Below are 72,089 nucleotides of genomic sequence, written 5' to 3' on the forward strand. Positions count from 1 at the left end.
AGGACAAGATGACTGACTCTTCCTACTGACCACTCCTGTGACACTAGTTATAATTTCCGATGCTTCACTTCAGTTTTACTGTATCCCTTGGACCTTCTTATTGACGATGAAACACATAAATTGCATGGGAATTAAATACAAAAGGCACAATGCCGACATAAGTACATGAAGACCGACACTTCTTACTGACTATGTTTTAAACCATTCCTGTAACTCTAGTTATAGATTCCGATGCTTCACTTCAGGTTTACTGTATCCCTTGGACCTTCTTATTTACGATGAAACACAGAAATTGCATCGGAATTAAATACAAAAGTCACAATATCGACTTAAGTACATGAAGACCGACACTTCTTACTGACTATGGTTTGAACCATTCCTGCAACACTAGTTATAGATTCCGATGCTTCACTTCAGGTTTACTGTATCCCTTGGACCTTCTTATAGGCGATGAAACACATAAATTGCATGGGAATTAAATACAAAAGGCACAATGCCGACATAAGTACATGAAGACCGACACTTCTTACTGACTATGTTTTAAACCATTCCTGTAACTCTAGTTATAGATTCCGATGCTTCACTTCAGGTTTACTGTATCCCTTGGACCTTCTTATTGACGATGAAACACAGAAATTGCATGGGAATTAAATTCAAAAGGCACTATGCCGACCTAAGGACACGAAGACTGACTCTTCCTACTGACCATTCCAGTGACACTAGTTTTAGGTTCCGATGCATCACTTCATTTTTACTGTATCCCTTGGACCTTCTTATTGACGATGAAACACAGAAATTGCAACGGAATTAAGTACAAAAGCACAATGCCGACTTAAGGACAAGAAGACTGACTCTTCCTACTGATCATTCCTGTGACACTAGTTATAGATTCCGAGGCTTCACTTCAGGTTTACTGTATCCCTTGGACCTTCTTATTGACGATGAAACACAGAAATTGCTTCGGAACTAAATACAAAAGGCACAATGCCGACTTAAGTACATGAAGACCGACACTTCTTACTGACTATGTCTTGAACCATTCCTGTGACACTAGTTATAGATTCCGATGCTACACTTCAGGTTTACTGTATCCCTTGGACCATATTATTGACGATGAAACACAGAAATTGCATCGGAATTAAATACAAAAGGCACAATGCCGTCTTATGGACAAGAAGAAAGACTCTTCCTACTGACCATTCCTATAACACTAGTTGCAGATTCCGATGCTTCACTTCAGGGTTACTGTATCCCTTGGACCTTCGTATTGACGATGAAACACAGAAATTGCATCGGAATTAAATACAAAAGGCACAATGCCGACTTAAGTACATGAAGACCGACACTTCTTACTGACTTTGTTTTGAACCATACCTGTGACACTAGTTATAGATTCCGATGCTTCACTTCAGGTTTACTGTATACCTTGGACCTTCTTTTTGACGATGAAACACAGAAACTGCATCGGAATTAAATCCAAAAGGCACAATGCCGACTTAAGGGCAAGAAGTCTGACTCTTTCTACTGACCATTCCTGTGACACTAGTTATAGATTCCCATGCTTCACTTCATGTTTACTGTATCCCTTGGACGTTCTTATTGACGATGAAACACAGAAATTGCATCGGAAATAATTACAAAAGGCACAATGCCGTCTTAAGTACATGAAGACCGACACTTCGTACTGACTATGTTTTGAACCATTCCTGTGACACTAGTTATAGATTCCGATGCTTCACTCCAGGTTTACTGTATCCCTTGGACCTTCTTATTGACGATGAAACAAAGAAATTGCATCGAAATTAAATACAAAAGCACAATGCCGACTTAAGTACAAGAGGACTGACTCTTCCTAATGTCTAAGGTTTGAACCATTCCTGTGACACTAGTTATAGATTCCGATGCTTCACTTCAGGTTTACTGTATCCCTTGGACCTTCTTATTGACGATGAAGCACAGAAATTGCATGGGAATTAAATACAAAAGGCACAATGCCGACTTAGGTACATGAAGAAGGACACTTCTTACTGACTATGTTTTTGAACCATTCCTGTGACACTAGTTATAGATTCCGATGCTTCACTTGAGGTTTACTGTATCCCTTGGATCTTCTTATTGACGATGAAACACGGAAATTACATCGGAATTAAATTTAAAAGGCACAATGCCGACTTAAGGGCAAGAAGACTGACTCTTCCTACTGACCATTCCTGTGACACTAGTTATAGATTATGATGCTTCACTTCAGGTTTACTGTATCCCTTCGAACTTCTTATTGACGATGAAACACAGAAATTGCACCGGAATTAAATACAATAAGCACAATGCCGAATTGAGTACATGAAGAACGACAATTCTTACTAACTATGTTTTGAACCATTCCTGTGACACTAGTTATAGATTCCGATGCTTCATTTTAAGTTTTCTGTATCCTTGGACCTTCTTATTGACGATGAAACACAGAAATTGCATCGGAATTAAATACAAAAGGCACAATGCCGACTTAAGTACATGAAGACCGACACTTCTTACTGACTTTGTTTTGAATCATTCCAGAGACACTAGTTATAGATTCCGATGCTTCACTCCAGGTTTATTGTATCCCTTGGACCATCTTATTGACGATGAAACATAGACATTGCATCGGAATTAAATACAAAAGGCACAATGCCGACTTAAGTACATGAAGACCGACACATCTTACCGACTATGTTTTGAACCATTCCTGTGACACTAGTTATAGATTCCGATGCTTCACTTCAGGTTTACTGTATCCCTTGGACCCTCTTATTGACGATAGAACACAGAAATTGCATCGGAATTAAATACAAAAGGCTCAATGCCGACTTAAGTACATGAAGACCGACACGTCTTACTATGTTTTGAACCATCCCTGTAACACTAGTTATAGATTCCGATGCTTCACTTCAGGTTTACTGTATTTCTTGGACCCTCTTATTGACGATAAAACACAGAAATTGCATCGGAATTACATACAAAATGCACAATGCCGTCTTAAGGACAAGAAGACTGACTCTTCCTTCTGACCATTCCTGTGACACTAGTTATAGATTCCGATTCTTCACACGAGGTTTACTGTATCTCTTGGACCATCTTATTGACGATGAAACACAGAAATTGCATCGGAATTAAATACAGAAGGCACAATGCCGACTTAAGTACATGAAGACCGACACTTCTTACTGACTACGTTTTGAACCATTGCTGTGACACTAGTTATAGATTACGATGCTTCACTTCAGGTATACTGTATCCCTTCAACCTTCTTATTGACGATGAAACACAGAAATTGAATTGGAATTAAATACAAAAAGCACAATGCTGACTTAAGGACAAGAAGACTGACTGTTCATACTGACCACTCCTATGACTCTAGTTATAGATTCCGAAGCTTCACTTCAGGTTTACTGTATCCCTTGGACCTTCTTATTGACGATGAAACACAGAAATTGCATCGGAATTAAATACAAAAGGCACAATGCCGACTTATGTACATGAAGACCGACACTTCTTACTGACTACGTTTTGAACCATTCCTGTGACACTAGTTATAGATTCCGATGCTTCACTCCAGGTTTACCGTATCCCTTGGACTTCCTTATTGACGATGAAACACAGAAATTGCATCGGAATTAAATACAAAAGGCACATTGCCGACTTAAGTACAAGAAGCGTGACCCTTCCTACTGTCTATGTTTTGAACCATTCCTGTGACACTAGTTATAGATTCCGATGCTTCACTTCAGGTTTTCTGTATCCCTTGGACCATCCAATTGACGATGATACACAGAAATTGCATCGGAATTAAATACAAAAGGCACAATGCCGACTTAAGTACAAGAAGACTGACTCTTCCTACTGTCTAAGTTTTGAACCATTCCTGTGACACTAGTTATAGATTCCGATGCTTCACTCCAGGTTTACTGTATCCCTTGGACCTTCTTATTGACGATGAAACAAAGAAATTGCATCGGAATTAAATACAAAAGCACAATGCCGACTTAAGTACAAGAGGACTGACTCTTCCTAATGTCTAAGGTTTGAACCATTCCTGTGACACTAGTTATAGATTCCGATGCTTCACTCCAGGTTTACCGTATCCCTTGGACTTCCTTATTGACGATGAAACACAGAAATTGCATCGGAATTAAATACAAAAGGCACATTGCCGACTTAAGTACAAGAAGCGTGACCCTTCCTACTGTCTATGTTTTGAACCATTCCTGTGACACTAGTTATAGATTCCGATGCTTCACTTCAGGTTTTCTGTATCCCTTGGACCATCCAATTGACGATGATACACAGAAATTGCATCGGAATTAAATACAAAAGGCACAATGCCGACTTAAGTACAAGAAGGCTGACTCTTCCTACTGTCTAAGTTTTGAACCATTCCTGTGACACTAGTTATAGATTCCGATGCTTCACTCCAGGTTTACTGTATCCCTTGGACCTTCTTATTGACGATGAAACAAAGAAATTGCATCGGAATTAAATACAAAAGCACAATGCCGACTTAAGTACAAGAGGACTGACTCTTCCTAATGTCTAAGGTTTGAACCATTCCTGTGACACTAGTTATAGATTCCGATGCTTCACTTCAGGTTTACTGTATCCCTTGGACCTTCTTATTGACGATGAAGCACAGAAATTGCATGGGAATTAAATACAAAAGGCACAATGCCGACTTAGGTACATGAAGAAAGACACTTCTTACTGACTATGTTTTTGAACCATTCCTGTGACACTAGTTATAGATTCCGATGCTTCACTTGAGGTTTACTGTATCCCTTGGATCTTCTTATTGACGATGAAACACGGAAATTACATCGGAATTAAATTTAAAAGGCACAATGCCGACTTAAGGGCAAGAAGACTGACTCTTCCTACTGACCATTCCTGTGACACTAGTTATAGATTATGATGCTTCACTTCAGGTTTACTGTATCCCTTCGAACTTCTTATTGACGATGAAACACAGAAATTGCACCGGAATTAAATACAATAAGCACAATGCCGAATTGAGTACATGAAGAACGACACTTCTTACTAACTATGTTTTGAACCATTCCTGTGACACTAGTTATAGATTCCGATGCTTCATTTTAAGTTTTCTGTATCCTTGGACCTTCTTATTGACGATGAAACACAGAAATTGCATCGGAATTAAATACAAAAGGCACAATGCCGACTTAAGTACATGAAGACCGACACTTCTTACTGACTTTGTTTTGAATCATTCCAGAGACACTAGTTATAGATTCCGATGCTTCACTCCAGGTTTATTGTATCCCTTGGACCATCTTATTGACGATGAAACATAGACATTGCATCGGAATTAAATACAAAAGTCACAATGCCGACTTAAGTACATGAAGACCGACACTTCTTACTGACTATGTTTTGAACCATTCCTGTAACACTAGTTATAGATTCCGATGCTTCACTTCCGGTTTACTGTATCCCTTGGACCTTCTTATTGACGACGAAACACTGAAATTGCATCGGAATTAAATGCAAAAGGCACAATGCCGACCTAAGTACATGAAGACCGAAACATCTTACTGACTATGTTTTGAACCATTCCTGTGCCACTAGTTATAGATTCCGATGCTTCACTCCAGGTTTACTGTATCCCTTGGACCTTCTTATTGACGATGAAACACAGAAATTGCATCGGAATTAAATACAAAAGGCACAATGCCGTCTTAAGTACATGAAGACCGACACTTCTTACTGACTATGTTTTGAACCATTCCTGTAACACTAGTTATAGATTCCGATGCTTCACTTCAGGTTTACTGTATCCCTTGGACCTTCTTATTGACGATGAAACACAGAAATTGCATCGGAATTATATACAAAATGCACAATGCCGACTTAAGGACAAGATGACTGACTCTTCCTACTGACCACTCCTGTGACACTAGTTATAATTTCCGATGCTTCACTTCAGTTTTACTGTATCCCTTGGACCTTCTTATTGACGATGAAACACATAAATTGCATGGGAATTAAATACAAAAGGCACAATGCCGACATAAGTACATGAAGACCGACACTTCTTACTGACTATGTTTTAAACCATTCCTGTAACTCTAGTTATAGATTCCGATGCTTCACTTCAGGTTTACTGTATCCCTTGGACCTTCTTATTTACGATGAAACACAGAAATTGCATCGGAATTAAATACAAAAGTCACAATATCGACTTAAGTACATGAAGACCGACACTTCTTACTGACTATGGTTTGAACCATTCCTGCAACACTAGTTATAGATTCCGATGCTTCACTTCAGGTTTACTGTATCCCTTGGACCTTCTTATAGGCGATGAAACACATAAATTGCATGGGAATTAAATACAAAAGGCACAATGCCGACATAAGTACATGAAGACCGACACTTCTTACTGACTATGTTTTAAACCATTCCTGTAACTCTAGTTATAGATTCCGATGCTTCACTTCAGGTTTACTGTATCCCTTGGACCTTCTTATTGACGATGAAACACAGAAATTGCATCGGAATTAAATACAAAAGGCACAATGCCGACTTAAGGACAAGAAGACTGACTGTTCCCTACTGACCATTCCTGTGACACTAGTTATAGATTCCGATGCTTCACTTCAGGTTTACCGTATCCCTTGGACCTTCTTATTGACGATGAAACACAGAAATTGCTCGGAATTAAATACAAAAGGCACAATGCCGACTTAAGGGCAAGAAGACTGACTCTTCCTACTGACAATTCCTGTGACACTAGTTATAGATTCCGAGGCTTCACATCAGGTTTACTGTATCCCTTGGACCTTCTTATTGACGATGAAAGACCGAAATTGCATCGGAACTAAATACAAAAGGCACAATGCCGACTTAAGTACATGAAGACCGACACTTCTTACTGACTATGTTTTAAACCATTCCTGTAACTCTAGTTATAGATTCCGATGCTTCACTTCAGGTTTACTGTATCCCTTGGACCTTCTTATTGACGATGAAACACAGAAATTGCATGGGAATTAAATTCAAAAGGCACTATGCCGACCTAAGGACACGAAGACTGACTCTTCCTACTGACCATTCCAGTGACACTAGTTTTAGGTTCCGATGCATCACTTCATTTTTACTGTATCCCTTGGACCTTCTTATTGACGATGAAACACAGAAATTGCAACGGAATTAAGTACAAAAGCACAATGCCGACTTAAGGACAAGAAGACTGACTCTTCCTACTGATCATTCCTGTGACACTAGTTATAGATTCCGAGGCTTCACTTCAGGTTTACTGTATCCCTTGGACCTTCTTATTGACGATGAAACACAGAAATTGCTTCGGAACTAAATACAAAAGGCACAATGCCGACTTAAGTACATGAAGACCGACACTTCTTACTGACTATGTCTTGAACCATTCCTGTGACACTAGTTATAGATTCCGATGCTACACTTCAGGTTTACTGTATCCCTTGGACCTTATTATTGACGATGAAACACAGAAATTGCATCGGAATTAAATACAAAAGGCACAATGCCGTCTTATGGACAAGAAGAAAGACTCTTCCTACTGACCATTCCTATAACACTAGTTGCAGATTCCGATGCTTCACTTCAGGGTTACTGTATCCCTTGGACCTTCGTATTGACGATGAAACACAGAAATTGCATCGGAATTAAATACAAAAGGCACAATGCCGACTTAAGTACATGAAGACCGACACTTCTTACTGACTTTGTTTTGAACCATACCTGTGACACTAGTTATAGATTCCGATGCTTCACTTCAGGTTTACTGTATACCTTGGACCTTCTTTTTGACGATGAAACACAGAAACTGCATCGGAATTAAATCCAAAAGGCACAATGCCGACTTAAGGGCAAGAAGTCTGACTCTTTCTACTGACCATTCCTGTGACACTAGTTATAGATTCCCATGCTTCACTTCATGTTTACTGTATCCCTTGGACGTTCTTATTGACGATGAAACACAGAAATTGCATCGGAAATAATTACAAAAGGCACAATGCCGTCTTAAGTACATGAAGACCGACACTTCGTACTGACTATGTTTTGAACCATTCCTGTGACACTAGTTATAGATTCCGATGCTTCACTCCAGGTTTACTGTATCCCTTGGACCTTCTTATTGACGATGAAACAAAGAAATTGCATCGAAATTAAATACAAAAGCACAATGCCGACTTAAGTACAAGAGGACTGACTCTTCCTAATGTCTAAGGTTTGAACCATTCCTGTGACACTAGTTATAGATTCCGATGCTTCACTTCAGGTTTACTGTATCCCTTGGACCTTCTTATTGACGATGAAGCACAGAAATTGCATGGGAATTAAATACAAAAGGCACAATGCCGACTTAGGTACATGAAGAAGGACACTTCTTACTGACTATGTTTTTGAACCATTCCTGTGACACTAGTTATAGATTCCGATGCTTCACTTGAGGTTTACTGTATCCCTTGGATCTTCTTATTGACGATGAAACACGGAAATTACATCGGAATTAAATTTAAAAGGCACAATGCCGACTTAAGGGCAAGAAGACTGACTCTTCCTACTGACCATTCCTGTGACACTAGTTATAGATTATGATGCTTCACTTCAGGTTTACTGTATCCCTTCGAACTTCTTATTGACGATGAAACACAGAAATTGCACCGGAATTAAATACAATAAGCACAATGCCGAATTGAGTACATGAAGAACGACACTTCTTACTAACTATGTTTTGAACCATTCCTGTGACACTAGTTATAGATTCCGATGCTTCATTTTAAGTTTTCTGTATCCTTGGACCTTCTTATTGACGATGAAACACAGAAATTGCATCGGAATTAAATACAAAAGGCACAATGCCGACTTAAGTACATGAAGACCGACACTTCTTACTGACTTTGTTTTGAATCATTCCAGAGACACTAGTTATAGATTCCGATGCTTCACTCCAGGTTTATTGTATCCCTTGGACCATCTTATTGACGATGAAACATAGACATTGCATCGGAATTAAATACAAAAGTCACAATGCCGACTTAAGTACATGAAGACCGACACTTCTTACTGACTATGTTTTGAACCATTCCTGTAACACTAGTTATAGATTCCGATGCTTCACTTCCGGTTTACTGTATCCCTTGGACCTTCTTATTGACGACGAAACACTGAAATTGCATCGGAATTAAATGCAAAAGGCACAATGCCGACCTAAGTACATGAAGACCGAAACATCTTACTGACTATGTTTTGAACCATTCCTGTGCCACTAGTTATAGATTCCGATGCTTCACTCCAGGTTTACTGTATCCCTTGGACCTTCTTATTGACGATGAAACACAGAAATTGCATCGGAATTAAATACAAAAGGCACAATGCCGACTTAAGTACATGAAGACCGACACTTCTTACTGACTATGTTTTGAACCATTCCTGTAACACTAGTTATAGATTCCGATGCTTCACTTCAGGTTTACTGTATCCCTTGGACCTTCTTATTGACGATGAAACACAGAAATTGCATCGGAATTAAATACAAAATGCACAATGCCGACTTAAGGACAAGATGACTGACTCTTCCTACTGACCACTCCTGTGACACTAGTTATAATTTCCGATGCTTCACTTCAGTTTTACTGTATCCCTTGGACCTTCTTATTGACGATGAAACACATAAATTGCATGGGAATTAAATACAAAAGGCACAATGCCGACATAAGTACATGAAGACCGACAATTCTTACTGACTGTGTTTTAAACCATTCCTGTAACTCTAGTTATAGATTCCGATGCTTCACTTCAGGTTTACTGTATCCCTTGGACCTTCTTATTTACGATGAAACACAGAAATTGCATCGGAATTAAATACAAAAGTCACAATATCGACTTAAGTACATGAAGACCGACACTTCTTACTGACTATGTTTTGAACCATTCCTGCAACACTAGTTATAGATTCCGATGCTTCACTTCAGGTTTACTGTATCCCTTGGACCTTCTTATAGACGATGAAACACATAAATTGCATGGGAATTAAATACAAAAGGCACAATGCCGACATAAGTACATGAAGACCGACACTTCTTACTGACTATGTTTTAAACCATTCCTGTAACTCTAGTTATAGATTCCGATGCTTCACTTCAGGTTTACTGTATCCCTTGGACCTTCTTATTGACGATGAAACACAGGAATTGCATCGGAATTAAATACAAAAGGCACAATGCCGACTTAAGGACAAGAAGACTGACTGTTCCCTACTGACCATTCCTGTGACACTAGTTATAGATTCCGATGCTTCACTTCAGGTTTACTGTATCCCTTGGACCTTCTTATTGACGATGAAACACAAAAATTCCTCGGAATTAAATACAAAAGGCACAATGCCGACTTAAGGGCAAGAAGACTGACTCTTCCTACTGACAATTCCTGTGACACTAGTTATAGATTCCGAGGCTTCACATCAGGTTTACTGTATCCCTTGGACCTTCTTATTGACGATGAAAGACCGAAATTGCATCGGAACTAAATACAAAAGGCACAATGCCGACTTAAGTACATGAAGACCGACACTTCTTACTGACTATGTTTTAAACCATTCCTGTAACTCTAGTTATAGATTCCGATGCTTCACTTCAGGTTTACTGTATCCCTTGGACCTTCTTATTGACGATGAAACACAGAAATTGCATGGGAATTAAATTCAAAAGGCACTATGCCGACCTAAGGACACGAAGACTGACTCTTCCTACTGACCATTCCAGTGACACTAGTTTTAGGTTCCGATGCATCACTTCATTTTTACTGTATCCCTTGGACCTTCTTATTGACGATGAAACACAGAAATTGCAACGGAATTAAGTACAAAAGCACAATGCCGACTTAAGGACAAGAAGACTGACTCTTCCTACTGATCATTCCTGTGACACTAGTTATAGATTCCGAGGCTTCACTTCAGGTTTACTGTATCCCTTGGACTTTCTTATTGACGATGAAACACAGAAATTGCTTCGGAACTAAATACAAAAGGCACAATGCCGACTTAAGTACATGAAGACCGACACTTCTTACTGACTATGTCTTGAACCATTCCTGTGACACTAGTTATAGATTCCGATGCTACACTTCAGGTTTACTGTATCCCTTGGACCTTATTATTGACGATGAAACACAGAAATTGCATCGGAATTAAATACAAAAGGCACAATGCCGTCTTATGGACAAGAAGAAAGACTCTTTCTACTGACCATTCCTATAACACTAGTTGCAGATTCCGATGCTTCACTTCAGGGTTACTGTATCCCTTGGACCTTCGTATTGACGATGAAACACAGAAATTGCATCGGAATTAAATACAAAAGGCACAATGCCGACTTAAGTACATGAAGACCGACACTTCTTACTGACTTTGTTTTGAACCATACCTGTGACACTAGTTATAGATTCCGATGCTTCACTTCAGGTTTACTGTATACCTTGGACCTTCTTTTTGACGATGAAACACAGAAACTGCATCGGAATTAAATACAAAAGGCACAATGCCGACTTAAGGGCAAGAAGTCTGACTCTTTCTACTGACCATTCCTGTGACACTAGTTATAGATTCCCATGCTTCACTTCATGTTTACTGTATCCCTTGGACGTTCTTATTGACGATGAAACACAGAAATTGCATCGGAAATAATTACAAAAGGCACAATGCCGACTTAAGTACATGAAGACCGACACTTCGTACTGACTATGTTTTGAACCATTCCTGTGACACTAGTTATAGATTCCGATGCTTCACTCCAGGTTCACTGTATCCCTTGGACCTTCTTATTGACGATGAAACACAGAAATTGCATCGGAATTAAATACAAAAGGCACAATGCCGACTTAAGTACATGAAGACCGACACTTCTTACTGACTATGTTTTGAACCATTCCTGTAACAATAGTTATAGATTCCGATGCTTCACTTCAGGTTTACTGTATCCATTGGACCTTCTTATTGACGATGAAACACAGAAATTGCATCGGAATTAAATACAAAAGGCACAATGCCGACTTAAGGACAAGAAGACTGACTCTTCCTACTGACCATTCCTGTGACACTAGTTAGAGATTCCGATGCTTCACTTCAGGTTTACTGTATCCCTTGGACCTTCTTATTGACGATGAGACACAGAAATTGCATCGGAATTATATACAAAAGGCATAATTCCGACGTAAGTACATGAAGAGCGAATCCTCTTACTGACTATGTTTTGAACCATTCCTGTGACACTAGTTATAGATTCCGATGCTTCCCTCCAAGTCTACTGTATCCCTTGGAGCTTCTTATTGACGATGAAACACAGAAATTGCATCGGAATTAAATACAAAAGGCACTATGCCGACCTAAGGACAAGATGACCGACTATTCCTACTGACCATTCCAGTGACACTAGTTATTGGTTCCGATGCTTCACATCATTTTTACTGTATCCCTTGGACCTTCTTATTGACGATGAAACACAGAAATTGCATCGGAATTAAATACAAAAGCACAATGCCGACTTAAGGTCAAGAAGACTGACTCTTCCTACTGACCATCCCTGTGACACTAGTTATAGATTCCGATGCTTCACTTCAGGTTTACTGTATCCCTTGGTCCTTCTTATTGACGATGAAACACAGAAATTGCATCGGAATTAAATACAAAAGCCACAATGCCGACTTAAGTACATGAAGTCCGACACTTCTTACTGACTATGTCTTGAACCATTCCTGTGACACTAGTTATTAATTCCGATGCTTCACTTCAGGTTTACTGTATCCCTTGGACCTTCTTATTGACGATGAAACACAGAAATTGCATCGGAATTAAATACAAAAGGCACAATGCCGTCTTAAGTACATAACCACCGACACTTCCTTCTGACTATGCTTTGAACCATTCCTGTGACACTAGTTATAAATTCCGATGCTTCACTTCAGGTTTACTGTATCCCTTGGACCTTCTTATTGACGATGAAACACAGAAATTGCATCGGAATTAAATTCAAAAAGCCACAATGCCGACTTAAGTACATGAAGACCGACACTTCTTACTGACTAAGTTTTGAACCATTCCTGCAACACTAGTTATTGATTCCGATGCTTCACTTCAGGTTTACTGTATCCCTTGGACCTTCTTATTGACGATGAAACACAGAAATTGCATCGGAATTAAATACTAAAGGCACAATGCCGACTTAAGGACAAGAAAAATGACTCTTCGTACTGACCATTCCTGTGACACTAGTTATAGATTCCGATGCTTCACTTCAGGTTTACTGTATCCCTTGGACATTCTTATTGACGATGAAACTCAGAAATTGCATCGGAATTAAATACAAAAGGCACTATGCCGACCAAAGGACAAGAAGACTGACTATTCCTACTGACCATTCCAGTGTCACTAGTTATTGTTTCCGATGCTTCACTTCATTTTTACTGTAATCTTTGGACCTTCTTATTGACGATGAAACACAGAAATTGCATCGGAATTAAATTCAAGAAGCCACAATGCCGACTTAAGTACATGAAGACCGACACTTCTTACTGACTAAGTTTTGAACCATTCCTGCAACACTAGTTATAGATTCCGATGCTTCACTTCAGGTTTACTGTATCCCTTGGACCTTCTTATTGACGATGAAACACAGAAATTGCATCGGAATTAAATACAAAAGCCACAATGCCGACTTAACTACATGAAGACCGACACTTCTTACTGACTATGTCTTGAACCATTCCTGTGACACTAGTTATAAATTCCGATGCTTTACTTCAGGTTTCCTGTATCCCTTGGACCTTCTTATTGACGATGAAACATAGAAATTGCATCGGAATTAAATACAAAAGGCACAATGCCGACTTAAGGACAAGAAGACTGACTCTTCCTACTGACCATTCCTGTGACACTAGTTACAGATTCCGATGCTTCACTTCAGAATTACTGTATCCCTTGGACCTTCTTATTGACGATGAAACACAGAAATTGCATCGGAATTAAATACAAAAAGCACAATCCCGACTTAAGTACATGAAGACCGACACTTCTTACTGACTATGTTTTGAACCATTCCTGTAACAATAGTTATAGATTCCGATGCTTCACTTCAGGTTTACTGTATCCCTTGGACCTCCTTATTGACGATGAAACACAGAAATTGCATCGGAATTAAATACAAAAGGCACAATACCGACTTAAGGACAAGAAGTCTGACTCTTCCTACTGACCATTCCTGTGACACTAGTTATAGATTCCGATGCTTTACTTCAGGTTTACTGTATCCCGTGGACCTTCTTATTGACGATGAAACACAGAAATTGCATCGGAATTATATACAAAAGGCACAATGCCAACTTAAGTACATGAAGAGCGACACTTCTTACTGACTATGTTTTCAACCATTCCTGTGACACTAGTTATAGATTCCGATGCTTCCCTCCAGGTTTACTGTATCCCTTGGACCTTCTTATTAACGATGAAGCACAGAAATTGCATCGGAATTAAATACAAAAGGCACAATGCCGACTTAAGTACATGAAGACCAACACTTCATACTGACTATGTTTTGAACAATTCCTGCAACACTAGTTATAGAATCCGATGCTTCAATTCAGGTTTCCTGTATCCCTTGGACCTTCTTATTGACGATGAAACACAGGAATTGCATCGGAATTAATTACAAAAGGCACAATGCCGACCTAAGGACAAGAAGACTGACTCTTTCTACTGACCATTCCTGTGCCACTAGTTATAGATTCCTATGCTTCACTTCAGGTTTTCTGTACCCCTTGGACCTTCTTATTGACGATGAAACACAGAAGTTGCTCGGAATTAAATACAAAAGGCACAAAGTCGACTTAAGGGCAAGAGGACTGACTCTTCCTACTGACCATTCCTGTGACACTAGTTATAGATTCCGAGGCTTCACATCTGGTTTACTGTATCCCTTGGACCTTCTTATTGACGAAGAAACACAGAAATTGCATCGGAATTAAATACAAAAAGCACAATGCCGTCTTAAGTACATGAAGAACGACACTTATTACTGACTATGTTTTGAACCATTCCTGTGACACTACTTATAGATTCCGATGCTTCACATCAGGTTTTCTGTATCCTTGGACCTTCTTATTGACGATGAAACACAGTAATTGCATCGGCATTAAATACAAAAGGTACAATGCCGACTTAAGTACATGAAGACCAACACTTCTTACTGACTATGTTTTAAACCATTCCTGTAACTCTAGTTATAGATTCCGATGCTACACTTTAGGTTTACTGTATCCCTTGGACCTTCTTATTGACGATGAAACACAGAAATTGCATGGGAATTAAATTCAAAAAGCACTATGCCGACCTAAGGACAAGAAGACTGACTCTTCCTACTGACCATTCCAGTGAAACTAGTTTTAGGTTCCGATGCATCACTTCATTTTTACTGTATCCCTTGGACCTTCTTATTGACGATGAAACACAGAAATTGCAACGGAATTAAATACAAAAGCACAATGCCGACTTAAGGACAAGAAGACTGACTCCTCCTACTGACCATTCCTGTGACACTAGTTATAGATTCCGAGGCTTCACTTCAGGTTTACTGTATCCCTTGGACCTTCTTATTGACGATGAAACACAGAAATTGCATCGGAACTAAATACAAAAGGCACAATGCCGACTTAAGTACATGAAGACCGACACTTCTTACTGACTATGTCTTGAACCATTCCTGTGACACTAGTTGTAGATTCCGATGCTTCACTTCAGGTTTACTGTATCCCTTGGACCTTCTTATTGACGTTGAAACACAGAAATTGAATCGGAATTAAATACAAAAGGCACAATGCCGACTTAAGGACAAGAAGACTGACTCTTCCTACTGACCATTCCTGTGACACTAGTTATAGATTCCGATGCCTCACTTCACGTTTACTGCATCCCTTGGACCTTCTTATTGACGATGTAACACAAAAATTGCATCGGAATTAAATACAAAAGGCACAATGCCGACTTATGTACATGAAGACCGACACTTCTTACTGACTACGATTTGAACCATTCCTGTGACACTAGTTATAGATTCCGATGCTTCACTCCAAGTTTACTGTATCCCTTGGACCTTCTTATTGACGATGAAACACAGAAGTTGCATCGGAATTAAATACAAAAGGCACAATGCCGACTTAAGGACAAGAAGACTGGCTCTTCCTACTGACCATTCCTGTGACACTAGTTATAGATTCCGATGCCTCACTTCACGTTTACTGCATCCCTTGGACCTTCTTATTGACGATGAAACACAGAAATTGCATCGGAATTAAATACAAAAGGCACAATGCCGACTTATGTACATGAAGACCGACACTTCTTACTGACTACGATTTGAACCATTCCTGTGACACTAGTTATAGATTCCGATGCTTCACTCCAAGTTTACTGTATCCCTTGGACCTTCTTATTGACGATGAAACACAGAAGTTGCTTCGGAATTAAATACAAAAGGCACAATGCCGACTTAAGGGCAAGAAGACTGACTCTTCCTACTGACCATTCCTGTGACACTAGTTATAGATTCCGATGCTTCACATCAGGTTTACTGTATCCCTTGGAACTTGTTATTCACGATGAAACACAGAAATTGCATCGGAATTAATTGCAAAAAGCACAATGCCGACTTGAGTACATGAAGAACGACACTTCTTACTGACTATGTTATGAACCATTCCTGTTACACTAGTTATAGATTCCGATGCTTCACTTCAGGTTTACTGTATCCTTGGACCTTCTTATTGACGATGAAACACAGAAATTGCATCGGAATTAAATACAAAAGGCACAATGCCGACATAAGTACATGAAGACCGACGCTTCTTACTGACTTTGTTTTGAACCATTCCAGAGACACTAGTTATAGATTCCGATGCTTCACTCCAGGTTTACTGTATCCCTTGGACCTTCTTATTGACGATGAAACACAGACATTGCATTGGAATTAAATACAAAAGTCACAATGCCGACTTATGTACATGAAGACCGACACTTCTTACTGACTATGTTTTGAACCATTCCTGTAACACTAGTTATAGATTCCGATGCTTCACTTCAGGTTTACTGTATCCCTTGGACCTTCTTATTGACGAAGAAACACAGGAATTTCATCGGAGTTAAAAACAAAAGGCACAATGAAGACTTAAGGACAAGAAGACTGACTCTTCCTAATGTCTAAGATTTGAACCATTCCTGTGACACTAGTTACAGTTTCTGTTGCTTCACTCCAGGTTTACTGTATCCCTTGGACCTTCTTATTGACGATGAAACACAGAAATTGCATGGGAATTAAATACAAAAGGCACTACGCCGACCGAAGGACAAGAAGACTGACTCTTCCTACTGACCATTTCAGTGACACTAGTTATAGGTTCCGATGCTTCACTTCATTTTTACTGTATACCTTGGACTTTCGTATTGACGAAGAAACACAGAAATTGAATCGGAATTAAATACAAAAGGCACAATGCGACTTAAGTACATGAAGACCGACACTTCTTACCGACTATGTTTTGAACCATTCCTGTGACACTAGTTATAGATTCCGATGCTTCACTTCAGGTTTACTGTATACCTTGGACCTTCTTTTTGACGATGAAACACAGAAATTGCATCGGAATTAATTACAAAAGGCACAATGCCGACTTAAGGGCAAGAAGTCTGACTCTTCCTACTGACTATTCCTGTGACACAAGTTATAGATTCCCATGCTTCACTTCATGTTTACTGCATCCCTTGGACCTTCTTATTGACGATGATACACAGAAATTGCATCGGCAATAAATACAAAAGGCACAATGCCGACTTAAGTACACAAAGACCGACACTTCTTACTGACTATGTTTTGAACTATTCCTGTGACACTAGTTATAGATTCCGATGCTTCACTCCAGGTTCACTGTAACCCATGGACCTTCTCATTGACGATAAAACACAGAAATTGCATCGGAATTAAATACAAAAGGCACAATGCCGACTTAAGTACATGAAGACCGACACTTCTTACTGACTATGTTTTGAACCATTCCTGCAACACTAGTTATAGATTCCGATGCTTCACTTCAGGTTAACTGTATCCCTTGGACCTTCTTATTGACGATGAAAAACAGAAATTGCATCGGAATTAAATACAAAAGGCACAATGCCGACTTAAGGACAAGATGACTGACTCTTCCTACTGACCATTCCTGTGACACTAGTTATAGATCCCGATGCTTCACTTCAGGTTTACTGTATCCCTTGGACCTTCTTATTTACGATGAAACACAGAAATTGCATCGGAATTAAATACAAAAGTCACAATATCGACTTAAGTACATGAAGACCGACACTTCTTACTGACTATGCTTTGCACCATTCCTGCAACACTAGTTATAGATTCCGATGCTTCACTTCAGGTTTACTGTATCCCTTGGACCTTCTTATTGACGATGAAACACAGAAATTGCATCGGAATTAAATACAAAAGGCACAATGCCGACTTAAGGACAAGAAGACTGACTGTTCCCTACTGACCATTCCTGTGACACTAGTTATAGATTCCGATGCTTCACTTCAGGTTTACTGTATCCCTTGGACCTTCTTATTGACGATGAAACACAGAAATTGCATGGGAATTAAATTCAAAAGGCACTATGCCGACCTAAGGACACGAAGACTGACTCTTCCTACTGACCATTCCAGTGACACTAGTTTTAGGTTCCGATGCATCACTTCATTTTTACTGTATCCCTTGGACCTTCTTATTGACGATGAAACACAGAAATTGCAACGGAATTAAATACAAAAGCACAATGCCGACTTAAGGACAAGAAGACTGACTCTTCCTACTGACCATTCCTGTGACACTAGTTATAGATTCCGAGGCTTCACTTCAGGTTTACTGTATCCCTTGGACCTTCTTGTTGACGATGAAACACAGAAATTGCATCGGAACTAAATACAAAAGGCACAATGCCGACTTAAGTACATGAAGACCGACACTTCTTACTGACTATGTCTTGAACCATTCCTGTGACACTAGTTATAGATTCCGATGCTGCACTTCAGGTTTACTGTATCCCTTGGACATTATTATTGACGATGAAACACAGAAATTGCATCGGAATTAAATACAAAAGGCACAATGCCGTCTTATGGACAAGAAGAAAGACTCTTCCTACTGACCATTCCTGTAACACTAGTTGCAGATTCCGATGCTTCACTTCAGGCTTACTGTATCCCTTGGACCTTCGTATTGACGATGAAACACAGAAATTGCATCGGAATTAAATACAAAAGGCACAATGCCGACTTAAGTACATGAAGACCGACACTTCTTACTGACTTTGTTTTGAACCATACCTGTGACACTAGTTATAGATTCCGATGCTTCACTTCAGGTTTACTGTATACCTTGGACCTTCTTTTTGACGATAAAACACAGAAACTGCATCGGAATTAAATACAAAAGGCACAATGCCGACTTAAGGGCAAGAAGTCTGACTCTTCCTACTGACCATTCCTGTGACACTAGTTATAGATTCCCATGCTTCACTTCATGTTTACTGTATCGCTTGGACGTTCTTATTGACGATGAAACACAGAAAATGCATCGGAAATAATTACAAAAGGCACAATGCCGACTTAAGTACATGAAGACCGACACTTCGTACTGACTATGTTTTGAACCATTCCTGTGACACTAGTTATAGATTCCGATGCTTCACTCCAGGTTCACTGTATCCCTTGGACCTTCTTATTGACGATGAAACACAGAAATTGCATCGGAATTAAATACAAAAGGCACAATGCCGACTCAAGTACCTGAAGACTGACACTTCTTACTGACTATGTTTTGAACCATTCCTGTAACAATAGTTATAGATTACGATGCTTCACTTCAGGTTTACTGTATCCATTGTACCTTCTTATTGACGATGAAACACAGAAATTGCATCGGAATTAAATACAAAAGGCACAATGCCGACTTAAGGACAAGAAGACTGACTCTTCCTACTGACCATTCCTGTGACACTAGTTAGAGATTCCGATGCTTCACTTCAGGTTTACTGTATCCCTTGGACCTTCTTATTGACGATGAGACACAGAAATTGCATCGGAATTATATACAAAAGGCATAATTCCGACCTAAGTACATGAAGAGCGAATCTTCCTACTGACTATGTTTTGAACCATTCCTGTGACACTAGTTATAGATTCCGATGCTTCCCTCCAAGTCTACTGTATCCCTTGGAGCTTCTTATTGACGATGAAACACAGAAATTTCATCGGAATTAAATACAAATGGCACAATGCCGAATTAAGTACATGATGACCGACACTTCTTACTGACTATGTTTTGAACCATTCCTGCAACACTAGTTATAGATTCCGATGCTTCACTACAGGTTTACTGTATCCCTTGGACCTTCGTATTGACGATGAAACACGGAAAATGCATCGGAATTAAATACAAAAGGCACAATGCCGACATAAGGACAAGAAGACTGACTCTTCCTACTGACCATTCCTGTGACACTAGTTACAGATTCCGATGCTTCACTTCAGGTTTACTGTATCCCTTGGACATTCTTATCGACGATGAAACTCAGAAATTGCATCGGAATTAAATACAAAAGGCACTATGCCGACCTAAGGACAAGATGACCGACTATTCCTACTGACCATTCCAGTGACACTAGTTATTGGTTCCGATGCTTCACTTCATTTTTACTGTATCCCTTGGACCTTCTTATTGACGATGAAACACAGAAATTGCATCGGAATTAAATACAAAAACACAATGCCGACTTAAGGTCAAGAAGACTGACTCTTCCTACTGACCATCCCTGTGACACTAGTTATAGATTCCGATGCTTCACTTCAGGTTTACTGTATCCCTTGGTCCTTCTTATTGACGATTAAACACAGAAATTGCATCGGAATTAAATACAAAAGCCACAATGCCGACATAAGTACATGAAGTCCGACACTTCTTACTGACTATGTCTTGAACCATTCCTGTGACACTAGTTATTAATTCCGATGCTTCACTTCAGGTTTACTGTATCCCTTGGACCTTCTTATTGACGATGAAACACAGAAATTGCATCGGAATTAAATACAAAAGGCACAATGCCGTCTTAAGTACATAACCACCGACACTTCCTACTGACTATGTTTTGAACCATTCCTGTGACACTAGTTATAGATTCCGATGCTTCACTTCAGGTTTACTGTATCCCTTGGACCTTCTTAATGACGATGAAACACAGAAATTGCATCGGAATTAAATACAAAAAGCCACAATGCCGACTTAAGTACATGAAGACCGACACTTCTTACTGACTAAGTTTTGAACCATTCCTGCAACACTAGTTATAGATTCCGATGCTTCACTTCAGGTTTACTGAATCCCTTGGACCTTCTTATTGACGATGAAACACAGAAATTGCATCGGAATTAAATACTAAAGGCACAATGCCGACTTAAGGACAAGAAGAATGACTCTTCGTACTGACCATTCCTGTGACACTAGTTATAGATTCCGATGCTTCACTTCAGGTTTACTGTATCCCTTGGACATTCTTATTGACGATGAAACTCAGAAATTGCATCGGAATTAAATACAAAAGGCACTATGCCGACCAAAGGACAAGAAGACTGACTATTCCTACTGACCATTCCAGTGTCACTAGTTATTGGTTCCGATGCTTCACTTCATTTTTACTGTATCCTTTGGACCTTCTTATTGACGATGAAACACAGATATTGCATCGGAATTAAATACAAAAGCACAATGCCGACTTAAGGACAAGAAGACTGACTCTTCCTACTGAAGATCCCTGTGACACTAGTTATAGGTTCCGATGCTTCACTTCAGGTTTACTGTATCCGTTGGTCCTTCTTATTGACGATGAAACACAGAAATTGCATCGGAATTAAATACAAAAGCCACAATGCCGACTTAACTACATGAAGACCGACACTTCTTACTGACTATGTCTTGAACCATTCCTGTGACACTAGTTATAAATTCCGATGCTTTACTTCAGGTTTACTGTATCCCTTGGACCTTCTTATTGACGATGAAACATAGAAATTGCATCGGAATTAAATACAAAAGGCACAATGCCGACTTAAGGACAAGAAGACTGACTCTTCCTACTGACCATTCCTGTGACACTAGTTACAGATTCCGATGCTTCACTTCAGAATTACTGTATCCCTTGGACCTTCTTTTTGACGATGAAACACAGAAACTGCATCGGAATTAAATACAAAAGGCACAATTCCGACTTAAGGACAAGAAGTCTGACTCTTCCTACGGACCATTCCTGTGACACTAGTTATAGATTTCCATGCTTCACTTCATGTTTATTGTATCCCTTGGACCTTCTTATTGACGATGGAACACAGAAATTGCATCGGAAATAAATACAAAAGGCACAATGCCGACTTAAGTACATGAAGACCGACACTTCTTACTGACTATGTTTTGAACCATTCCTGTAAAAATAGTTATAGATTCCGATGCTTCACTTCAGGTTTACTGTATCCCTTGGACCTTCTTATTGACGATGAAACACAGAAATTGCATCGGAATTAAATACAACAGGCACAATGCCGACTTAAGTACATGAAGATCGACACTTCTTACTGACTATGTTTTGAACCATTCCTGTAACAATAGTTATAGATTCCGATGCTTCACTTCAGGTTTACTGTATCCCTTGGACCTTCTTATTGACGATGAAACACAGAAGTTGCATCGGAATTAAATACAAAAGGCACAATACCGACTTAAGGACAAGAAGTCTGACTCTTCCTACTGACCATTCGTGTGACACTAGTTATAGATTCCGATGCTTTACTTCAGGTTTACTGTATCCCTTGGACCTTCTTATTGACGATGAAACACAGAAATTGCATGGGAATTAAATTCAAAAAGCACTATGCCGACCTAAGGACAAGAAGACTGACTCTTCCTACTGACCATTCCTGTGACACTAGTTATAGATTCCTATGCTTCACTTCAGGTTTACTGTATCCCTTGGACCTTCTTATTGACGATGAAACACAGAAATTGCATCGGAATTAAATACAAAAGGCACAATGCCGACTTAAGTACATGAAGACCGACACTTCTTACTGACTATGTTTAGCTCCCATTCCTGTGACACTAGTTATAGAATCCGATGCTTCAATTCAGGTTTCCTGTATCCCTTGGACCTTCTTATTGACGATGAAACACAGGAATTGCATCGGAATTAAATACAAAAGGCACAATGCCGACCTATGGACAAGAAGACTGACTCTTTCTACTGACCATTCCTGTGCCACTAGTTATAGATTCCTATGCTTCACTTCAGGTTTGCTGTACCCCTTGGACCTTCTTATTGACGATGAAACACAGAAATTGCTCGGAATTAAATACAAAAGGCACAATGTCGACTTAAGGGCAAGAAGACTGACTCTTCCTACTGACCATTCCTGTGACACTAGTTATAGATTCCGAGGCTTCACATCTGGTTTACTGTATCCCTTGGACCTTCTTATTGGCGAAGAAACACAGAAATTGCATCGGAATTAAATACAAAAAGCACAATGCCGTCTTAAGTACATGAAGAAAGACACTTCTTACTGACTATGTTTTGAACCATTCCTGTGACACTACTTATAGAGTCCGATGCTTCACATCAGGTTTTCTGTATCCTTGGACCTTCTTATTGACGATGAAACACAGTAATTGCATCGGCATTAAATACAAAAGGCACAATGCCGACTTAAGTACATGAAGACCAACACTTCTTACTGACTATGTTTTAAACCATTCCTGTAACTCTAGTTATAGATTCCGATGCTACACTTCAGGTTTACTGTATCCCTTGGACCTTCTTATTGACGATGAAACACAGAAATTGCATCGGAACTAAATACAAAAGGCACAATGCCGACATAAGTACATGAAGACCGACACTTCTTACTGACTATGTCTTGAACCATACCTGTGACACTAGTTATAGATTCCGATGCTTCACTTCAGGTATACTGTATAACTTGGACCTTCTTATTGACGATGAAACACAGAAATTGCATCGGAATTAATTACAAAAGTCACAATGCCGTCTTAAGGACAAGAAGAAAGACTCTTCCTACTGACCATTCCTGTAACACTAGTTACAGATTCCGATGCTTCACTTCAGGCTTACTGTATCCCTTGGACCTTCGTATTGACGATGAAACACAGAAATTGCATCGGAATTAAATACAAAAGGCACAATGCCGACTTAAGTACATGAAGACCGACACTTCTTACTGACTTTGTTTTGAACCATTCCTGTGACACTAGTTATAGATTCCGATGCTTCACTTCAGGTTTACTGTATACCTTGGACCCTCTTTTTGACGATGAAACACAGAAACTGCATCGGAATTAAATACAAAAGGCACAATGCCGACTTAAGGGCAAGAAGTCTGACTCTTCCTTCTGACGATTCCTGTGACACTAGTTATAGATTCCCATGCTTCACTTCATGTTTACTGTATCCCTTGGACCTTCTTATTGACGATGAAACACAGAAATTGCATCGGAAATAAATACAAAAGGCACAATGCCGACTTAAGTACATGATGACCGACACTTCTTACTGACTATGTTTTGAACCATTCCTGTGACACTAGTTATAGATTCCGATGCTTCCCTCCAGGTCTACTGTATCCCTTGGACCTTCTTATTGACGATGAAACACAGAAATTGCATCGGAATTAAATACAAATGGCACAATGCCGACTTAAGTGCATGAAGACCGACACTTCTTAATGACTATGTTTTGAACCATTCCTGCAACACTAGTTATAGATTCCGATGCTTCACTTGAGGTTTACTGTATCCCTTGGACCTCCTTATTGACGATGAAACACGGAAAATGCATCGGAATTATATACAAAAGGCACAATGCCGACTTAAGGACAAGAAGACTGACTCTTCCTACTGACCATCCCTGTGACACTAGTTATAGATTCCGATGCTTCACTTCAGGTTTACTGTATCCCTTGGTCCTTCTTGTTGACGATGAAACACAGAAATTGCATCGGAATTAAATACAAAACACGGAAAATGCATCGGAATTATATACAAAAGGCACAATGCCGACTTAAGGACAAGAAGACTGACTCTTCCTACTGACCATCCCTGTGACACTAGTTATAGATTCCGATGCTTCACTTCAGGTTTACTGTATCCCTTGGTCCTTCTTATTGACGATGAAACACAGAAATTGCATCGGAATTAAATACAAAAGCCACAATGCCGACTTAAGTACATGAAGACCAACACTTCTTACTGACTATGTCTTGAACCATTCCTGTGACACTAGTTATAAAATCCGATGCTTCACTTCAGGTTTACTGTATCCCTTGGACCTTCTTATTGACGATGAAACACAGAAATTGCATCGGAATTAAATACAAAAGGCACAATGCCGACTTAAGTACATAACCACCGACACTTCCTACTGACTATGTTTTGAACCATTCCTGTGACACTAGTTATAGATTCCGATGCTTCACTTCAGGTTTACTGTATCTCTCGGACCTTCTTATTGACGATGAAACACAGAAATTGCATCGGAATTAAATACAAAAGGCACAATGCCGACTTAAGTACATGAAGACCGACACTTCTTACTGACTAAGTTTTGAACCATTCCTGCAACACTAGTTATAGATTCCGATGCTTCACTTCAGGTTTACTGTATCCCTTGGACCTTCTTATTGACGATGAAACACAGAAATTGCATCGGAATTAAATACAAAAGGCACAATGCCGACTTAAGGACAAGAAGAATGACTCCTCGTACTGACCATTCCTGTGACACTAGTTCTAGATTCCGATGCTTCACTTCAGGTTTACTGTATCCCTTGGACATTCTTATTGACGATGAAACTCAGAAATTGCATCGGAATTAAATACAAAAGGCACTATGCTGACCTAAGGACAAGAAGACTGACTATTCCTACTGACCATTCCAGTGACACTAGTTATTGGTTCCGATGCTTCACTTCATTTTTACTGTATCCCTTGGACCTCCTTATTGACGATGAAACACAGAAATTGCATCGGAATGAAGTACAAAAGCACAATGCCGACTTAAGGACAAGAAGACTGACTCTTCCTACTGACCATCCCTGTGACACTAGTTATAGATTCTGATGCTTCACTTCAGGTTTACTGTATCCCTTGGTGCTTCTTATTGACGATTAAACACAGAAATTGCATCGGAATTAAATACAAAAGCCACAATGTCGACTTAAGTACATGAAGACCGACACTTCTTACTGACTATGTCTCGAACCATTCCTGTGACACTAGTTATAAATTCCGATGCTTCACTTCAGGTTTACTGTATCCCTTGGGCCTTCTTATTGACGATGAAACACAGAAATTGCATCGGAATTAAATACAAAAGGCACAATGCCGACTTAAGGACAAGAAGACTGACTCTTCCTACTGACCATTCCTGTGACACTAGTTACAGATTCCGATGCTTCACTTCAGAATTACTGTATCCCTTGGACCTTCTTATTGACGAAGAAACACAGAAATTGCATCGGAATTAAATACAAAAGGCACAATCCCGACTTAAGTACATGAAGACCGACACTTCTTACTGACTATGTTTTGAACCATTCCTGTATCAATAGTTATAGATTCCGATGCTTCACTTCAGGTTTACTGTATACCTTGGACCTTCTTTTTGACGATGAAACACAGAACCTGCATCGGAATTAAATACAAAAGGCACAATGCCGACTTAAGGACAAGAAGTCTGACTCTTCCTACTGACCATTCCTGTGACACTAGTTATAGATTTCCATGCTTCACTTCATGTTTACTGTATCCCTTGGACCTTCTTATTGACGATGGAACACGGAAATTGCATCGGAAATAAATGCAAAAGGCACAATGCCGACTTAAGTACATGAAGACCGACACTTCTTACTGACTATGTTTTGAACCATTCCTGTAACAATAGTTATAGATTCCGATGCTTCACTCCAGGTTCACTGTATCCCTTGGACCTTCTTATTGACGATGAAACACAGAAATTGCATCGGAATTAAATACAAAAGGCACAATACCAACTTAAGGACAAGAAGTCAGACTCTTCCTACTGACCATTCCTGTGACACTAGTTATAGATTCCGATGCTTCACTTCAGATTTACTGTATCCCTTGGACCTTCTTATTGACGATGAAACACAAAAATTGCATCGGAATGATATACAAAAAGCACAATGCCGACTTAAGTACATGAAGAGCGACACTTCTTACTGACTATGTTTTGAACCATTCCTGTGGCACTAGTTATAGATTCCGATGCTTCCCTCCAGGTTTACTGTATCCCTTGGACCTTCTTATTGACGATGAAACACAGAAATTGCATCGGAATTAAATACAAAAGGCACAATGCCGACTTAAGTACATGAAGACCAACACTTCATACTGACTATGTTTTGAACCATTCCTGCAACACTAGTTATAGATTCCGACGCTTCACCTCAGGTTTACTGTATCCCTTGGACCATCTTATTGACAATGAAACAAAGAAAATGCACCGGAATTAAATACAAAAGGCACAATGCCGACTTAAGGAGAAGAAGACTGACTCTTCATACTGACCATTCCTGTGACACTAGTTATAGATTCCGATGCTTCACTTCAGGTTTACTGTATCCCTTGGACCTTCTTATTGACGATGAAACACAGAGATTGCATCGGAATTAAATACAAAATGCGCAATGCCGAGTTAAGTACAAGAAGACTGACTCTTCCTACTATCTAAGTTTTGAACCATTCCTGTGACACTAGTTATGGATTCCCATGCTTCACTCCAGGTTTACTGTATCCCTTGGACCATCTTTTTGACGATGAAACACAGAAATTGCATCGGAATTAAATACAAAAGGCACAATGCCGACTTAAGTACATGAAGACCGACACTCCTTACTATGATATGAACCATTGCTGTAACACTAGTTATAGATTCCGATGCTTCACTTCAGGTTTACTGTATCCCTTGGACCTTCCTATTGACGATGAAACACAGAAATTGCATCGGAATTAAATACGAAAGGCACAATGCCGACTTAAAGACAAGAAGACTGACTCTTCCTACTGACCATTCCTGTGACACTAGTTATAGATTCCGATTCTTCACGCCAGGTTTACTGTATCCCTTGGACCTTCTTATTCAGGGTGAAACACAGAAATTGCATCGGAATTAAATACAAAATGCACAATGTCGACTCTCTTCCTACTGTCTCAGTTTTGAACCATTCCTCTGACACTAGTTATAGATTCCGATGATTCACTTCAGGTTTACTGTATCCCTTGGACCTTCTTATTGACGATGAAACACAGAAATTGAATCGGAATTAAATACAAAAGGCTCAATGCCGACATAAGTACATGAAGACTGACACTTCTTACTTACTATGTTTTGACCCACTCCTGTGACACTAGTTATAGATTTCCATGCTTCACTCCAGGTTTACTGTATCCCTTGGACCTTCTTATTGACGATGAAACACAGAAACTGCATCGGAATTAAATACAAAAGGCACAATGCCGACTTAAGTACATGAAGACCGACACTTCTTACTAACTATGTTTTGATCCATTCCTGTGACACTAGTTATTGATTTCCGTGTTTCATTCCAGGTTTACTGTATGCCTTGGACCTACTTATTGACGATGAAACACAGAAATGGCATCGGAAAGAAATACAAAATTCACAATGCCGACTTAAGTACATTAAGACCGACACTTCTTCCTGACTATGTTATGAACCATTCCTGTAACACTCGTTATAGATTCCGATGCTTCACTTCAGGTTTACTGTATCCCATGGACCTTCTTATTGACGATGAAACACAGAAATTGCATCGAAATTAAATACAAAAGGCACAATGCCGACTTAAGGGCAAGAAGACTGACTCTTCCTACTGATCATTCCTGTGACACTAGTTATAGATTCCGATGCTTCACTTCACGTTTACTGTATCCCTTGGACCTTCTTATTGACGATGAAACACAGAAATTGCATCGGAATTAAATACGAAAGGCGCAATGCCGACTGAAGTACATGAAGAACGACACTTCTTACTGACTATGTTTTGATACATTCCTGTGACACTAGTTATAGATTCCGATGTTTCACTCCAGGTTTACTGTGTCCCTTGGACCTTTTTATTGCCGATGAAACACGGAAATTGCATCGGAAATAAATACAAAAGGCACAATGCCGGCTTAAGTACATGAAGACCGACACTTCTTACTATGATTTGAAACATTCCTGTAACACTAGTTATAGATTCCGATACTTCACTTCAGGTTTACTGTATCCCTTGGACCTTCTTTTTGACGATGAAACACAGAAATTGCATCGGAATTAAATACAAAAGGCACAATGCCGACTTAAGTATATGGAGACCGACACTTCTTATTGACTATGTTTTGAACCATTCCTGTGACTCTAGTTATAGATTCCGATGCTTCACTCCAGGTTCACTGTATCCCTTGGACCTTCTTATTGACGATGAAACACAGAAATTGCATCGGAATTAAATACAAAAGGCACAATGCTGACTTAAGTACATGAAGACCGACACTTCTTACTGACTATGTTTTGAACCATTCCTATGACACTAGTTATAGATTCCGATGCTTCACGTAAGGTTTACTGTATAACTTGGACCTTCTTATTGACGATGAAACACTGAAATTGCTTCGGAATTAAATACAAAAGGCACAATGCCGACTTAAGGACAAGAAGACTGACTCTTCCTACTGACCATTCCTGTGACACTAGTTATGGATTCTGATTCTTCACACCAGGTGTACTGTATCCCTTGGACATTCTTATTGACGGTGAAACACAGAAATTGCATCGGAATTAAGAACAAAAAGCACAATGTCGACTCTCTTCCTACTGTCTCAGTTTTGAACCATTCCTCTGACACTAGTTATAGATTCCGATGATTCACTTCAGGTTTACTGTATCCCTTGGACCTTCTTATTGACGATGAAACACAGAAATTGAATCGGAATTAAATACAAAAGGCTCAATGCCGACATAAGTACATGAAGACTGACACTTCTTACTTACTATGATTTGACCCACTCCTGTGACACTAGTTATAGATTTCCATGCTACACTCCAGGTTTACTGTATCCCTTGGACCTTCTTATTGACGATGAAACACAGAAACTGCATCGGAATTAAATACAAAAGGCACAATGCTGACTTAAGTACATGAAGGCCGACACTTCTTACTAACTATGTTATGAACCATTCCTGTAACACTCGTTATAGATTCCGATGCTTCACTTCAGGTTTACTGTATCCCTTGGACGTTCTTATTGACGATGAAACACAGAAATTGCATCGAAATTAAATACAAAAGGCACAATGCCGACTTAAGGGCAAGAAGACTGACTCTTCCTACTGATCACTCCTGTGACACTAGTTATAGATTCCCATGCTTCACTTCAGGTTTACTGTATCCCTTGGACCTTCTTATTGACGATGAAACACAGAAATTGCATCGGAAATAAATACGAAAGGCGCAATGCCGACTTAAGTACATGAAGAACGACACTTCTTACTGACTACGTTTTGATACATTCCTGTGACACTAGTTATAGATTCCCATGTTTCACTCCAGGTTTACTGTGTCCCTTGGACCTTCTTATTGCCGATGAAACACGGAAATTGCATCGGAATTAAATACAAAAGGCACAATGCCGACTTAAGTACATGAAGACCGACACTTCTTACTATGTTTTGAAACATTCCTGTAACACTAGTTATAGATTCCGATGCTTCACTTCAGGTTTACTGTATCCCTTGGACCTTCTTATTGACGATGAAACACAGAAATTGCATCGGAATTAAATACAAAAGGCACAATGCCGACTTAAGGACAAGAACACTGACTCTTCCTACTGACCATTCCTGTGACACTTGTTATAAAATCCGATGCTTCACTCCAGGTTTACTATACCCCTTGGACCTTCGTATTGACGATGAAACACAGAAATTGCATCGGAATTAAATACAAAAGGCACAATGCCGACTTAAGTACATGAAGACCGACACTTCTTATTGACTATGTTTTGAACCATTCCTGTGACTCTAGTTATAGATTCCGATGCTTCACGTAAGGTTTACTTTATAACTTGGACCTTCTTATTGACGATGAAACACTGAAATTGCTTCGGAATTAAATACAAAAGGCACAATGCCGACTTAAGTACATGAAGACCGACACTTCCTACTGACTATGTTTTGAACCATTCCTGTGACACTAGTTACAGATTCCGATGCTTCACTTCAGGTTTTCTGTATCCCTTGGACCTTCTTATTGACGATGAAACACAGAAATTGCATCGGAATTACATACAAAAGGCACATTGCCGACTTAAGTACATAAAGACCGACACTTCTTACTGACTAAGTTTTGAACCATTCCTGCAACACTAGTTATAGATTCCGATGCTTCACTTCAGGTTTACTGTATCCCTTGGACCTTCTAATTGACGATGAAACACAGAAATTGCATCGGAATTAAATACGAAAGGCACAATGCCGACTTAAGGACAAGAAGAGTGACTCTTCGTACTGACCATTCCTGTGCCACTAGTTATAGATTCCTATGCTTCACTTCAGGTTTGCTGTATCCCTTGGACCGTCTTATTGACGATGAAACACAGAAATTGCATCGGAATTAAATACAAAATGCGCAATGCCGAGTTAAGTACAAGAAGACTGACTCTTCCTACTATCTAAGTTTTGAACCATTCCTGTGACACTAGTTATGGATTCCCATGCTTCACTCCAGGTTTACTGTATCCCTTGGACCATCTTTTTGACGATGAAACACAGAAATTGCATCGGAATTAAATACGAAACGCACAATACCGACTTAAGGACAAGAAGACTGACTCTTCCTAATGTCTAAGTTTTGAACGATTCCTGTGATACTAGTTATAGTTTCCGATGCTTCACTTCAGGTTTACGGTATCCCTCGGACCTTTTTATTGACGATGAAACACAGAAATTGCATCGGAATTAAGTACAAAAGGCACAATGCCGACTTAAGTACATGAAGACCGACACTTCTTACTGACTATGTCTTGAACCATTGCTGTAACACTAGTTATAGATTCCGATGCTTCACTTCAGGTTTACTGTATCCCTTGGACCTTCTTATTGACGATGAAACACAGAAATTGCATCGGAATTAAATACAAAAGGCACAATGCCGACTTAAGGACAAGAAGACTGACTCTTCCTACTGACCATTCCTGTGACACTAGTTATAGATTCCGATTCTTCACACCAGGTTTACTGTATCCCTTGGACCTTCTTATTGACGATGAAACACAGAAATTGCATCTGAATTAAGTACAAAAGGCACAATGCCGGCTTAAGTACAAGAAGACTGACTCTTCCTACTGTCTCAGTTTTGAACCATTCCTCTGACACTAGTTATAGATTCCGATGATTCACTTCAGGTTTACTGTATCCCTTGGACCTTCTTATTTACGATGAAACACAGAAATTGAATCGGAATTAAATACAAAAGGCGCAATGCCGACTTAAGTACATGAAGACCGACACTTCTTACTGACTATGTTTTGAACCATTCCTGTATCAATAGTTATAGATTCCGATGCTTCACTTCAGGTTTACTGTATACCTTGGACCTTCTTTTTGACGATGAAACACAGAACCTGCATCGGAATTAAATACAAAAGGCACAATGCCGACTTAAGGACAAGAAGTCTGACTCTTCCTACTGACCATTCCTGTGACACTAGTTATAGATTTCCATGCTTCACTTCATGTTTACTGTATCCCTTGGACCTTCTTATTGACGATGGAACACGGAAATTGCATCGGAAATAAATGCAAAAGGCACAATGCCGACTTAAGTACATGAAGACCGACACTTCTTACTGACTATGTTTTGAACCATTCCTGTAACAATAGTTATAGATTCCGATGCTTCACTCCAGGTTCACTGTATCCCTTGGACCTTCTTATTGACGATGAAACACAGAAATTGCATCGGAATTAAATACAAAAGGCACAATACCAACTTAAGGACAAGAAGTCAGACTCTTCCTACTGACCATTCCTGTGACACTAGTTATAGATTCCGATGCTTCACTTCAGATTTACTGTATCCCTTGGACCTTCTTATTGACGATGAAACACAAAAATTGCATCGGAATGATATACAAAAAGCACAATGCCGACTTAAGTACATGAAGAGCGACACTTCTTACTGACTATGTTTTGAACCATTCCTGTGGCACTAGTTATAGATTCCGATGCTTCCCTCCAGGTTTACTGTATCCCTTGGACCTTCTTATTGACGATGAAACACAGAAATTGCATCGGAATTAAATACAAAAGGCACAATGCCGACTTAAGTACATGAAGACCAACACTTCATACTGACTATGTTTTGAACCATTCCTGCAACACTAGTTATAGATTCCGACGCTTCACCTCAGGTTTACTGTATCCCTTGGACCATCTTATTGACAATGAAACAAAGAAAATGCACCGGAATTAAATACAAAAGGCACAATGCCGACTTAAGGAGAAGAAGACTGACTCTTCATACTGACCATTCCTGTGACACTAGTTATAGATTCCGATGCTTCACTTCAGGTTTACTGTATCCCTTGGACCTTCTTATTGACGATGAAACACAGAGATTGCATCGGAATTAAATACAAAATGCGCAATGCCGAGTTAAGTACAAGAAGACTGACTCTTCCTACTATCTAAGTTTTGAACCATTCCTGTGACACTAGTTATGGATTCCCATGCTTCACTCCAGGTTTACTGTATCCCTTGGACCATCTTTTTGACGATGAAACACAGAAATTGCATCGGAATTAAATACAAAAGGCACAATGCCGACTTAAGTACATGAAGACCGACACTCCTTACTATGATATGAACCATTGCTGTAACACTAGTTATAGATTCCGATGCTTCACTTCAGGTTTACTGTATCCCTTGGACCTTCCTATTGACGATGAAACACAGAAATTGCATCGGAATTAAATACGAAAGGCACAATGCCGACTTAAAGACAAGAAGACTGACTCTTCCTACTGACCATTCCTGTGACACTAGTTATAGATTCCGATTCTTCACGCCAGGTTTACTGTATCCCTTGGACCTTCTTATTCAGGGTGAAACACAGAAATTGCATCGGAATTAAATACAAAATGCACAATGTCGACTCTCTTCCTACTGTCTCAGTTTTGAACCATTCCTCTGACACTAGTTATAGATTCCGATGATTCACTTCAGGTTTACTGTATCCCTTGGACCTTCTTATTGACGATGAAACACAGAAATTGAATCGGAATTAAATACAAAAGGCTCAATGCCGACATAAGTACATGAAGACTGACACTTCTTACTTACTATGTTTTGACCCACTCCTGTGACACTAGTTATAGATTTCCATGCTTCACTCCAGGTTTACTGTATCCCTTGGACCTTCTTATTGACGATGAAACACAGAAACTGCATCGGAATTAAATACAAAAGGCACAATGCCGACTTAAGTACATGAAGACCGACACTTCTTACTAACTATGTTTTGATCCATTCCTGTGACACTAGTTATTGATTTCCGTGTTTCATTCCAGGTTTACTGTATGCCTTGGACCTACTTATTGACGATGAAACACAGAAATGGCATCGGAAAGAAATACAAAATTCACAATGCCGACTTAAGTACATTAAGACCGACACTTCTTCCTGACTATGTTATGAACCATTCCTGTAACACTCGTTATAGATTCCGATGCTTCACTTCAGGTTTACTGTATCCCATGGACCTTCTTATTGACGATGAAACACAGAAATTGCATCGAAATTAAATACAAAAGGCACAATGCCGACTTAAGGGCAAGAAGACTGACTCTTCCTACTGATCATTCCTGTGACACTAGTTATAGATTCCGATGCTTCACTTCACGTTTACTGTATCCCTTGGACCTTCTTATTGACGATGAAACACAGAAATTGCATCGGAATTAAATACGAAAGGCGCAATGCCGACTGAAGTACATGAAGAACGACACTTCTTACTGACTATGTTTTGATACATTCCTGTGACACTAGTTATAGATTCCGATGTTTCACTCCAGGTTTACTGTGTCCCTTGGACCTTTTTATTGCCGATGAAACACGGAAATTGCATCGGAAATAAATACAAAAGGCACAATGCCGGCTTAAGTACATGAAGACCGACACTTCTTACTATGATTTGAAACATTCCTGTAACACTAGTTATAGATTCCGATACTTCACTTCAGGTTTACTGTATCCCTTGGACCTTCTTTTTGACGATGAAACACAGAAATTGCATCGGAATTAAATACAAAAGGCACAATGCCGACTTAAGTATATGGAGACCGACACTTCTTATTGACTATGTTTTGAACCATTCCTGTGACTCTAGTTATAGATTCCGATGCTTCACTCCAGGTTCACTGTATCCCTTGGACCTTCTTATTGACGATGAAACACAGAAATTGCATCGGAATTAAATACAAAAGGCACAATGCTGACTTAAGTACATGAAGACCGACACTTCTTACTGACTATGTTTTGAACCATTCCTATGACACTAGTTATAGATTCCGATGCTTCACGTAAGGTTTACTGTATAACTTGGACCTTCTTATTGACGATGAAACACTGAAATTGCTTCGGAATTAAATACAAAAGGCACAATGCCGACTTAAGGACAAGAAGACTGACTCTTCCTACTGACCATTCCTGTGACACTAGTTATGGATTCTGATTCTTCACACCAGGTGTACTGTATCCCTTGGACATTCTTATTGACGGTGAAACACAGAAATTGCATCGGAATTAAGAACAAAAAGCACAATGTCGACTCTCTTCCTACTGTCTCAGTTTTGAACCATTCCTCTGACACTAGTTATAGATTCCGATGATTCACTTCAGGTTTACTGTATCCCTTGGACCTTCTTATTGACGATGAAACACAGAAATTGAATCGGAATTAAATACAAAAGGCTCAATGCCGACATAAGTACATGAAGACTGACACTTCTTACTTACTATGATTTGACCCACTCCTGTGACACTAGTTATAGATTTCCATGCTACACTCCAGGTTTACTGTATCCCTTGGACCTTCTTATTGACGATGAAACACAGAAACTGCATCGGAATTAAATACAAAAGGCACAATGCTGACTTAAGTACATGAAGGCCGACACTTCTTACTAACTATGTTATGAACCATTCCTGTAACACTCGTTATAGATTCCGATGCTTCACTTCAGGTTTACTGTATCCCTTGGACGTTCTTATTGACGATGAAACACAGAAATTGCATCGAAATTAAATACAAAAGGCACAATGCCGACTTAAGGGCAAGAAGACTGACTCTTCCTACTGATCACTCCTGTGACACTAGTTATAGATTCCCATGCTTCACTTCAGGTTTACTGTATCCCTTGGACCTTCTTATTGACGATGAAACACAGAAATTGCATCGGAAATAAATACGAAAGGCGCAATGCCGACTTAAGTACATGAAGAACGACACTTCTTACTGACTACGTTTTGATACATTCCTGTGACACTAGTTATAGATTCCCATGTTTCACTCCAGGTTTACTGTGTCCCTTGGACCTTCTTATTGCCGATGAAACACGGAAATTGCATCGGAATTAAATACAAAAGGCACAATGCCGACTTAAGTACATGAAGACCGACACTTCTTACTATGTTTTGAAACATTCCTGTAACACTAGTTATAGATTCCGATGCTTCACTTCAGGTTTACTGTATCCCTTGGACCTTCTTATTGACGATGAAACACAGAAATTGCATCGGAATTAAATACAAAAGGCACAATGCCGACTTAAGGACAAGAACACTGACTCTTCCTACTGACCATTCCTGTGACACTTGTTATAAAATCCGATGCTTCACTCCAGGTTTACTATACCCCTTGGACCTTCGTATTGACGATGAAACACAGAAATTGCATCGGAATTAAATACAAAAGGCACAATGCCGACTTAAGTACATGAAGACCGACACTTCTTATTGACTATGTTTTGAACCATTCCTGTGACTCTAGTTATAGATTCCGATGCTTCACGTAAGGTTTACTTTATAACTTGGACCTTCTTATTGACGATGAAACACTGAAATTGCTTCGGAATTAAATACAAAAGGCACAATGCCGACTTAAGTACATGAAGACCGACACTTCCTACTGACTATGTTTTGAACCATTCCTGTGACACTAGTTACAGATTCCGATGCTTCACTTCAGGTTTTCTGTATCCCTTGGACCTTCTTATTGACGATGAAACACAGAAATTGCATCGGAATTACATACAAAAGGCACATTGCCGACTTAAGTACATAAAGACCGACACTTCTTACTGACTAAGTTTTGAACCATTCCTGCAACACTAGTTATAGATTCCGATGCTTCACTTCAGGTTTACTGTATCCCTTGGACCTTCTAATTGACGATGAAACACAGAAATTGCATCGGAATTAAATACGAAAGGCACAATGCCGACTTAAGGACAAGAAGAGTGACTCTTCGTACTGACCATTCCTGTGCCACTAGTTATAGATTCCTATGCTTCACTTCAGGTTTGCTGTATCCCTTGGACCGTCTTATTGACGATGAAACACAGAAATTGCATCGGAATTAAATACAAAATGCGCAATGCCGAGTTAAGTACAAGAAGACTGACTCTTCCTACTATCTAAGTTTTGAACCATTCCTGTGACACTAGTTATGGATTCCCATGCTTCACTCCAGGTTTACTGTATCCCTTGGACCATCTTTTTGACGATGAAACACAGAAATTGCATCGGAATTAAATACGAAACGCACAATACCGACTTAAGGACAAGAAGACTGACTCTTCCTAATGTCTAAGTTTTGAACGATTCCTGTGATACTAGTTATAGTTTCCGATGCTTCACTTCAGGTTTACGGTATCCCTCGGACCTTTTTATTGACGATGAAACACAGAAATTGCATCGGAATTAAGTACAAAAGGCACAATGCCGACTTAAGTACATGAAGACCGACACTTCTTACTGACTATGTCTTGAACCATTGCTGTAACACTAGTTATAGATTCCGATGCTTCACTTCAGGTTTACTGTATCCCTTGGACCTTCTTATTGACGATGAAACACAGAAATTGCATCGGAATTAAATACAAAAGGCACAATGCCGACTTAAGGACAAGAAGACTGACTCTTCCTACTGACCATTCCTGTGACACTAGTTATAGATTCCGATTCTTCACACCAGGTTTACTGTATCCCTTGGACCTTCTTATTGACGATGAAACACAGAAATTGCATCTGAATTAAGTACAAAAGGCACAATGCCGGCTTAAGTACAAGAAGACTGACTCTTCCTACTGTCTCAGTTTTGAACCATTCCTCTGACACTAGTTATAGATTCCGATGATTCACTTCAGGTTTACTGTATCCCTTGGACCTTCTTATTTACGATGAAACACAGAAATTGAATCGGAATTAAATACAAAAGGCTCAATGCCGACTTAAGTACATGAAGACTGACACTTCTTACTGTCTATGTTTTGACCCACTCCTGTGACACTAGTATAGATTTCCATGCTTCACTCCAGGTTTACTGTATCCCTGGGACCTTCTTATTGACGATGAAATACAGAAACTGCATCGGAATTAAATACAAAAGGCACAATGCCGACTTAAGGGCAAGAAGACTGACTCTTCCTACTGATCATTCCAGTGACACTAGTTATAGATTCCGATGCTTCACTTCAGGTTTACTGTATCCCTTGGACCTTCTTATTGACGATGAAACACAGAAATTGCATCGGAATTGAATACAAAAGGCGCAATGCCGACTTAAGTACATGAAGAACGACACTTCTTACTGACTATGTTTTGATACATTCCTGTGACACTAGTTATAGATTCCGATGTTTCACTCCAGGTTTACTGTGTCCCTTGGACCTTCTTATTGCCGATGAAACACGGAAATTGCATCGGAATTAAATACAAAAGGCACCATGCCGACTTAAGTACATGAAGACCGACACTTCTTACTGACTATGTTTTGAACCATTCCTGTAACACTAGTTATAGATTCCGATGCTTCACTTCAGGTTTACTGTATCCCTTGGACATTCTTATTGACGATGAAACACAGAAGTTGCATGGGAATTAAATACAAAAGGCACAATGCCGACTTAAGGACAAGAAGACTGACTCTTCCTACTGATCATTCCTGTGACACTATTTATAGATTCCGATGCTTCACTTCAGGTTTACTATATCCCCTGGACCCTCTTATTGGTGATGAAACACAGAAATAGCATCGGAATTAAATACAAAAGGCACCATGCCGACTTAAGTACATGAAGACCGACACTTCCTACTGACTATGTTTTGAACCATTCCTGTGACACGAGTTATAGATTCCGATGCTTCACTTCAGGTTCACTGTATCCCTTGGACCTTCTTATTGACGATGAAACACTGAAATTGCATCGGAATTAAATACAAAGGGCACAATGCCGACTTAAGGACAAGAAGACTGACTCTTCCTACTGACCATTCCTGTGACTCTAGTTATAGATTCCGATGCTTCACTTCAGGTTCACTGTATCCCTTGGACCATCTTATTGACGATGAAACACAGAAATTGCATCGTAATTAAATACAAAATGCACAATGCCGACTTAAGTACATGAAGACCGACACTTCTTACTGACTATGTTTCGAACCATTCCTGTAACACTAGTTATAGATTCCGATGCTTCACTTCAGGCTTACTGTATCCCTTGGACCTTCTTATTGACGATGAAACACAGAAGTTGCATGGGAATTAAATACAAAAAGCACAATGCCGGCTTAAGGACAAGAAGACTGATTCTTCCTACTGACCATTCCTGTGACACTATTTATAGATTCCGATGCTTCACTTCAGGTTTACTATATCCCTTGGACCTTCTTATTGACGATGAAACACAGAAATTGCATCGGAAATAAATACAAAAGGCACAATGCCGACTTAAGTACATGATGACCGACACTTCTTACTGACTATGTTTTGAACCATTCCTGTGACACTAGTTATAGATTCCGATGCTTCACTTCAGGTTCACTGTATCCCTTGGACCTTCTTATTGACGATGAAACACTGATATTGCATCGGAAATAAATACAAAGGGCACAATGCCGACTTAAGGACAAGAAGACTGACTCTTCCTACTGTCCATTCCTGTGACACTAGTTATAGATTCCGATGCTTCACTTCAGGTTTACTGTATCCCTTGGACCATCTTATTGACGATGAAACACAGAAATTGCATCGTAATTAAATACAAAATGCACAATGCCGACTTAAGTTTATGAAGACCGACACTTCTTACTGACTATGTTTTGATCCATTCCTGTGACACTAGTTATTGATTTCCATGTTTCACTCCAGGTTTACTGTATGCCTTGGACCTACTTATTGACGATGAAACACAGAAATGGCATCGGAATGAAATACAAAAGGCACAATGCCGACTTAAGTACATGTAGACCGACACATCTTACTGACTATGTTATGAACCATTCCTGTAACACTCGTTATAGATTCCGATGCTTCACTTCAGGTTTACTGTATCCCTTGGACCTTCTTATTGTCGATGAAACACAGAAATTGCATCGAAATTAAATACAAAAGGCACAATGCCGACTTACGGGCAAGAAGACTGACTCTTCCTACTGATCATTCCTGTGATAGTAGTTGTAGATTCCGGTGCTTCACTTCAGGTTTACTGTATCCCTTGGACCTTCTTATTGACGGTGAAACACAGAAATTGCATCGGAATTAAATACGAAAGGCGCAATGCCGACTTAAGGACATGAAGAACGACACTTCTTACTGACTATGTTTTGATACATTCCTGTGACACTAGTTATAGATTCCGATGTTTCACTCCAGGTTTACTGTATCCCTTGGACCTTCTTATTGCCGATGAAACACGGAAATTGCATAGGAAGTAAATACAAAAGGCACAATGCCGACTTAAGTACATGAAGACCGAAACTTCTTACTATGTTTTGAAACATTCCTGTAACACTAGTTATAGATTCCGATGCTTCACTTCAGGTTTACTGTATCCCTTGGACCTTCTTATTGACGATGAAACACAGAAGTTGCATGGGAATTAAATACAAAAGGCACAATGCCGACTTAAGGACAAGAGGACTGACTCTTCCTACTGACCATTCCTGTGACACTATTTTTGGATTCCGATGCTTCACTTCAGGTTCACTGTATCCCTTGGACCTTCTTATTGATGATGAAACACAGAAATTGCATCGGAATTAAATACAAAAGGCACAATGCCGACTTAAGTACATGAAAACCGACACTTCCTACTGACTAAGTTTTGAACCATTCCTGCAACACTAGTTATAGATCCCGATGATTCACTTCAGGTTTACTGTATCCCTTGGACCTTCTTATTGACGATGAAACACAGAAATTGCATCGGAATTAAATACAAAAGGCACAATGCCGACTTAAGTACATGAAGACCAACACTTCAAACTGACTATGTTTTGAACCATTCCTGCAACACTAGTTATAGATTCCGATGCTTCACTTCAGGTTTACTGTAACCCTTGGACCTTCTTATTGACGATGAAACACAGAAAATGCATCGGAATTAAATACAAAAGGCACAATGCCGACTTAAGGACAAGAAGACTGACTTTTCATACTGACCATTCCTGTGACACTAGTTATAGATTCCAATGCTTCACTTCAGGTTTACTGTATCCCTTGGACCTTCTTATTGACGATGAAACACAGAAATTGCATCGGAATTAAATACAAAAGGCACAATGCCGACTTAAGGACAAGAACACTGACTCTTCCTACTGACCATTCCTATGACACTAGTTATAGATTCCGATGCTTCACTCCTGGTTTACTGTACCCCTTGGACCTTCTTATTGACGATGAAACACAGAAATTGCATCGGAATTAAATACAAAAGGCACAATGCCGACTTAAGTACATGAAGACCGACACTTCTTATTGACTATGTTTTGAACCATTCCTGTGACTCTAGTTATAGATTCCGGTGCTTCACTCCAGGTTCACTGTATCCCTTGGACCTTCTTATTGACGATGAAACACAGAAATTGCATCGGAATTAAATACAAAAGGCACAATGCTGACTTAAGTAGTGGCGTTGGGGCAACTGTGGTGAGACCTATGCCTACTTCGGTGGCCTTGGAATCACATGGAACCCCTGATGTCGCTGCGTCTTCCGGCAGTGAGCATCTTACCGGTCAGCCATCACTCCAGGGTGAATGGCGGACAGTGGTGGGCTCGCGCGTGCCTGGCCGAAAGGCGAAGGTGGGATCTGGCCGCGTGGCAGCTGCCTTACCCCTTTCCAACAGGTACGGGGTGCTTCCTAGTGGTGATGACATCGTTTCCGAGCCACCACAGGGTGCCTCGCCTGTTGGGCCAGTGGCCGATTCTCCGGCAAGGTCCCGACAGTCACAGAGGGCGGGCCTATTAGTTATAGGGAGCTCCAACGTTAGGCGGGTTATGGAGCCCCTCAGGAAAATAGCGGGTAGGTCGGGGAAGAATGCCAGTGTGCACTCGGTGTGCTTGCCGGGGGGTCTCGTCCGTAATGTGGAGGCGGCCCTTCCGGCAGCTATTGAACGCACTGGGTGTGACCGGCTGCAGATAGTAGCACATGTCGGAACGAATGACGCCTGCCGCTTGGGTTCTGAGGCCATCCTTGGTTCCTTCCGGCGGCTGGCTGATTTGGTGAAGACAACCAGCATCGCACGCGGAGTGCAAGCTGAGCTTAATATCTGCAGCATAGTGCCCAGAGTCGATCGCGGTCCTCTGGTTTGGAGCCGTGTGGAGGGTCTAAACCAGAGGCTCAGACGACTCTGCGACTATAATGGTTGCAAATTCATCGACCTCCGTTATTGGGTGGAGAACTGTAGGGCCCCCCTAGACAGGTCAGGCGTGCACTACACACCGGAAGCAGCTACTAGGGTAGCAGAGTACGTGTGGCGTGCACACGGGGGTTTTTTAGGTTAGAGGGACCCCCCCTTGGGCGAAACGATAAAATACCTGACGGCTTACCAGAGAGGACATTATCATCGTTTATAAAGAATGTCCGTCCTCGGAGACCAAAAACAGGAAAAGTTAACGTAATATTGGTAAACTGCAGGAGTATCCAGGGCAAGGTTCCTGAATTAGTATCTCTTATTGAAGGAAATAGTGCGCATATAGTATTAGGAACGGAAAGTTGGTTAAAACCGGAAGTGAACAGTAACGAAATCCTAGACACAGAATGGAATATATACCGCAAGGATAGGATAAACGCCAATGGTGGAGGAGTATTTATAGCAGTAAAGAATTCAATAATATCCAGTGAAGTTATTAGCGAATGCGAATGTGAAATAATCTGGGTTAAGTTAAGTATCAAAGGTGGGTCAGATATGATAGTCGGATGCTTCTATAGACCACCTGCATCAGCAACCGTAGTAGTTGAGCGCCTCAGAGAGAACCTGCAGAACGTCGTGAAGAAGTTTCGTGATCATACTATTGTAATAGGGGGAGACTTCAATCTACCAGGTATAGAATGGGATAGTCACACAATCAGAACTGGAGCCAGGGACAGAGACTCTTGTGACATTATCCTGACTGCCTTGTCCGAGAATTACTTCGAGCAGATAGTTAGAGAACCAACTCGTGAAGCTAACGTTTTAGACCTCATAGCAACAAATAGACCGGAACTTTTCGACTCCGTGAATGTAGAAGAGGGTATCAGTGATCATAAGTCAGTGGTTGCATCAATGACTACAAGTGTAATAAGAAATGCCAAGAAAGGAAGGAAAATATATTTGCTTAACAAGAGTGATAGGGCACAAATCGCAGAATATCTGAGTGACCACCATCAAACGTTCATTTCTGAGGAAGAGGATGTGGAACATAAATGGAAAAAATTCAGAAACATCGTCCAGTACGCCTTAGATAAGTTCGTACCGACTAAGGTCCAAAGCGAGGGGAAAGATCCACCGTGGTATAACAATCATGTACGAAAGGTACTACGGAAACAAAGAAAGCTTCATCATAGGTTTAAGAGTAGTCGAATCATAGCTGATAAGGAAAAGCTGAACGAAGCGAAAAAGAGCGTAAAGAGAGCAATGAGAGAAGCATTCAACGAATTCGAACATAAAACATTGGCAAACAATCTAAACAAGAACCCTAAAAAGTTTTGGTCATATGTAAAATCGGTAAGCGGATCTAAATCCCCTATTCAGTCACTCGTTGACCACGATGGCACCGAAACAGAGGACGACCGAAGAAAGGCAGAAATACTGAATTCAGTGTTCCGAAACTGTTTCACTGCGGAAAATCGTAACACGGTCCCTGACTTCAGCCGTCGCACGGACGCCAAAATGGAAAATATTGAAATAAACGATATCGGAATTGAAAAACAACTGCTATCACTTAGTAGCGGAAAAGCATCCGGACCAGACGAGATACCCTTAAGATTCTACAGTGATTATGCTAAAGAACTTGCCCCCTTTCTATCAGCAATTTATCGTAGATCGCTGGAAGAACGTAAAGTACCTAGCGACTGGAAGAAAGCGCAGGTCGTTCCCATTTTCAAGAAGGGTCATAAATCAGATGCGAATAATTATAGGCCTATTTCGCTTACGTCAATCTGTTGTAGAATAATGGAACATGTTTTGTGTTCTCGTATTATGACGTTCTTAGATAATACAAATCTCCTTCATCATAACCAACATGGATTCCGCAAACAGAGATCATGTGAAACTCAGCTCGCCCTATTTGCCCAAGAAATTCACAGTGCCGTAGACACTGGCGAGCAGATTGATGCCGTATTCCTGGACTTCAGGAAGGCATTTGATACGGTTCCGCACTTACGTTTAGTGAAAAAAATACGAGCCTACGGAATATCGGACCAGGTTTGTGACTGGATTCAGGATTTCCTAGAAGAAAGAACACAACATGTCATTCTTAACGGTTCAAAATCTGCAGATGTAGAGGTAATTTCGGGAGTACCGCAGGGAAGCGTGATAGGACCTTTATTGTTTACAATATACATAAATGACTTAGTTGACAACATCGGTAGCTCCGTGAGGCTATTTGCAGATGACACGGTTGTCTACAAGAAAGTAGCAACATCAGAAGACTCGTACGTACTCCAGGAGGACCTGCAGAGGATTAATGCATGGTGCGACAGCTGGCAGCTTTCCCTAAACGTAGATAAATGTAATATAATGCGCATACATAGGGGCAGAAATCCATTCCAGTACGATTATGCCATAGGTGGTAAATCATTGGAAGCGGTAACGACCGTAAAATACTTAGGAGTTACTATCCGGAGCGATCTGAAGTGGAATGATCACATAAAACAAATAGTGGGAAAAGCAGGCGCCAGGTTGAGATTCATAGGAAGAATTCTAAGAAAATGTGACTCATCGACGAAAGAAGTAGCTTACAAAACGCTTGTTCGTCCGATTCTTGAGTATTGCTCATCAGTATGGGACCCTTACCAGGTTGGATTAATAGAAGAGATAGACATGATCCAGCGAAAAGCAGCGCGATTCGTCATAGGGACATTTAGTCAGCGCGAGAGCGTTACGGAGATGCTGAACAAGCTCCAGTGGCGGACACTTCAAGAAAGGCGTTACGCAATACGGAGAGGTTTATTATCGAAATTACGAGAGAGCACATTCCGGGAAGAGATGGGCAACATATTACTACCGCCCACATATATCTCGCGTAATGATCACAACGAAAAGATCCGAGAAATTAGAGCAAATACGGAGACTTACAAGCAGTCGTTCTTTCCACGCACAATTCGTGAATGGAACAGGGAAGGGGGGATCAGATAGTGGTACAATAAGTACCCTCCGCCACACACCGTAAGGTGGCTCGCGGAGTATAGATGTAGATGTAGATGTAGAAGTACATGAAGACCGACACTTCTTACTGACTATGTTTTGAACCATTCCTGTGACACTAGTTATAGATTCCGATGCTTCACGTAAGGTTTACTGTATAACTTGGACCTTCTTATTGACGATGAAACACTGAAATTGCTTCGGAATTAAATACAAAAGGCACAATGCCGACTTAAGTACATGAAGACCGACACTTCCTACTGACTATGTTTTGAACCATTCCTGTGACACTAGTTACAGATCCGATGCTTCACTTCAGGTTTACTGTATCCCTTGGACCTTCTTGTTGACGATGAAACACAGAAATTGCATCGGAATTACATACCAATGGCACAATCCCGACTTAAGTACATGAAGACCGACACTTCTTACTGACTAAGTTTTGAACCATTCCTGCAACACTAGTTATAGATTCCGATGCTTCACTTCAGGTTTACTGTATCCCTTGGACTTTCTTATTGACGATGAAACACAGAAATTGCATCGGAATTAAATACGAAAGGCACAATGCCGACTTAAGGACAAGAAGACTGACTCTTCGTACTGACCATTCCTGTGACACTAGTTATAGATTCCGATGCTTCACTTCAGGTTAACTGTATCCCTTGGACCTTCTTATTGACGATGAAACACAGAAATTGCATCGGAAATAAATACAAAAGGCACAATGCCGATTAAAGTACAAGAACACTGACTCTTCCTACTGACCATTCCTGTGACACTAGTTATAGATTCCGATGCTTCACTCCAGGTTTACTGTACCCCTTGGACCTTCTTATTGACGATGAAACACAGAAATTGCATCGGAATTTAATACAAAAGGCACAATGCCCACTTAAGTACATGAAGACCGACACTTCTTACTGACTATGTTTAGAACCATTCCTGAGACACTAGTTATAGATTCCGATGCTTCACTTCAGGTTTACTGTATCCCTTGGACGTTCTTATTGACGATAAAACACAGAAATTGCATCGGAATTAAATACAAAAATCACAATGCCGACTTAAGGACAAGAAGACTGACTCCTTCTACTGACCATTCCTGTGCCACTAGTTATAGATTCCTATGCTTCACTTCAGGTTTGCTGTATCCCTTGGACCTTCTTATTGACGGTGAAACACAGATATTGCATGGGAATTAAATACGAAAGGCGCAATGCCGACTTAAGAACATGAAGAACGACACTTCTTACTGACTATGTTTTGATACATTCCTGTGACACTAGTTATAGATTCCGATGTTTCACTCCAGGTTTACTGTATCCCTTGGACCTTCTTATTGCCGATGAAACACGGAAATTGCATAGGAAGTAAATACAAAAGGCACAATGCCCACTTAAGTACATGAAGACCGAAACTTCTTACTATGTTTTGAAACATTCCTGTAACACTAGTTATAGATTCCGATGCTTCACTTCAGGTTTACTGTAACCCTTGGACCTTCTTATTGACGATGAAACACAGAAAATGCATCGGAATTAAATACAAAAGGCACCATGCCGACTTAAGTACATGGAGACCGACACTTCTTACTGACTATGTTTTGAACCATTCCTGTGACACTAGTTATAGATTCCGATGCTTCACTTCAGATTCACTGTATCCCTTGGACCTTCTTATTTATGATGAAACACAGAAATTGCATCGGAATTAAATACAAAAGGCACAATGCCGACTTAAGTACATGAAGACCGACACTTCCTACTGACTAAGTTTTGAACCATTCCTGCAACACTAGTTATAGATCCCGATGATTCACTTCAGGTTTACTGTATCCCTTGGACCTTCTTATTGACGATGAAACACAGAAATTGCATCGGAATTAAATACAAAAGGCACAATGCCGACTTAAGTACATGAAGACCAACACTTCAAACTGACTATGTTTTGAACCATTCCTGCAACACTAGTTATAGATTCCGATGCTTCACTTCAGGTTTACTGTAACCCTTGGACCTTCTTATTGACGATGAAACACAGAAAATGCACCGGAATTAAATACAAAATGCACAATGCCGACTTAAGGACAAGAAGACTGACTCTTCATACTGACCATTCCTGTGACACTAGTTATAGATTCCAATGCTTCACTTCAGGTTTACTGTATCCCTTGGACCTTCTTATTGACGATGAAACACAGAAATTGCATCGGAATTAAATACAAAAGGCACAATGCCGGCTTAAGGACAAGAACACTGACTCTTCCTACTGACCATTCCTATGACACTAGTTATAGATTCCGATGCTTCACTCCTGGTTTACTGTACCCCTTGGACCTTCTTATTGACGATGAAACACAGAAATTGCATCGGAATTAAATACAAAAGGCACAATGCCGACTTAAGTACATGAAGACCGACACTTCTTATTGACTATGTTTTGAACCATTCCTGTGACTCTAGTTATAGATTCCGATGCTTCACTCCAGGTTCACTGTATCCCTTGGACCTTCTTATTGACGATGAAACACAGAAATAGCATCGGAATTAAATACAAAAGGCACAATGCTGACTTAAGTACATGAAGACCGACACTTCTTACTGACTATGTTTTGAACCATTCCTGTGACACTAGTTATAGATTGCGATGCTTCACGTAAGGTTTACTGTATAACTTGGACCTTATTATTGACGATGAAACACTGAAATTGCTTCGGAATTAAATACAAAAGGCACAATGCCGACTTAAGTACATGAAGACCGACACTTCCTACTGACTATGTTTTGAACCATTCCTGTGACACTAGTTACAGATTCCGATGCTTCACTTCAGGTTTACTGTATCCCTTGGACCTTCTTGTTGACGATGAAACACAGAAATTGCATCGGAATTACATACCAATGGCACAATCCCGACTTAAGTACATGAAGACCGACACTTCTTACTGACTAAGTTTTGAACCATTCCTGCAACACTAGTTATAGATTCCGATGCTTCACTTCAGGTTTACTGTATCCCTTGGACTTTCTTATTGACGATGAAACACAGAAATTGCATCGGAATTAAATACGAAAGGCACAATGCCGACTTAAGGACAAGAAGACTGACTATTCGTACTGACCATTCCTGTGACACTAGTTATAGATTCCGATGCTTCACTTCAGGTTAACTGTATCCCTTGGACCTTCTTATTGACGATGAAACACAGAAATTGCATCGGAAATAAATACAAAAGGCACAATGCCGATTAAAGTACAAGAACACTGACTCTTCCTACTGACCATTCCTGTGACACTAGTTATAGATTCCGATGCTTCACTCCAGGTTTACTGAACCCCTTGGACCTTCTTATTGACGATGAGACACAGAAATTGCATCGGAATTTAATACAAAAGGCACAATGCCCACTTAAGTACATGAAGACCGACACTTCTTACTGACTATGTTTAGAACCATTCCTGAGACACTAGTTATAGATTCCGATGCTTCACTTCAGGTTTACTGTATCCCTTGGACGTTCTTATTGACGATGAAACACAGAAATTGCATCGGAATTAAATACAAAAGGCACAATGCCGACTTAAGGACAAGAAGACTGACTCCTTCTACTGACCATTCCTGTGCCACTAGTTATAGATTCCTATGCTTCACTTCAGGTTTGCTGTATCCCTTGGACCTTCCTATTGACGATGAAACACAGAAATTGCATCGGAATTAAATACAAAATGCGCAATGCCGAGTTAAGTACAAGAAGACTGACTCTTCCTACTATCTAAGTTTTGAACCATTCCTGTGACACTAGTTATGGATTCCCATGCTTCACTCCAGGTTTACTGTATCCCTTGGACCATCTTTTTGACGATGAAACACAGAAATTGCATCGGAATTAAATACGAAACGCACAATACCGACTTAAGGGCAAGAAGACTGACTCTTCCTACTGTCTCAGTTTTGAACCATTCCTCTGACACTAGTTATAGATTCCGATGATTCACTTCAGGTTTACTGTAACCCTTGGACCTTCTTATTGACGATGAAACACAGAAATTGAATCGGAATTGAATACAAAAGGCTCAATGACGACTTAAGTACATGAACACTGACACTTCTTACTGACTATGTTTTGACCTACTCCTGTGACACTAGTTATAGATTTCCATGCTTCACTCCAGGTTTACTGTATCCCTTGGACCTTCTTATTGACGATGAAGCACAGAAACTGCATCGGAATTAAATACAAAAGGCACAATGCCGACTTAAGGGCAAGAAGACTGACTCTTCCTACTGATCATTCCTGTGACACTAGTTATAGATTCCGATGCTTCACTTCGGGTTTACTGTATCCCTTGGACCTTCTTATTGACGATGAAACACAGAAATTGCATCGGAATTAAATACAAAAGGCGCAATGCCGACTTAAGTACATGAAGAACGACACTTCTTACTGACTATGCTTTGATACATTCCTGTGTCACTAGTTATAGATTCCGATGTTTCACTCCAGGTTTACTGTGTCCCTTGGACCTTCTTATTGCCGATGAAACACGGAAATTGCATCGGAATTAAATACAAAAGGCACAATGCCGACTTAAGTACATGAAGACCGACACTTCTTACTGACTATGTTTTGAATGATTCCTGTAACACTAGTTGTAGATTCCGATGCTTCACTTCATGTTTACTGTATCCCTTGGACCTTCGTATTGACGATGAAACACAGAAGTTGCATGGGAATTAAATACAAAAGGCACAATGCCGACTTAAGGACAAGAAGACTGACTCTTCCTACTGACCATTCCTGTGACACTATTTATAGATTCCGATGCTTCACTTCAGGTTTACTATATCCCTTTGACCTTCTTATTGACGATGAAACACAGAATTTGCATCGGAATTAAATAAAAAAGGCACCATGCCGACTTAAGTACATGAAGACCGACACTTCTTACTGACTATGTTTTGAACCATTCCTGTGACACGAGTTATAGATTCCGATGCTTCACTTCAGGTTCACTGTATCCCTTGGACCTTCTTATTGACGATGAAACACTGAAATTGCATCGGAATTAAACACAAAGGGCACAATGCCGACTTAAGGACAAGAAGACTGACTCTTCCTACTGACCATTCCTGTGACACTAGTTATAGATTCCGATGCTTCACTTCAGGTTTACTGTATCCCTTGGACCATCTTATTGACGATGAAACACAGAAATTGCATCGTAATTAAATACAAAATGCACAATGCCGACTTAAGTACATGAAGACCGACACTTCTAACTGACTATGTTTTGAACCATTCCTGTAACACTAGTTATAGATTCCGATGCTTCACTTCAGGTTTACTGTATCCCTTGGACCTTCTTATTGACGATGAAACACAGAAAATGCATCGGAATTAAATACAAAAGGCACAATGCCGACTTAAGGACAAGAAGACTGACTCTTCATATTGACCATTCCTGTGACACTAGTTATAGATTCCGATGCTTCACTTCAGGTTTACTGTATCCCTTGGACCTTCTTATTGACGATGAAACACAGAAATTGCATCGGAATTAAATACAAAAGGCACAATGCCGACCTAAGTACATGAAGACCGACACTTCTTATTGACTATGTTTTGAACCATTCCTGTGACACTAGTTATAGATTCTGATGCTTCACTCCAGGTTCACTGTATCCCTTGGACCTTCTTATTGACGATGAAACACAGAAATTGCATCGGAATTAAATACAAAAGGCACAATGCTGACTTAAGTACATGAAGACCGACACTTCTTACTGACTATGTTCTGAACCATTCCTGTGACACTGGTTATAGATTCCGATGCTTCACTTCAGGTTTACTGTATAACTTGGACCTTCTTATTGACGATGAAACACTGAAATTGCTTCGGAATTAAATACAAAAGGCACAATGCCGATTTAAGGACAAGAAGTCTGACTCTTCCCACTGACCATTCCTATGACACCAGTTACTGACTATGTTTTGAACCACTCCTGTGACACTAGTTATAGATTCCGATGCTTCACTTCAGGTACACTGTATCCCTTGGACCTTCTTATTGACGATGAAACACAGAAATTGCACCGGAATTAAATACAAGAGGCACAATTCCGACTTACGGACAAGAAGACTGTCTCTTCCTACTGACCATTCCTGTGACTCTAGTTATAGATTCCGATGCTTCACTTCAGGTTTACTGTATCCCTTGGACCATCTTATTGACGATGAAACACAGAAATTGCATCGTAATTAAATACAAAATGCACAATGCCGACTTAAGTACATGAAGACCGACACTTCTTACTGACTATGTTTTGAACCATTCCTGTGACACTAGTTATAGATTCCGATGCTTCACTTCAGGTTTACTGTATCCCTTGGACCTTCTTATTGACGATGAAACACAGAAATTGCATCGGAATTAAATAGAAAAGGCACAATGCCGACGTAAGTACATGAAGACCGACACTTCTTACTGACTATGTTTTGAACCATTCCTGTGACACTGGTTATAGATTCCGATGCTTCACTTCAGGTTTACTGTATAACTTGGACCTTCTTATTGACGATGAAACACTGAAATTGCTTCGGAATTAAATACAAAAGGCACAATGCCGATTTAAGGACAAGAAGTCTGACTCTTCCCACTGACCATTCCTGTGACACTAGTTATAGATTCCGATGCTTCACTTCAGGTTTACTGTATCCCTTGGACCTTCTTATTGACGATGAAACACAGAAACTGCATCGGAATTAAATACAAAAGGCCCAATGCCGACTTACAGACAAGAAGACTGTCTCTTCCTTCTGACCATTCCTGTGACACTAGTTATAGATTCCGATGCTTCGCTTCAGGTTTACTGTATCCCTTGGACCATCTTATTGACGATGAAACACAGAAATTGCATCGTAATTAAATACAAAATGCACAATGCCGACTTAAGTACATGAAGACCGACACTTCTTACTGACTATGTTTTGAACCATTCCTGTGACACTAGTTATAGATTCCGATGCTTCACTTCAGGTTTACTATATCCCTTGGACCTTCTTATTGACGACGAAACACAGAAATTGTTCGGAATGAAATACAAAAGGCACCATGCCGACTTAAGTACATGAAGACCGACACTTCTTACTGACTATGTTTTGAACCATTCCTGTGACACTAGTTATAGATTCCGATGCTTCACTTCAGGTTAACTATATCCCTTGGACCTTTATATTGACGATGAAACACAGAAATTGCATCGGAATTAAATACAAATGGCACCATGCCGACTTAAGTACATGAAGACTGACACTTCTTACTGACTATGTTTTGAACCATTCCTGTGACACTAGTTATAGATTCCGATGCTTCACTTCAGGTTCACTGTATCCCTTGGACCTTCTTATAGACGATGAAACACAGAAATTGCATTCGAATTAAATACAAAACTCACAATGCCGACTTAAGGACAATAAGACTGACTCTTCCTACTGACCATTCCTGTGACACTAGTTATAGATTCCGATGCTTCATTCCAGGGTTACTGTATCCGTTGGACCTTCTTATTGACGATGAAACACAGAAATTGCATCGTAATTAAATACAAAAGGCACAATGCCGACTTAAGTACATGGAGACCGACACTTCTAACTGACTATGTTCTGAACCATTCCTGCAACACTAGTTATAGATTCCGATGCTTCACTTCAGGTTTACTGTATCCCTTGGACCCTCTTATTGACGATGAAACACAGAAATTGCATCGGAATTAAATACAAAAGGCACAATGCCGTTTTAAGTACATGAAGACTGTTTCTTCCTACTGACCATTCCTGTGACACTAGTTATAGATTCCGATGCTTCGCTTCAGGTTTACTGTATCCCTTGGAACTTCTTATTGACGATGTAACACAGAAATTGCATCGGCATTAAATACAAAAGGCACAATGTCGATTTAAGTACATGAAGACCGACATTTCTTACTGACTATGTTTTGAACCACTCCTGTGACACTAGTTATAGATTCCGATGCTTCACTTCAGCTTCACTGTATCCCTTGGACCTTCTTATTGACGATGTAACACATAAATTGCATCGGAAATAAATACCAAACGCACAATGCCGACTTAAGGACAAGAAGACTGACTCTTCCCACTGACAATTCCTGTGACACTAGTTATAGATTCCGATGCTTCACTTCAGGTTTACTGTATCTCTTGGACCTTCTTATTGACGATGAAACACAGAAATTGCATCTTAATTAAATACAAAAGGCACAATGCCGACTTAAGTACATGAAGTTAGACACTTCTTACTGACTATGTTTTGAACCATTCCTGTGACACTAGTTATTGATTCCGATGCTTCACTTCAGGGTTACTGTATAACTTGGACCTACTTATTGACGATGAAGCACATAAATTGCATCGGAATTAAATACAAAAGGCATAATGCCGACTTAAGGACAAGGAGACTGACTCTTCCTACTGACCATTCCTGTGACACTAGTTATAGTTTCCGATGCTTCACTTCAGGTTTACTGTATCCCTTGGACCTTCATATTGACGATGAAACACAGAAATTGCATCGGAATTAAATACAAAATTCACAATGCCGACTTAAGTACATGAAGACCGACACTTCTTACTGACTATGTTTTGAACCATTCCTGTGACACTAGTTATAGATTCCGATGCTTCACTCCAGGTTTACTGTATACCTTGGACCTACTTATTGACGATGAAACAAAGAAATTGCATCGGAATTAAATACAAAAGGCACAATGCCGATTTAAGGACAAGAAGTCTGACTCTTCCCACTGACCATTCCTGTGACACTAGTTATAGATTCCGATGCTTCACTTCAGGTTTACTGTATCCCTTGGACCATCTTATTGACGATGAAACACAGAAATTGCATCGTAATTAAATACAAAATGCACAATGCCGACTTAAGTACATGAAGACCGACACTTCTTACTGACTATGTTTTGAACCATTCCTGTGACACTAGTGATAGATTCCGATGCTTCACTTCAGGTTTACTATATCCCTTGGACCTTCTTATTGACGATGAAACACAGAAATTGCTTCGGAATTAAATACAAAAGGCACCATGCCGACTTAAGTACATGAAGACCGACACTTTTTACTGACTATGTTTTGAACCATTCCTGTTACACTAGTTATAGATTCCGATGCTGCACTTCAGGATCACTGTATCCCTTGGACCTTCTTATTGACGATGAAACACAGAAATTGCATTGGAATTAAATACAAAACTCACAATGCCGACTCAGGGACAAGAAGACTGACTGTTCCTACTGACCATTCCTGTTACACTAGTTATAGATTCCGATGCTTCACTTCTGGTTTACAGTATCCCTTGGACCATCTTATTGACGATGAAACACAGAAATTGCATCGGAATTAAATACAGAAGCCACAATGCCGACTTAAGTACGTGAAGACCGACACTTCTTACTGACAATGATTTGACCCATTCCTGTGACACTAGTTATAGATTTCCATGCTTCACTCCAGGTTTACTGTGTCCCTTGGACCTTCTTATTGACGATGAAACACAGAAATTGCATCAGAATTAAATACAAAAGGCACAATGCAGATTTAAGGACATGAAGACTGACTCTTCCTACTGACCATTCCTGTGACACTAGTTATAGATTCCGCTGCTTCACTTCAGGTTTACTGTATCCCTTGGACCTTCTTATTGACGATGAAACACAGAAATTGCATCGGAATTAAACACAAAAGGCACAATGCCGACTTAAGTACATGAAGAAGGACACTTTTTACTGACTATGTCTTGAACCATTCCTGTAACACTAGTTATAGATTCCGATGCTTCACTTCAGGTTTACTGTATCCCTTGGACCTTCTTATTGACGATGAAACACAGAAACTGCATCGGAATTAAATTCAAAAGGCACAATGCCGACTTAAGTACATGAAGACCGACACTTCTTGCTAACTATGTTTTGATCCATTCCTGTGACACTAGTTATTGATTTCCATGTTTCACTCCAGATTTACTGTATCCCTTGGACCTACTTATTGACGATATAACACAGAAATGGCATCGGAATTAAATACAAAAGGCACAATGCCGACTTAAGTACATGAAGACCGACACTTCTTACTGACTATGTTTTGAACCATTCCTGTAGCACTAGTTATAGATTCCGATGCTTCACTTCAGGTTTACTGTATCCCTTGGACCGTCTTATTGACGATGAAACACAGAAATTGCATCTAAATTAAATACAAAAGGCACAATGCCGACTTAAGGCTTAAGGGCAAGAAGACTGACACTTCCTACTGATCATTCCTGTGACACTAGTTATAGATTCCGATGCTTCACTTCAGGTTTACTGTATCCCTTGGACCTTCTTATTGACGATGAAACACAGAAATTGCATCGGAATTAAATACAAAATGCACAATGCCGACTTAAGTACATGAAGAGCGACACTTCTTACTGACTATGTTTTGAACCATTCCTGTGACACTAGTTATGTATCCCGATGCATCACTTCAGGTTTACTGTCTCCCTTGGACCTTCTTATGGACGATGAAACTCAGAAATTGCATCGGAAATAAATACAAAAGGCACAATGCCGACTTAAGGACAAGAAGACTGACTGTTCTTACTGTCTATGTTTTGAACCACTCCTGTGACACTAGATATAGATTCCGATGCTTCACTTCAGGTTTACTGTATCCCTCTGACATTCTTATTGACGATGAAACACAGATATTGCATCGGAATTAAATAGAAAAGGCATAATGCCGACTTATGTACAAGGAAACTGACTCTTCTTACTGTCTATGTTTTGAACCATTTCTGTGACACTAGTTATAGATTCCGATTCTTCACTTCAGGTTTACTGTATCCCTCGGACCTTCTTATTGACGATGAAACACAAAAATTGCATCGGTATTAAATACAAAGAGCACAATGCCGACTTCAGTACAAGAGAACTGACTCTTCTTACTGTCTATGTTTTGAACCATTCCTGTGACAGTAGTTATAGATTACGATGCTTCACTTCTGGTCTACTGTATCCCTCTGACTTTCTCATTGACGATGAAACACAGAAATTGCATCGGAATTAAATACGAAAAGCACAATGCCGACGTAAGTACAAGAAAACTGGCTCTCCTTACTGTCTATGATTTGAACCATTCCTGTGACACTAGTTATAGATTCCGATGCTTCTTTTCAGGTTTACTGTATCCCTCTGACTTTCTTATTGACGATGAAAGACAGAAAGTGCATCGGAATTAAATACAAAACGCACAATGCCGACTTAATTATAAGAAAACTGACACTTCTTACTGTTTACCTTTGAACCATTCCTGTGACATTAGTTATAGATTCCGATGCTTCACTTCAGGTTTACTGTATCCCTCTGACCTTCTTATTGACGATGAAACACAGGAATTGCATCGGAATTAAATACAAAAGGCACAATGACGACTCAAGTACAAGGAGACTGGCTCTTCTTACAGTCTATTTTTTGAACCTTTCCTGTGACACTAGTTATAGATTCCGATACTTCACTGCAGGTTTACTGTATCCCTTGGACAAGCTTATTGACGATGAAACACAGAAATTGCATCGGAATTAAATACAAAAGGTACAATGCCGACTTAAGTACAAGAAGACTGACTCTTCCTACTGTCTAAGTTTGAACCATTCCTGTGACACTAGTTATAGATTCCGATGCTTCACCTCCGGTTTACTGTACCCCTTGGACCTTCCTATTGACGATGAAACACAGAAATTGCATCGGAATGAAATACAAAAGGCACAATGCCGACTTAAGTACAAGAAGACTGACTCTTCCTACTGTCTAAGTTTTGAACCATTCCTCTGACACTAGTTATAGATTCCGATGCTTCACTTCAGGTTTACTGTATCCCTTGGACCTTCTTATTGACGATGAAACACAGAAATTGCATCGGAATTAAAAACAAAAGGCACAATGCCGTTTTAAGGACAAGAAGACTGACTCTTCCTACTGACCATTCCTGGGACACTAGTTATAGATTCCGATGCTTCACTTCAGGTTTACCGTATCCCTTGGACCTTCTTATTGTCGATGAAACACAGAAATTGCATCGGAATTGAATACAAAAGGCACAATGCCGACTTAAGTACATGAAGACTGACACTTCTTACTGACCATGTTTTGAACCATTCCTGTGACACTAGTTATAGATTCCGAAGCTTCACTTCACGTTTACTGTATCCCTTGGACCTTCTTATTGACAGTGAAACACAGAAATTGCATCGGAATTAAATACAAAAGGCACAATGCCGAATTAAGGACAAGAAGACTGACTCTTCCTACTGACCATTCCTGTGACAGTAGTTATAGATTCCGATGCTTCACTCCAGGTTTACTGTATCCCTTGGACCTTCTTATTGACGATGAAACACAGAAATTGCATCGGAATTAAATACAAAGAGCACAATGCCGACTTAAGTACAAGAGAACTGACTCTTCTTACTGTCTATGTTTTGAACCATTCCTGTGACAGTAGTTATAGATTACGATGCTTCACTTCTGGTGTACTGTATACCTCTGACTTTCTCATTGACGATGAAACACAGAAATTGCATCGGTATTAAATATGAAAGGCACAATGCCGACGTAAGTACAAGAAAACTGGCTTTCCTTACTGTCCATGATTTGAACCATTCCTGTGACACTAGTTATAGATTCCGATGCTTCTTTTCAGGTTTACGGTATCCCTCTGACTTTCTTATTGACGATGAAACACAGAAATTGCATCGGAATTAAATACAAAAGGCACAATTCCGACTTAATTATAAGAAAACTGACACTTCTTACTATTTATGCTTTGAACCATTCCTGTGACATTAGTTATAGAAACCGATGCTTCACTTCAGGTTTACTGTATCCCTCGGACCTTCTTATTGACGATGAAACACAGAATTTGCATCGGTATTAAATACAAAGAGCACAATGCCGACTTAAGTACAAGAGAACTGACTCTTCTTACTGTCTATGTTTTGAACCATTCCTGTGACAGTAGTTATAGATTACGATGCTTCACTTCTGGTCTACTGTATCCCTCTGACTTTCTCATTGACGATGAAACACAGAAATTGCATCGGTATTAAATATGAAAGGCACAATGCCGACGTAAGTACAAGAAAACTGGCTTTAATTACTGTCTATGATTTGAACCTTTCCTGTGGCACTAGTTATAGATTCCGATACTTCACTTCAGGTTTACTGTATCCCTTGGACAATCTTATTGACGATCAAACTCAGAAATTGCATCTAAATTAAATACAAAAGGCACAATGCCGACTGAAGTACAAGAAGACCGACTCTTCCTACTATCTTAGTTTTGAAAAATTCCTGTGACACTAGTTAAAGATTCCGATGCTTCACTTCAGGTTTACTGTATCCCTTGGACCTTCTTATTGACGATCAAACTCAGAAATTGCATCGGAATTCAATACAAAAAGCACAATGCCGACTTAAGTACATGAAGACCGACACTTCTTACTGACTATGTTTTCAACCATTCCTGCAACACTAGTTATAGATTCCGATGCTTCACTTCAGGTTTACTGTATCCCTAGGACCTTCTTATTGACGATGGAACACAGAAATTGCATCGGAATTAAAAAAAAACGCACAATGCAGACTTAAGGACAAGAAGACTGACTCATCCTACTGACCATTCCTGCGACACTAGTTATGGATTCCGATTCTTCACACCAGGTTTACTGCATCTCTTGGACCTTCATATTGACGATGAAACACAGAAATTGCATTGGAATTAAATACAAAAGGCACAATGCCGACTTAAGTACAAGATGACTGACTCTTCCTACTGTCTAAGATTTGAACCATTCCTCTGACACTAGTTATAGATTCCGATGATTCACTTCAGGTTTTCTGTATCCCTTGGACCTTCTTATTGACGATGAAACACAGAAATTGCATCGGAATTAAATACAAATGCCACAATGCCGACTTAAGTACGTGAAGACCGACACTTCTTACTGACAATGTTTTGACCCATTCCTGTGACACTAGTTATAGATTTCCATGCTTCACTCCAGGTTTACTGTGTCCCTTGGACCTTCTTATTGACGATGAAACACAGAAATTGCATCGGAATTAAATACAAAAGGCACAATGCAGATTTAAGGACAAGAAGACTGACTCTTCCTACTGACCATTCCTGTGACACTAGTTATAGATTCCGCTGCTTCACTTCAGGTTTACTGTATCCCTTGGACCTTCTTATTGACGATGAAACACAGAAATTGCATCGGAATTAAATACAAAAGGCACAATGCCGACTTATGTACATGAAGAAGGACACTTCTTACTGACTATGTCTTGAACCATTCCTGTAACACTAGTTATAGATTCCGATGCTTCACTTCAGGTTTACTGTATCCCTTGGACCTTCTTATTGACGATGAAACACAGAAACTGCATCGGAATTAAATTCAAAAGGCACAATGCCGACTTAAGTACATGAAGACCGACACTTCTTGCTAACTATGTTTTGATCCATTCCTGTGACACTAGTTATTGATTTCCATGTTTCACTCCAGATTTACTGTATCCCTTGGACCTACTTATTGACGATGACACACAGAAATTGCATCGGAATTAAATACAAAAGGCACAATGCCGACTTAAGTACATGAAGACGGACACTTCTTACTGACTATGCTTTGAACCATTCCTGTAGCACTAGTTATAGATTCCGATGCTTCACTTCAGGTTTACTGTATCCCTTGGACCTTCTTATTGACGATGAAACACAGAAATTGCATCTGAATTAAATACAAAAGGCACAATTCCGACTTAAGGGCAAGAAGACTGACTCTTCCTACTGATCACTCCTGTGACACTAGTTATAGATTCCGATGCTTCACTTCAGGTTTACTGTATCCCTTGGACCTTCTTATTGACGATGAAACACAGTAATTGCATCGGAATTAAATACAAAAGGCACAAAGCCGACTTAAGTACATGAAGAACGACACTTCTTACTGACTATGTTTGAACCATTCCTGTGACACTAGTTATAGATTCCGATGCTGCACTTCAGGTTTACTGTATCCCTTGGACCTTCGTATTGACGATGAAACACAGAAATTGCATCGGAATTAAATATAAAAGGCACAATGCCGACTTAAGTACATAAAGACCGACACTTCTTACTGACTATGTTTTGAACCATTCCTGTAACACTTGTTATAGATTCCGATGCTTCACTTCAGGTTTACTGTATCCCTTGGACCTTCTTATTGACGATGAAACACAGAAATTGCATCGGAATTAAATACAAAAGGCACAATGCCGATTTAAGTACATAAAGACCGACACTTCTTACTGACTATGTTCTGAACCATGCCTGTAACACTTGTTATAGATTCCGATGCTTCACTTCAGGTTTACTGTATCCCTTGGACCTTCTTATTGACGATGAAACACAGAAATTGCTTCGGAATTAAATGCAAAAGCACAATGCCGACTTAAGTACATGAAGACAGACTCTTCTTACTGACTATGTTTTGAACCATTCATGTGACACTAGTTATAGATTCAGAAGCTTCACTTCACGTTTACTGTATCCCTTGGACCTTCTTATTGACAATGAAACACAGAAATTGCATCGGAATTAAATACAAAAGGCACAATGCCGACTTAAGGGCAAGAAGACTGTCTCTTCCTACTGACCATTCCTGTGACAGTAGTTACAGATTCCGATGCTTCACTCCAGGTTTACTGTATCCCTTGGACCTTCTTATTGACGATGAAACACAGAAATTGCATCGGAATTAAATACAAAATGCACAATGCCGACTTAAGTACATGAAGAGCGACACTTCTTACTGACTATGTTTTGAACCATTCCTGTGACACTAGTTATGTATTCCGATGCATCACTTCAGGTTTACTGTCTCCCTTGGACCTTCTTATTGACGATGAAACTCAGAAACTGCATCGGAAATAAATACAAAAGGCACAATGCCGACTTAAGGACAAGAAGACTGACTGTTCTTACTGTCTATGTTTTGAACCACTCCTGTGACACTAGATATAGATTCCGATGCTTCACTTCAGGTTTACTGTATCCCTCTGACATTCTTATTGACGATGAAACACAGAAATTGCATCGGAATTAAATAGAAAAGGCACAATGCCGACTTATGTACAAGAAAACTGACTCTTCTTACTGTCTATGTTTTGAACCATTCCTGTGACAGTAGTTATAGATTACGATGCTTCACTTCTGGTCTACTGTATCCCTCTGACTTTCTCATTGACGATGAAACACAGAAATTGCATCGGTATTAAATATGAAAGGCACAATGCCGACGTAAGTACAAGAAAACTGGCTTTCCTTACTGTCTATGATTTGAACCTTTCCTGTGGCACTAGTTATAGATTCCGATACTTCACTTCAGGTTTACAGTATCCCTTGGACAACCTTATTCACGATGAAATACAGAAATTGCATCGGAATTAAATACAAAAGGTACAATGCCGATTTAAGTACAAGAAGACTGACTCTTCTATTGTCTAAGTTTGAACCATTCCTGTGACACTAGTTATAGATTCCGATGCTTCACCTCATGTTTACTGTATCCCTTGGACCTTCTTATTGACGATGAAACACAGAAATTGCATCGGAATTAAATACAAAAGGCACAATGCCGACTGAAGTACAAGAAGACCGACTCTTCCTACTATCTTAGTTTTGAAAAATTCCTGTGACACTAGTTATAGATTCCGATGCTTCACTTCAGGTTTACTGTATCCCTTGGACCTTCTTATTGACGATGAAACACAGTAATTACATCGGAATTAAATACAAAAGGCACAAAGCCGACTTAAGTACATGAAGAACGACACTTCTTACTGACTATGTTTGAACCATTCCTGTGACACTAGTTATAGATTCCGATGCTGCACTTCAGGTTTACTGTATCCCTTGGACCTTCGTATTGACGATGAAACACAGAAATTGCATCGGAATTAAATATAAAAGGCACAATGCCGACTTAAGTACATAAAGACCGACACTTCTTACTGACTATGTTTTGAACCGTTCCTGTAACACTTGCTATAGATTCCGATGCTTCACTTCAGGTTTATTGTATCCCTTGGACCTTCTTATTGACGATGAAACACAGAAATTGCATCGGAATTAAATACAAAAGGCACAATGCCGATTTAAGTACATAAAGACCGACACTTCTTACTGACTATGTTCTGAACCATGCCTGTAACACTTGTTATAGATTCCGATGCTTCACTTCAGGTTTACTGTATCCCTTGGACCTTCTTATTGACGATGAAACACAGAAATTGCTTCGGAATTAAATGCAAAAGCACAATGCCGACTTAAGTACATGAAGACAGACTCTTCTTACTGACTATGTTTTGAACCATTCATGTGACACTAGTTATAGATTCAGAAGCTTCACTTCACGTTTACTGTATCCCTTGGACCTTCTTATTGACAATGAAACACAGAAATTGCATCGGAATTAAATACAAAAGGCACAATGCCGACTTAAGGGCAAGAAGACTGTCTCTTCCTACTGACCATTCCTGTGACAGTAGTTATAGATTCCGATGCTTCACTCCAGGTTTACTGTATCCCTTGGACCTTCTTATTGACGATGAAACACAGAAATTGCATCGGAATTAAATATAAAAGGCACAATACCGACTTAAGTACATGAAGAGCGACACTTCTTACTGACTATGTTTTGAACCATTCCTGTGACACTAGTTATGTATTCCGATGCATCACTTCAGGTTTACTGTCTCCCTTGGACCTTCTTATTGACGATGAAACTCAGCAACTGCATCGGAAATAAATACAAAAGGCACAATGCCGACTTAAGGACAAGAAGACTGACTGTTCTTACTGTCTATGTTTTGAACCACTCCTGTGACACTAGATATAGATTCCGATGCTTCACTTCAGGTTTACTGTATCCCTCTGACATTCTTATTGACGATGAAACACAGAAATTGCATCGGAATTAAATAGAAAAGGCACAATGCCGACTTATGTACAAGAAAACTGACTCTTCTTACTGTCTATGTTTTGAACCATTCCTGTGACAGTAGTTATAGATTACGATGCTTCACTTCTGGTCTACTGTATCCCTCTGACTTTCTCATTGACGATGAAACACAGAAATTGCATCGGTATTAAATATGAAAGGCACAATGCCGACGTAAGTACAAGAAAACTGGCTTTCCTTACTGTCTATGCTTTGAACCTTTCCTGTGGCACTAGTTATAGATTCCGATACTTCACTTCAGGTTTACAGTATCCCTTGGACAACCTTATTCACGATGAAATACAGAAATTGCATCGGAATTAAATACAAAAGGTACAATGCCGATTTAAGTACAAGAAGACTGACTCTTCTATTGTCTAAGTTTGAACCATTCCTGTGACACTAGTTATAGATTCCGATGCTTCACCTCATGTTTACTGTATCCCTTGGACCTTCTTATTGACGATGAAACACAGAAATTGCATCGGAATTAAATACAAAAGGCACAATGCCGACTGAAGTACAAGAAGACCGACTCTTCCTACTATCTTAGTTTTGAAAAATTCCTGTGACACTAGTTATAGATTCCGATGCTTCACTTCAGGTTTACTGTATCCCTTGGACCTTCTTATTGACGATCAAACTCAGAAATTGCATCGGAATTAAATACCAAAAGCACAATGCCGACTTAAGTACATGAAGAACGACACTTCTTACTGACTATGTTTTGAACCATTCCTGTGACACTACTTATAGATTCCTATGCTTCACTTTAAGTTTTCTGTATCCTTGGACCTTCTTCTTAACGATGAAACACAGAAATTGCATTGGAATGAAATACAAAAGGCACAATGCCGACTTAAGCACATGAAGACCGACACTTCTTACTGTCTATGTTTTGAACCATTTCTGTGACACTAGTTATAGATTCCGATTCTTCACTTCAGGTTTACTGTATCCCTCGGACCTTCTTATTGACGATGAAACACAAAAATTGCATCGGTATTAAATACAAAGAGCACAATGCCGACCTCAGTACAAGAGAACTGACTCTTCTTACTGTCAATGTTTTGAACCATTCCTGTGACAGTAGTTATAGATTACGATGCTTCACTTCTGGTCTACTGTATCCCTCTGACTTTCTCATTGACGATGAAACACAGAAATTGCATCGGAATTAAATACGAAAATCACATTGCCGACGTAAGTACAAGAAAACTGGCTCTCCTTACTGTCTATGATTTGAACCATTCCTGTGACACTAGTCATAGATTCCGATGCTTCTTTTCAGGTTTACTGTATCCCTCTGACTTTCTTATTGACGATGAAAGACAGAAAGTGCATCGGAATTAAATACAAAAGGCACAATGCCGACTTAATTATAAGGAAACTGACACTTCTTACTGTTTATGCTTTGAACCATTCCTGTGACATTAGTTATAGATTCCGATGCTTCACTTCATGTTTACTGTATCCCTCTGACCTTCTTATTGACGATGAAACACAGGAATTGCATCGGAATCAAACACAAAAGGCACAATGACGACTCAAGTACAAGGAGACTGGCTCTTCTTACAGTCTATGTTTTGAACCTTTCCTGTGACACTAGTTATAGATTCCGATACTTCACTTCAGGTTTACAGTATCCCTTGGACAATCTTATTGACGATGAAACACAGAAATTGCATCGGAATTAAATACAAAAGGTACAATGCCGACTTAAGTACAAGAAGACTGACTCTTCCAACTGTCTAAGTTTGAACCATTCCTGTGACACTAGTTATAGATTCCGATGCTTCACCTCAGGTTTACTGTACCCCTTGGACCTTCCTATTGACGATGAAACACAGAAATTGCATCGGAATGAAATACAAAAGGCACAATGCCGACTTAAGTACAAGAAGACTGACTCTTCCTACTGTCTAAGTTTTGAACCATTCCTCTGACACTAGTTATAGATTCGGATGATTCACTTCAGGTTTACTTTATCCCTTGGACCTTCTTATTGACGATGAAACTCAGAAATTGCATCGGAATTATATACAAAAGGCACAATGCCGACTCAAGTACATGAAGACCGACACTTCTTACTGACCATGTTTTGACCCATTCCTGTGACACTAGTTATAGATTTCCATGCTTCCCTCCAGGTTTACTGTGTCCCTTGGACCTTCTTATTGACGATGAAACACAGAAATTGCATCGGAATTAAATACAAAAGGCACAATTCCGACTTAAGTACACGAAGACCGATACTTCTCACTGACTATGTTTTGAACCATTCCTGCAACACTAGTTATAGATTCCGATGCTTCACTTCAGGTTTACTGTATCCCTTGGACCTTCTTATTGACGATGAAACACAGAAATTGCATCGGAATTATATACAAAAGGCACAATGCAGACTTAAGGAGAAGAAGACTGACTCTTCCTACTGACCATTCCTGCGACACTAGTTATAGATTCCGATTCTTCACTTCAGGTTTACTGTATCCCTTGGACCTTCCTATTGACGATGAAACACAGAAATTGCATCGGAAATTAATACAAATGGCACAATGCCAAATTAAGTACGAGAAGACTGACTCTTCCTACTGACCATTCCTGTGACACTAGTTATAGATTCCGATGCTTCACTTCAGGTTTACTGTATCCCTTGCACCTTCTTATTGACGATGAAACACAGAAATTGCATCGGAATTAAATACAAAAGGCACAATTCCGACTTAAGTACATGAAGACCGATACTTCTCACTGACTATGTTTTGAACCATTCCTGCAACACTAGTTATAGATTCCGATGCTTCACTTCAGGTTTACTGTATCCCTTGGACCTTCTTATTGACGATGAAACACAGAAATTGCATCGGAATTATATACAAAAGGCACAATGCAGATTTAAGGACAAGAAGACTGACTCTTCCTACTGACCATTCCTGTGACACTAGTTATAGATTCCGCTGCTTCACTTCAGGTTTACTGTATCCCTTGGACCTTCTTATTGACGATGAAACACAGAAATTGCATCGGAATTAAATACAAAAGGCACAATGCCGACTTAAGTACATGAAGAAGGACACTTCTTACTGACTATGTCTTGAACCATTCCTGTAACACTAGTTATAGATTCCGATGCTTCACTTCAGGTTTACTGTATCCCTTGGACCTTCTCATTGACGATGAAACACAGAAACTGCATCGGAATAAAATTCAAAAGGCACAATGCCGACTTAAGTACATGAAGACCGACACTTCTTGCTAACTATGTTTTGATCCATTCCTGTGACACTAGTTATTGATTTCCATGTTTCACTCCAGATTTACTGTATCCCTTGGACCTACTTATTGACGATGAAACACAGAAATGGCATCGGAATTAAATAAAAAAGGCACAATGCCGACTTAAGTACATGAAGACCGACACTTCTTACTGACTATGCTTTGAACCATTCCTGTAGCACTAGTTATAGATTCCGATGCTTCACTTCAGGTTTACTGTATCCCTTGGACCTTCTGATTGACGATGAAACACAGAAATTGCATCTAAATTAAATACAAAAGGCACAATGCCGACTTAAGGGCAAGAAGACTGACTCTTCCTACTGATCATTCCTGTGACACTAGTTATAGATTCCGATGCTTCACTTCAGTTTTACTGTATCCCTTGGACCTTCTTATTGACGATGAAACACAGTAATTGCATCGGAATTAAATACAAAAGGCACAATGCCGACTTAAGTACATGAAGAACGACACTTCTTACTGACTATGTTTTGAACCATTCCTGTGACACTAGTTTTAGATTCCGAAGCTTCACTTCAGGTTTACTGTATCCCTTGGACCTTCTTATTGACGATGAAACACAGAAATTGCATCGGAATTAAATACAAAAGGCACAATGCCGACTTAAGTACATAAAGACCGACACTTCTTACTGACTATTTTTTGAACCATTCCTGTAACACTTGTTATAGATTCCGATGCTTCACTTCAGGTTTACTGTATCCCTTGGACCTTCTTATTGACGATGAAACACAGAAATTGCATCGGAATTAAATACAAAAGGCACAATGCCGATTAAAGTACATAAAGACCGACACTTCCTACTGACTATGTTTTGAACCATGCCTGTAACACTTGTTATAGATCCCGATGCTTCACTTCAGGTTTACTGTATTCCTTGGACCTTCTTATTGACGTTGAAACACAGAAATTGCTTCGGAATTAAATGCAGAAGCACAATGCCGACTTAAGTACATGAAGACAGACTCTTCTTACTGACTATGTTTTGAACCATTCATGTGACACTAGTTATAGATTCCGAAGCTTCACTTCACGTTTACTGTATCCCTTGGACCTTCTAATTGACGATGAAACACAGAAATTGCATCGGAATTAAATACAAAATGCACAATGCCGACTTAAGTACATGAAGAGCGACACTTCTTACTGACTATGTTTTGAACCATTCCTGTGACACTAGTTATGTATTCCGATGCATCACTTCAGGTTTACTGTCTCCCTTGGACCTTCTTATTGACGATCAAATACAGAAATTGCATCTGAATTAAATACAAAAGGTACAATGCCGACTTAAGTACAAGAAGACTGACTCTTCTACTGTCTAAGTTTGAACCATTCCTGTGACACTAGTTATAGATTCCGATGCTTCACCTCATGTTTACTGTATCCCTTGGACCTTCTTATTGACGATGAAACACAGAAATTGCATCGGAATTAAATACAAAAGGCACAATGCCGACTGAAGTACAAGAAGACCGACTCTTCCTACTATCTTAGTTTTGAAAAATTCCTGTGACACTAGTTATAGATTCCGATGCTTCACTTCAGGTTTACTGTATCCCTTGGACCTTCTTATTGACGATCAAACTCAGAAATTGCATCGGAATTAAATACCAAAAGCACAATGCCGACTTAAGTACATGAAGAACGACACTTCTTACTGACTATGTTTTGAACCATTCCTGTGACACTACTTATAGATTCCTATGCTTCACTTCAAGTTTTCTGTATCCTTGGACCTTCTTCTTAACGATGAAACACAGAAATTGCATTGGAATGAAATACAAAAGGCACAATGCCGACTTAAGTACATGAAGACCGACACTTCTTACTGTCTATGTTTTGAACCATTTCTGTGACACTAGTTATAGATTCCGATTCTTCACTTCAGGTTTACTGTATCCCTCGGACCTTCTTATTGACGATGAAACACAAAAATTGCATCGGTATTAAATACAAAGAGCACAATGCCGACTTCAGTACAAGAGAACTGACTCTTCTTACTGTCTATGTTTTGAACCATTCCTGTGACAGTAGTTATACATTACGATGCTTCACTTCTGGTCTACTGTATCCCTCTGACTTTCTCATTGACGATGAAACACAGAAATTGCATCGGAATTAAATACGAAAAGCACAATGCCGACGTAAGTACAAGAAAACTGGCTCTCCTTACTGTCTATGATTTGAACCATTCCTGTGACACTAGTCATAGATTCCGATGCTTCTTTTCAGGTTTACTGTATCCCTCTGACTTTCTTATTGACGATGAAACACAGAAATTGCATCGGAATTAAATACAAAAGGCACAATGCTGACTTAATTATAAGAAAACTGACACTTCTTACTGTTTATGCTTTGAACCATTCCTGTGACATTAGTTATAGATTCCGATGCTTCACTTCATGTTTACAGTATCCCTCTGACCTTCTTATTGACGATGAAACACAGGAATTGCATCGGAATTAAATACAAAAGGCACAATGACGACTCAAGTACAAGAAGACTGACTCTTCCTACTGTCTAAGTTTGAACCATTCCTGTGACACTAGTTATAGATTCCGATGCTTCACCTCAGGTTTACTGTACCCCTTGGACCTTCCTATTGACGATGAAACACAGAAATTGCATCGGAATGAAATACAAAAGGCACAATGCCGACTTAAGTACAAGAAGACTGACTCTTCCTACTGTCTAAGTTTTGAACCATTCCTCTGTTACTAGTTATAGATTCGGATGATTCACTTCAGGTTTACTTTATCCCTTGGACCTTCTTATTGACGAAGAAACTCAGAAATTGCATCGGAATTAAATACAAAAGGCACAATGCCGACTCAAGTACATGAAGACCGACACTTCTTACTGACCATGTTTTGACCCATTCCTGTGACACTAGTTATAGATTTCCATGCTTCCCTCCAGGTTTACTGTGTCCCTTGGACCTTCTTATTGACGATGAAACACAGAAATTGCATCGGAATTAAATACAAAAGGCACAATTCCGACTTAAGTACATGAAGACCGATACTTCTCACGGACTATGCTTTGAACCATTCCTGCAACACTAGTTATAGATTCCGATGCTTCACTTCAGGTTTACTGTATCCCTTGAACCTTCTTATTGACGATGAAACACAGAAATTGCATCGGAATTATATACAAAAGGCACAATGCAGTCTTAAGGAGAAGAAGACTGACTCTTCCTACTGACCATTCCTGCGACACTAGTTATAGATTCCGATTCTTCACTTCAGGTTTACTGTATCCCTTGGACCTTCCTATTGACGATGAAACACAGAAATTGCATCGGAAATTAATACAAATGGCACAATGCCAACTTAAGTACGAGAAGACTGACTCTTCCTACTGACCATTCCTGTGACACTAGTTATAGATTCCGATGCTTCACTTCAGGTTTACTGTATCCCTTGGACCTTCTTATTGACGATGAAACACAGAAATTGCATCGGAATTAAATACAAAAGGCACAATTCCGACTTAAGTACATGAAGACCGATACTTCTCACTGACTATGTTTTGAACCATTCCTGCAACACTAGTTATAGATTCCGATGCTTCACTTCAGGTTTACTGTATCCCTTGGACCTTCTTATTGACGATGAAACACAGAAATTGCATCGGAATTATATACAAAAGGCACAATGCAGACTTAAGGAGAAGAAGACTGACTCTTCCTACTGACCATTCCTGCGACACTAGTTATAGATTCCGATTCTTCACTTCAGGTTTACTGTATCCCTTGGACCTTCCTATTGACGATGAAACACAGAAATTGCTTCGGAATTAAATGCAAAAGCACAATGCCGACTTAAGTACATGAAGACAGACTCTTCTTACTGACTATGTTTTGAACCATTCATGTGACACTAGTTATAGATTCCGAAGCTTCACTTCACGTTTACTGTATCCCTTGGACCTTCTTATTGACAATGAAACACAGAAATTGCATCGGAATTAAATACAAAAGGCACAATGCCGACTTAAGGACAAGAAGACTGTCTCTTCCTACTGACCATTCCTGTGACAGTAGTTATAGATTCCGGTGCTTCACTCCAGGTTTACTGTATCCCTTGAACCTTCTTATTGACGATGAAACACAGAAATTGCATCGGAATTAAATACAAAATGCACAATGCCGACTTAAGTACATGAAGAGCGACACTTCTTACTGACTATGTTTTGAACCATTCCTGTGACACTAGTTATGTATTCCGATGCATCACTTCAGGTTTACTGTCTCCCTTGGACCTTCTTATTGACGATGAAACTCAGAAACTGCATCGGAAATAAATACAAAAGGCACAATGCCGACTTAAGGACAAGAAGACTGACTGTTCTTACTGTCTATGTTTTGAACCACTCCTGTGACACTAGATATAGATTCCGATGCTTCACTTCAGGTTTACTGTATCCCTCTGACATTCTTATTGACGATGAAACACAGAAATTGCATCGGAATTAAATAGAAAAGGCACA

Source organism: Schistocerca americana, chromosome 4, assembly GCF_021461395.2.
Source record: "Schistocerca americana isolate TAMUIC-IGC-003095 chromosome 4, iqSchAmer2.1, whole genome shotgun sequence".
NCBI lineage: Eukaryota > Metazoa > Arthropoda > Insecta > Orthoptera > Acrididae > Schistocerca > Schistocerca americana.